The sequence below is a fragment of the Ciconia boyciana genome, chromosome 4 (genome assembly GCF_034638445.1).
Source record: "Ciconia boyciana chromosome 4, ASM3463844v1, whole genome shotgun sequence".
In the NCBI taxonomy this organism is placed as follows: domain Eukaryota; kingdom Metazoa; phylum Chordata; class Aves; order Ciconiiformes; family Ciconiidae; genus Ciconia; species Ciconia boyciana.
In genome coordinates this window covers 85,630,174-85,702,262 of record NC_132937.1, presented here as the reverse complement: position 1 = coordinate 85,702,262, position 72,089 = coordinate 85,630,174, and positions in this window count along the sequence as shown.

Sequence of the window (72,089 nt, the reverse complement as noted above, 5' to 3'; positions counted from 1 at the left end):
TTAATTTGCAGCATTACTCTGATGTACTTATTGTTTAGGAGACTGTGAGGCCCATAAATTTCGACACATATGGCATTATGCTATTCAATCCAATGCACATGAAGTAAAATATAAACCCCAAACACTTAAATCAGTAGGCAAAGAGATTTCCCTAAGACAAAGTGGAATAGCAGCAATTTTTTTAGCAGAGTTTGTTCCAAGTTAGCAGACAAAGCCTGTGTGATTTGATATCTGCAGCACTACTGAAGCTAGTGACAGGAAATGACCAGGTGCTTGACAGTTTCTGTTGGCTGCATCAGAATGTCTTCCTGTAGGATGCAGCTGTTCACCTATTCTTTAGCAAAAGCAGATGGAAAATTCATGTAGCTAATTGGTACTACTGACACAGGAGTCAAAGAAATGTTGTTACTTTTTTTTTTTCCCCTTTGACTTCCTTTTCTTCATGCCGAGTATTAACATTCCAGATGGGGAACATTAAATTATGTAGAATTTCAAACAGAAAATGTCTGAAAGTTGATGAAAAATGTCCATGAAATAAATAAAGGCTGCTGAAGTGAAGACACATGTTATCTATTTCTTCAATTAGCAATAAAATCCTTGTGGTATTCTTAAGGAACTGTGGGAGTTCTGACTGAAACATTCATTATTTTTGAGGATACCAGTGTTGGATAAAGGGAAAATAAAATCCCCAAACTGAGCTGTGGAAAGATGCTGCTTTGTAGATGCAGAGGTGCTGGTAGTGAAGCTTTATATAAATATGCTTAATGAAGTATTTGTAAAATTCTTTCTTGGTAGGACCCTAAGAAATTATTTTAATCTGCTGAGTTGAAAGTAAGACAGATCATTCGATTTCACTTTGAGAGAAAATATGAATTTATAAAAAATTAAACTTCATAAGCTTACTGTGTCTAGGGCTTATTTGTAATGCCTTCCTCAGCTGAAATACGTAGGATCATTCAGAACAGTTCTAGAAATAAAATGATGTGACTTGTCTATCTTTCCATATGATTTAAATACTCAAAAATATTAATATATTTTGTTTTCCCACAATGCGTAGAGTTTTGATTTCCTATATATTCCTACAAACAGAAACAGAAATTTGTGGAAAGCTTAAAGCCCAACAAAGGCTGCTGACAACTGAACAATGAAGATAACAAATTTCAGTGTAAATTCTGCCTTAGCTAAAAATGCTGGAAATATGAGATTTCCTTTCTTTAACAACCGGTTTTAGCATCATCATTTTTCACTCAAAAGCAAAATATTTCAGTGTACTAGTTGAACTGATAAGACTGGGTTTTCTAGGGCCCCTATTGCTCTCTTCCCTGTTTAGTCAAAATAAAGTTGAATGGGATTCAAACAGAAAAAAAATCCTTATTTTTTCTTGTATTTTTCCTTTTACTAAAGCCCAGAGAGAAAAATCACACAGCCTAATTTTTCAACAAAGCACCTGATAAAATTATTAGCTTTACTTACATGCTGTATATTTCTTCTAATTACTTGGAATTGCCATCCAAAACACTGAGGTATCTTAGAAACCACAATTCATTTACAATGAGGGTCTGGATTGTTCCCCTGAGAAACCTGTAACGAAGTGACCTTTCATGTGGATGTGTTTTTTGGTGTTGTTTTTTTTTAATCTCGGTGAAGGGGGATCTTAATCACCTCCCCCTGCCTTTCCCCACCAAATCTGTTGGAGGTCTCTCTACAAGAGAGGAATGTAATAACAAGACAGGACATGGCAATGAATAGGAATGACAGCATTTTTTTCTAGAGTTTTCTTGGACTGTGGCTATTCCTCAAAAAGCATCATACAGCCTAGGCTTATATTACTTTGATATGTTCCTGGGAATAAAGGAGTAATTCCAGAGTTACAAGCTGAGGAATGAGGGAATGGGAGCAATAAATGGCTGGGACTCCTCTAGGCAAACGTACACCTTATTGGGGATCTATACAGATCTTGGAGAGGGGTTTAGTGACCATTTCCTGCAGGTGGGCAAGCCGTGTGGTGTGCAAACCTTGGTGAAGGCAGGCCAGCAGAACCACAGGGGCTATTAGCTGGTGTAAAGTCAGGGTCAACTTCTCTAGCATGTTAGTGCAATAGTGATAATATTGAAAGTAGTAATGGCTTGGCACAGAGCTTTAGTAGAGCTTTATGTTTCATTTCAAAGCTTAATCAAACTTACCTAAATGTCTTTGGATGAGAAACAGGCCTGTAAATTTCTGGAACTGTAACTCCACTAAAGATTTTTATCTTTTGCAATATTTTTCTGTTTGCTTTGGCTGAAATGAGAAAAAAGAGGGCACTTAAAGAAGGGGGAAAAAAAAAAGTAACCAAAGCAGGGAATCCTGCAACAAAACCATACTTTTGTAGAAGCAGAGAGAGTGAACTGAGTTCAGCAAAACCAAGCACACTCCCACCCCCTCACAGTGGATGGACTTCTAATGAAAGACAGGGATATTCAGCCATTAAGCTAGGACTAGTTTTTAACTAAACATACATTCAGCTCCATTAAAAAGTGAAAGTCATCAGGAAAGACAGTCCAAGGATACAAAATACCTGTGCTGGAAGCACAGTAGTAGGTTTGGTAGCCTGTCCAATGTCACAGTAATACTCTGAGGGTGTAACTGAGATCTAATTGACATTTTCACAAACTAGTGACGAGTAGCATTACAAAACATGGAAAAAAGATTCCTTCCTTCCTTCCTTCCTTCCTCAGAAAAATCCCAGGAGGGAGCAACTTGGAAGTGCTATACATCACTGACTGCCACATTGACTGGCATGCTGGAAGGCAATGTATGGCACCAACCAGACATCCTGCACTGGAGTTCTGGGTCGATGTAACTGAATGAAGACTCTGAATATAGGTCACTGTAATCAAATTCCTTTAAGTTATTCATACCTTGCAAATGTGCCAGCAGGAATTTAGAACAGACAGTCTGCCTTGTTCTTCCTACTTAGTTGTATTTTACATTAAACGGTCATTTAATAAAATATCTAATGTCAGTACTGCAGGGACTAGAGTGTTAGTATCACAGATGGATACACTCGCACTCACTATCTGTCCCCACTTTACTTTGACATATTCAATAGCAAGTGGATAAACAACAGGAAAAACTGACAGTAAAGGAGTCCCTCTCTTAACCGTGGCAGGTGACAGGAGAGGAGGGATGGATCTGGGCAGATAGATAGTTTGGGATCTTCTCAGGTAGGGAAGAGAACCAAAATAGTTCTTCCATAAGCAGCAGGAGCTGTGGTGTACCCTGTCCATCGTCTGACACATTTGGGGGCAATGCAATGGCCATGCCTTCTGCAGGACCCTGTCTGGAAGATGTGCTCTCACAATGAGGATTGTATTGAGTGACTCAGCAGACAACAGATCTGGACTGTGGGTCTCAGTGGGGCTTGCAAATGAGACAGAAAGTGCTGTGTGATAGTCAGGGCTTCCCAGTCATTTTGGGAATGACCATAAGCAGAGGTTTAATTCAGTGTAATGCTGAAAAGTTGAGCACTTTTCAGATTTAGGCAACAGCTGAGTGATGTTTCTGAGGACTGCAATTTGTGTTTACGCAGCTAAAGCCTACCTTAGATCCCTAAAGGCTTTTTTGGATCCTGGCTTATGGTCTGTGAGACAGGAAGCATTTCGTACAATAGGGCTTTACATAGCAGAACCCTGATCCGACCAGGATAGTAGGAGGGACTTAGGCAAATGCACAGAATTTCCTCAGTGCCTGCAGCCAACAGCGTCACTTGCAGACTATTTTTTATTTCTTCTTTTTTCAAAGAGGAATAGATCATTTCATGTTGTTATTAGATCTGAAGGAGAAAGAAGACTACAGGGAACATCTAAAAAGTGAAGCTTTGGAATATCACATCCATTTTCAGGGCAGTAATGCCTTAATTGTTGGAGAGCTTCTATGGACTAGTTATAAATGAAGCTCAGTCTGTCATAAAACTTAATATGCTCATGCTCAAAGCAAGTTATGCTCAGACACATCTCTCAGATGATTTTCATCCAGTTTGCTTTTAGTACTAGGGGAAGGTATTACAGAGTGGATTACTGTTGTAATAAGGTTTTCTTACAGGGATTTAGAAATAAATGTGCATTATTAAAATATTTGTTAATGGGTTTCTCACACTAAATGCTGTGTATCTTATTAGTAATTTTATTTTTATGCTACATGCATATTTTGAAAACTTAAAAGGGAGGAAATTAAACATTGAGAACACCCAACTTCAGAGGCCAGTTTAAACTGAAACTGAACTTTCAGAATCAGCTCACTATGCCACTCATTCCTACTGAATAATATGAGATAAGTGTGAAAAATGCATATCTCTCTTCATGTGCATCAGTGATGTTTGGAGGACTCATCTCCATTGACATTGATCACAACTAACAATTTAGAAAGCATGAGCACACTGTGGCAAAGGGGAACTTCCAAATAGTTAAGGGATGAGTAATTTCACCCAATACCTTGCACTGCATATGCACTTCCTGGAATGATTCAGAAGCAACTTCAAGGTTGTTTAAGGAGAATCTTCCAAGGGCATTAGTTTGAAGCAGGTAGGTGAACATGAATTAGTTTCTGTTTCATAGGTCGTCGTAAGATGCAATGCATACACATGGTATTATAGGGAGAAAAACAATTACATAATTGCTGGTACTAATTTCAAAAGCTGTGCAATCAATTGTCCTTTAGCTATGATATTTTTAGCACATTCCCTCACACACTATGGGTAGACATACAAGGACCTCTGTATTTGATGGACTACCTGGGGCTTTTCTTTGAAAAACATTAACATCCCCCATCCCTTAATTAAGGATTTATCATTAGGAAAGATGCTGAAGTTTCCTGCCTTGTAGTTTTCTATATTTAAGAATTCTTCAACATTTATTCTGGAGCTAGGGACAGAAACTGTGTTTGCTAAGATGACCCTTCTTGAACCTTCCTAAACATATGTGCTTCTGAGCAAGTGGGGTTTTATGGATTCTGGAGCAGCCTATAGCAGTAGCATTGTTGAGGTCTCCTGCTGCCTTCCTGTAGTTCAACCTCATTTTTCATCTGTTATAGTGAAGGGCCTCCATTTATTTTAAGGTGATAGAAATTTTTCTTTGGCATGTGACATGCAGGGACAGGTGAAGTAGAGATCTTGTGGATCTATGTGATTTAAAAATCTCTTGCATGCTTGTCTATACTTAATGACCAAAACGGTTCTTTCTAGGTTCTGTGTTTCTATGCAAAACCCATGTGGGCATCTTCTTTGATATGCTAAGATGGGAAATCCTAGCAAGTCCCTTCATGCTCACATAACATGGTCCGGATCCATGTTTGAAATGCTTATTATGCAACCAGCATTCTTCTGGGATAAGACAGAGCAGCCTGAAAGCTTAAATGAAACTAGCACAGACTAGATGCTTTTCTGTATGTCAGCTCTCACTTGCATCTCTTACCTTCAAACCTTCGTCCAGCCTCAGTGTGAACTCCTGAATGGAACATTTCTTCTAAGCTTCTGAAGATGTTCAGGTTTCATGCTCCTCACCCATTCCCATCTTTGGCCTAATTCCTTAAGACCTTACTTGTTTTTCTCATGTCAAACCAGGCCTAACATATCTGGAAAGATGAAATACACAGATATCACACAACATTGCCTGTTTTCTTAAATTTTCAGCCAGGTTTGGGTTGTTTGAGGGTTTTTTTTTCCATTTAGTATTTGAATTTTACAAAGAGGATGACAAGAGAATATACCGAACAACATTAACTAATACTAAGTCCCACGACAATGAATTTCAGCTATATTCAGCTGAACAACCAAACTTGCAAATGCTTGTGCTAATACAAATCTTCAGCAAGAAGTTCACATGTCATATTTTACTCAACTTTTGCAAACTCATCTGCAAAGAGAGAGCCCAAAGCTCATTGGAGATCTGTAGAGCTAAGAGATCCCTTGGACCTGCTTGCCAAGCCACAGCCCCACTTAGAAATTAAACTATTTCAGAGAGAAAATTATATTCCATGTCATTATATAATCTTAAGTTACTAGCACAGAAACTCTGCATCTGGCATTTATGAAAAAAATCCAAACTTACTGTTTCTGCTTTTAGAATTACAACCTATATTTAAAACTAGAAACTGATTTGTCATCAGAAACAATATGCCAATACCTAGTCTGATTTGCTCTTTTAAAATGATTGACAATTTTTCTTAAAAGCCTTTCAAATTGATCATCCTTTTCATTCTGGAAAAGCACAGCTGCTTTCCCACCTTTGAACACACCAGTATTTGACAGTCAGTAGGAATCCACATTTTTGAAGAGGCTTTTACAATCCCTGTCCAAGGCAAAGGTAAATGTTAATTCCTCTGTGGGACTGCTCCTTATCTTAGTTGGTTTTGCACTTTTTTTCTAAAGGTGTCTTGCAGTTGCCTACTGTATGTACCTTTACTTCAAGACCATTAAGACCAACTAAGGAGAGGACATATACCGGCCTGCCCCTGAGAACTGTCAGCATTACTGATGTATTAGCATATGTTGATGACCCAACTGTCTTCCTACTCGTCCATAGCAGGCTGTTGCTTGCCTGGCTACAAACTGGCAACTTCCTTTCTAGTCCAGGTTTCACAAGAAGTAACACTAAAAATCAACCCTGCTGCTTTTAAAGACAACCTCTCTTCTAAATCTTTCATCATGTGCTGCCATTGATGCCAGCAAAGCAAAGCAAAGAATAAGACTCTAAAATAAGTTCAGCTGTTTGCAGGGTCCAGTTATATCTGTAGATCAAAAAATAGGCAGCTTTTTATACCTGAAAGTAATTCTTTCAAAGAGATTAAAATTAGAGTCCATGAACAGGGAGACAGACAGTTGCACCTGGGCATGCAGCTCCTCTTGCGTCTCTGTTTTTCTTGACCCAAAGTAGGCAGATTTTACTTGACAGTGAAACTGAGCCCCAAAAATGCTGTTTATTTGTTTTCAAGCAGAAGAGAAGGCACCTTCATAGAACTGGCACACAGTACAGAGCTGCTGTTTCATTTTGGGGTAATGCATTCCCTATTATACTTATTGTTCTGCATTTATTCTGTTGCCTGGTACTGTAATACACTGCTCTCAGTATGCTAATGGGATTTCATGGGGCTGCCATCACCAGCTTGATTTGTAACAGGAAGCGAGGACAATAAAGGCTTTGAGAAGATTAATGTGAGAAATGCATGCCTCTGTAGAGGGGCATCAATGCAAAATGAAAAACAACACTGTCTTCCGTTGCTTGTTACTGCCATCTCATTTTCACCAGTAAATAACTAGTGCATTTCTCTCCACAATGAACACCAACAAAAGGAAGACAGCTTTTATCAACAATGGGGATACTATAGGAGGGGACAGAGAGGGCAGCATTCCTCTCAGGCATTTAATATAGTCACCTGTCATTCCTCGCCGTGCCCAAGACTACTGTGTTTAAAGAAGCTCCCTCAAATTTTACCTCACTGAGCATCTCCTGACAACCTGCAACTTTCCATCAGAAAATTCACAATGGGTTAACAAAGCCTCTGGCAGTTTAGGAATGGGTTTTGATGGTCTGCTTATGAGCATACTCTAGTGAAGCTATTTTGTCTACTACCATAGCTTAGATGATAAACTGCATTTGGTAGCACAGAGCACACAACTGTGCTGTTGACTTAAAAACAGCCAGCCAGCAGCAAAGTAAGGTGGCCTCAGGAAAATGGCTTCTTAATTTTGACTGGACATACATGATCATTACACACACACTGATCAAAAGTCACTGGCTGTTTTCTGAGTCATGCAGTGTTCTTGCATTAATTTGGAAATTCAAAGAACTAAAAGAAGATAGGTATTTTTATTAATTTCTGTCTTATTTATTTGCATTTCAATTATGTTATTATTTCAGCACAAAAACTACAGCAGGGGATGGAAAAAAAATGGGGAGAATGATTAATATGAGGTTATTTCCCTTGCTGAAGGCCAGATTAATCTTTCAGAAGCCTTTGGCAGGCCACACATCAGGTGCCATTGGAAAACATGAAAACAGAACCAGCTGGTATGGCAGGCATGCAGAGGCAGTGCAGAATGTATATGGCCCACAGGCTGCCAGGAAAAGCTTGCATCAACGTGCAGAAACCAGCATTATCCCAGATCAGTTACTCAACAGTTTAGGTAGCCCTGGAGTCTTTTACTCTACCTTCCCCCTTGGAAAGGCAGGTCCTGCTTGACTAACCTGATCTCCTTCCATGACAAGGTGACCTGCCTAGTAGATGAGGGAAAGGCTGTGGATGTTGTCCACCTAGACTTTAGTAAAGCCTTTGACACTGTTTCCCACAGCATTCTCCTGGAGAAACTGGCTGCTCATGGCTTGGACGGGCATACGCTTTGCTGGGTTAAAAAGTGGCTGGATGGCCGGGCCCAAAGAGTTGTGGTGAATGGAGTTTACTCCAGTTGGTGGCCGGTCACAAGTGGTGTTCCCCAGGGCTCTGTGTTGGGACCAGTCCTGTTTAATATCTTTATCAACGGTCTGGACGAGGGAATCGAGTGCCCCCTCAGTAAGCTTGCAGACAACACCAAGTTGGGTGGTAGTGTTGATCTGCTTGAGGGTAGGAAGGCTCTGCAGAGGGATCTGTACAGGCTGGATCAATGGGCTAAGGCCAACTGTGTGAGATTGAACAAGGCTAGGTGCCAGGTCCTGCACTTGGGTCAGAACAACCCCATGCAATGCTACAGGCTTGGGGAAGAGTGGCTGGAAAGCTGCCTGGCAGAAAAGGACCTGGGGGTGTTGGTTGACAGCCGGCTGAATATGAGCCAGCAGTGTGCCCAGGTGGCCAAGAAAGCCAATGGCATCCTGGCTTGTATCAGAAATAGCGTGGCCAGCAGGACTAGGGAAGTGATCGTGCCCCTGTACTCAGCACTGGTGAGGCTGCAGCTCGAATACTGTGTTCAGTTTTGGGCCCCTCACCACAAGAGAGACATTGAGGTGCTGCAGCGTGTCCAGAGAAGGGCAACGAAGCTGGTGAAGGGTCTGGAGCACAAGTCTGATGAGGGGCCGCTGAGGGAACTGGGGTTGTTTGGCCTGGAGAAAAGGAGGCTGAGGGGAGACCTTATTGCTCTCTACAACTGCCTGAAAGGAGGTTGTAGAGAGGTGGGGGTCGGTCTCTTCTCGCAAGTAACAAGCCATAGGACAAGAGGAAATGGCCTCAAGTTGTGCAAGGGGAGGTTTAGACTGGATATTAGGAAATTTTACTTCACTGAAAGGGTTGTCAAGCATTGGAACAGGCTACCCAGGGAAATGGTTGGGTCGCCATCCCTGGAAGTATTTAAAAGACGTTTGGATGAGGTGCTTAGGGACAAGGTTTAGTGGTGGTCTTGGTAGTGCTAGGTTAACGGTTGGACTTGATGACCTTAAAGGTCTTCTCCGACCTAAATGATTCTATGATTCTATTCTATGATAGCTTTGGGGTGGTGCAACAAATGGCCATGGTGCAAACCAATTGATCCAGACCACAGCCATTCCTGCTTACATCACTCCACAGCTATCCTCATGCTCTGTTATCTCCAGGTGGTGTGCTATTCATTGCTTCCAAATGCATTTTTACGGTGCTATTTCTGTGTTAAGTCTACTTCTATTTAGCTTGGGAATTTCTTAGCTCATGTATCTTCTATGCCATTTATCTAAATCTGTCCACATGCACTGGCTTTGGGAAGCTCAAGGAGCCGTGTGTTAGCAGGAGGCAGCGGTTGTATCTGGTACAGATCCTCCTGGTTTCCGTATGTCCAGCAGTGTCAGAATTTATTGACCCGACACACAGCTCACAAGCTAGCTCAAGTTTGCTAGAAGGAGGGCTTGACTGTGATAAATACAACAGCATTTTTGAACACTGTCTGTCTGTTAATAAATTAGCATGTAAATAAATAAAAAAGTAATGAGGAATTGGGAGAACATTTCTGCCTCCTGTCACAATAAAGCATGCTGGAAGGCTGTTGTGGGTCCATTTGCTATTTCTGGTAACAATGCAGTGTGTTGAGGTGTCACATTTCTCATGCACCCTGGATAAGTATGCATGGTAGCAACACCTGTAATGTACTATAGTAGCTCTGCTATGAAAGTAATAACAAACAAGCTACTTTGTGATATATTTCTTCCCTTAAGTCTGCTAGAGAGGTTCTAAATTGACTTAAGTGTGACTTAGTTAAACTAGATTAAAGTCTACACTCCATTAAAATATAGTCAACTGATGTGCCTTGCAGGAATCTTACTTTATGAAGAGGACTATCTTTAGAGGTGACTTTTTCCAAAAGATTGATTTTGTCTCATTTTTTCCTCATTCCTGCAATCTAGATTCAAATGAATGCATGAGCAAATAATTCAAACCTGTGGCTGTTTTGCTGTTCTCCTCCATAGCTCTGATATCTCTGTAACTTCTCTCCCTTTACTGCATGGGTGTGCAGATGTGCATGACAACTGACTGCCACAGACCTAGGAAACTTTTTTAATTTGATGACAGTGAATAGAGAGGTGACAAAGTTTGCTGACAAAACCAAGTTGCTGAGGGTAGTAATGATGGAGCCACCTGTGCAGAACTGCAGAAGAACTTTATGGGACTTTGTACTTGGGTAAAATGGCAGATGAAATTTGATGAGATACATACAGAGTGATGCACACAGGACCTGGCCTTGGTCTCCCTTTTCCCATGAGTTCATGGGGAAAATATGAAATATATGGTCTGTGAGCTGACTGTAATGAGTCACAAATGAGATCTTGAGTTTATAACAGACAGTTTCATGACAATGTCAGCTCAGTGGTCAAAAAAGCACACTGACTGTTGGGAATTATTAGGAAAGAAGTAGGAAAGAATACAGAGAATAGAATTTTACCACTGTATAAATCTATGGTGGGTCCTATAGTTTTTTGCTCTCAAAAAGGTTGTCATAGATTTAGAAAATGTCCAGAGAAGGACAAGTCAGGACAATCAGAGGAGGTGGATCTTACATACACAATAGGTAATTACATGGTGGAAATTCTTCACCACAGGATGCTGTGAAACCTAACATTTCACACAGGGTCAAAAGAAAATTGAACTAGCTACTGGAAGATGAATACCTGAAGCCTTCTAAAAATGTGAAAAATCACCTCTGACTCAGGAACCCTACAAGCTGCAAATTCTGGGAAGCAAGAGAGACTTTAGGGGAAGTCTATATCCTTGCTTTGCTCTGAAGGCACTTCTCTGGGAAATCACTTTTGACCCTTCTTAGAGAAAATGTATTAGGCTAGAAGTTCTGCCCACTCAGGCAGTTCTTATAACCATATGATGTAAAATGCCCTAATAATCCTCCTACAGCCCCTCCAGAGAGGGATGGCACAAAATTAACAGAAAGGCTCAGGCTCCTACATCTCTGGCTGTGATAAGGTTCTGAAAATGTATAGGAAAGAAAACATGTAAAGACTAGAATTCAAACTGATCATAAACCACTGATAACATCAGAAGTTCTTTGGACAAGAATTTATCTGAGGGACAAAACTTGCTTGAATATTGCAGTTCTAGTGTGGAGTTGTGGATCTTCTGTGGAATCTAAATGTTTATCTTTCTTTGAAAATATTAAGTCATCCCAGAAGATCAAGCTGACAAGGATTTGTCAAATGCTTGCCTTTAAGTGGGGAAAAAAGTACATGATGAAGAAAGAATAAACAAGTTGAAAGAGTGAGTTTTGGATTTTTTTTCACCATGCACATGAACTCAAGTTTGTGTTAATTTTATTGTCTCGTACTTGCACTTGCAGGGAGCTTTGGTTTTCTGCCAGTTTGTTTCCAAGTGTTATTTGACGTATGCCTGGCCAGGAAGTATTAACAAATAGAGCTCCAGTGATTGCGTGTTCCTTTTTTTTAAACCATGTATTCATGGGAAAGTTATTTTTAATCTACTAATAATTATTTATGTAGCTTCTATTTTCCTCTATATATAATATTTTGCTCCAAGACTGCAAAATTTATAATACTGAGGTCCTGAAAATAATAAATAGTTTGCATAAAACTGAGGAGACAATTTAAAGAATTCTGTTAGTGCAGAACACTTTTCTGCTCCCTTCTCTTTTTTTTTTTTAAGAAACAAAGAATATTTCCCTATATGTTCCTATTTTGACATAGACACTTTCTTCAGTGAATATCTGTCCATAAACATCTCAGCATTTTGGAAAGACAATGGTTACAACATCACCAAGACATCAAAGGTTACTTTTGTCCTAGAGTTCCTGGTAGGTTTGAGTATGCATATCAAATGTAAATCTAATATAAACATGTCATATTCTCATCTTAGCTTTTTTTAGTCTTACTTTTAAGAGATCAAACATCTGGAAGCACATCAAACATCTGGAAAAATCAGTGATTCAACCATGGTTCATCCTAATTTGAAGATCCAGTTATTTGTGTCAAGATGAAAGCATGAATTATACCCAGTAAAGGGCTTTGATAGCTAAACTAGAACTCAGGTGGAGCTGTGGCATGAAAATGTAAAACTGAGGTCCATATATACCCTCTTCCAATTGCTGCTTAGCCCTGGGAACATCCTTCTTTGATTTCAGAGTCCTTGGTGTGCCCAGAGCTCTGCTTCAGAGATCCTCATGCAGCTCTCACTGCAACTGAGCTCCTTGTTTCTGCCTAATATGTCACAGGACTCCACCCAGTTGCTATCCTCCAGATATACGTGACTGCTTATTGGCAGGATCAGATTCTCATCCAAATGCTGATGTGATCAATTTGTCTCAGGAGAGAAAGGAGCAGCCACAGCTTGTTAGACAACAAAAGCAGTCAGTCAACTTGTGGGAGGCTTCGGTTCAGTCTTCGTCACAGCCTGAGAAAGCTTGCATGTCTTTTCCCACTCCTGTGTGTCCAAAGCAAGAAGGAAAAATGCTGATAGTCCTCATCGTCCTCCAGTCTTTTGTTCATGAGAGAGGAAGCTGCAACAGCAGAGCTCTGTGCTTGGTGAAAGCACAGGTTCCCTGTCTCTGCACAGCACTACGTTATCTCTTTGATAGCTGAGGCACTCAGCACTGGAACGAAACGGTGGCACTGCAGTGAGAAAGTTTCTATATTATTATAAGGACTAGGAAACAAGAAGTTACAGGGAGGGGCAGAGTTTTTTCATCCCTCTCGCTTTGCTTTGCCTGTCACAAGTAAAACACAAGTATACTTTCACCCACTCACTAAAGCCAGCCTATGAGCTGGAGCATGCAGAGGGGCATGCCTACAGACCTGACTCTGGCATCTGCATTTGGATCGGGTGAAGTTTCAGGCACACTGATTTCCTAATCGCATGCTTAATTTACGAGATGCTCAGATTGTCCTCCCGAGGAGACTCTGTCTCCCTTGGCAGTTAAGTACAGAGCAGAAAGCACCTAATTCAGAACTCTGGATCCCACTCCAGAGCCCTGCATGTTTCATATCATTTACTACATCTAATTGTACGTGGCCTTATTTGGTGATTCATCACTCTACATATTGTGTAAATTTGTGTTTTCTGAAAGCTCTCAAATGAAATGCAGTTGTACAGTGTAAGTACCCTGCTCTGCTATGTGGACAGTGTGTTATCATTGTCGGACACACATCACAAATGCATGAATTATTATTTTTTTATTAAAACTACATGACATAGCAGTTGTAATGAAAATGAACTAAAAATAGAAAGAGACCACTACTAGCCAGCAGTCATCTTGTGCGCCATAATGTAGCAATAGCGTCTCTAATCTACTGAAGGGATCATTTAAACCAAAAGTGTTTGGTTAAACTGCACTTTTAAAGTCTACAGGTTATTCCTATCTATGGAGTTTGCTCTTCTTTCGCTTATGTTAGCAAGAATTGAACTCAATTGACATACATAGATGTAAAACCTGTAGAAGAGGAAATAAAATAAAGTTCATATGTATCTGCACATACCGACAAATATGTTAGATCTAACACATGGTTCAGATACAAGGCTGAGTTACTACTATGGTGTCTACTATGCACCACTGAGTTGTGATAGGTAATTATAAGTATGGTTATTTAAAAGGTCAGGTAAAATGTGTTCTTCCTCATGAAAGCTGAAACTCATTATGCTATTGCATTTTACGTGTGTTTACGGCATGTTTGAGACAGGGTACGAGTTTGTATGTAGTCAGTTTTCTTAATATGAATCATACTTGGTTCAATGTGTTAAGTGAGGGTAACACAGGCCATGGGCCATCTAGGACCTCATTCCCACCGGGTGCTGGGATAGCTTGCGAGGAGGCTGGACTTACTTTGCCTTCTCTTCTTTGCCACTTAGATGGTGCAGGAATGATGTTCAGTATAGCCATCACCTACACTTCTTCTCTACAGCTCTTCTTACAGAGGAAATACTGAGGGCATACTAAAGGCAGGGAGAGGTAACTAGAAGGGATGACTGGAAAGTCATTCTCACTTGCTGAGGATAACTCCATACCCTGAGCAGCTATGACTCTAGACACTGTCCCAGACTACAGGCAAAAGGAAATGCCACGCTACCTCTCTGGTGCTAAGCAGCGATTTAGAGGCTGTATCTAGTTAGTAGACAATCTTTGATACACCTGAAGTAAGCTGGAATTAGAGAAGCCTCAAACTCTGTAGATACGTCATTGTAAACATTAGTTCCTTCTTAATTTCAGAGATATGAGGAGTATCACTGTAAGAGGTAAAGCATAGTAATGTAACACCTTTCCCAATATTTCTCTCTTTAAGTAATAAAGGCCTGAAATGGGACTGCCTGCTCCACACTGGTGTAACAATCAGATGCGGTTTTCTGTTGTAGCTGCTTTAATCCTTGGGAAATGCCCAGCAAATAACTATTTCTGGATGTTGCACCTCTTTCTGGAAAATCTCCACTTTGTTCATTCAATCCATGTGTGCAGCTGCACTATCAGTACAAAGCACTTGTGCATGCACTGCTCCAGGAAGAGTCTCCCACAGTGTGTCCCGACACTGCTGTGCCTTATGTTAGCTGTTTTTTGGGGTGTAATCCACATTCTTCTAGTAGTGCTGGATGTATTGATACAGAAGAATTAGAGGGCATTTTATGATTATGAAATCTAATGACAAAACTAAATCAGCAGTTTGGTGCTTGTGCTTTGAAAAAAATTGGTACTAAAAGGTCAGCAAGTCTTTGGCAGAGGAAGGTCCTTTACAGAGCTAGTTGTGTAGGGCCAGAGTCTACTAATTCTGTTACACTGAGTGGCATTTTACTGTTTGAGATGGTTGTTTAGTTGTTTTTGACTTGTATAATACAAGAGAAGATAAAGTCATATGAGAATTTGTACTTTAACACTATGCTCTCTGTGGTGGGTTGACCTTGGCTGGCTGCCAGGTGCCTACCAAGCTGCTCTATCACACTCCCTCTATCAACAGGACAGGGGGAGAAAATATGACTAAAGTCTCGTGGGTCGAGATAAGGACAGGAAAGTCACTTACCGATTACCGTCACAGGCAAACCAAACTCGACTTGGGGAAATGATTTAATTTATTGCCAATTAATTTTAACAGAATAGGATAGTGAGAAATAAGGACAAAACTAAAAAACCTTCCCCCAGCCCTCCCTTCTTCCCAGGCTTATCTTCACTCCCATGTCTCCTACCTCCTCCCCCCAAGTGGCACAGGGGGGTGGGGAGTGGGGGTTGTGGTCAGTTCCTAACACTTTGTCTCTGCTGCTCCTTCCTCCTCACGCTCTTCCCTGTGGGGTCCCTGCCATGGGATACAGTCCTTCACAATCTGCCCCAGAGTGGGTCCTTCCCACAGGATGCAGTTCTTCAAGAACTTCTCTAGCATGAGTCCTTTCCATGGGGTGCAGTCCTTCAGGAACGGACTGCTCCAGCATGGGTCCCCTGTGGGGTCACAGCTCCTGCCAGCAAACCGGCTCCAGCGTGGGCTCCTCTCCACGGGCTGCAGCTTCCTTCAGGGCCCATCCACCTCCTGAAGCATGGGGTCCTCCACGGGCTGCAGGGGGCAGCCTGCCTCACCGTGGTCTTCACCATGGGCTGCAGGGGAATCTCTGCTCCGGCAGCTGGAGCACCTCCTCCTCCTCCTCCTTCTTCACTGACCTTGGTGTCTGCAGAGCTGTTTCTCTTGCATTTTCTCACTCCTCTCTCCCAGCTGCTGTTGTACAGCTTTTGCTACCCTTTGTTAAATATGTTATCCCAGAGTTGCTACCAACATCGCTGACAGGCTCAGGTTTGGCCAGCAGCGGGTCTGTCTTGGAGCCGGCTGGAGCTGTCTCTGTCTGACATGGGGACAGCTTCTGGTGTCTTCTCACAGAAGCCACCCCTGCAGCCCTCCCGCTACCAAAACCTTGCCATATAAACCCAATAGACTTTAGCATATATATGCACCATGGAGGTTAAAAGGAAATGCAACAGCATAAAGTCATGCGTTACGAATGAACGATGGCCATTTGTCCTATAACAGTGGCTGTCTTTTTGCATTTGACAGTGATGACCCAACCTCTGCAGGAACCACTGCTGCACTGCAGTTCAGACCTCACATTTTCCTCAAAGGTCAAAAATAGTGTGCCCTTGCACATTTGATCAACTTGTTTCGCACAGCAGATGATGTTATGACAGATATTGGCAATACTTCTAAATCATGTAAAAAGAAATGGTCTGTAATCTATTATCCATTCCAGGAGCCATGCTGTCCCTCCACCACAAAGTGTTTCCTCACAGACCTCATTCTGTGCATATTTGCAGCATATAATGCATATTCCATGTTAGGTTTTAGCTCTGTCTATCCAATACATGTGCAAAGATCATGTTTTCTTGCTCCTCTGTAAAACACTGAATACATTATAGATGGGTCCCACGTCTCAAACCAAGCTCCTACAAGATCTCCAGCAAAACTTATTTGCTGACTATCATGTTACTGTCTTACTTTCCACCTTCCTAAAGTCACCTAATTGTCATGAATTACCAAATGAACACGTAATGTAGAAAGCTTAGCAATTCAACGTGACCCTTGGTTCAAATTCCTTCCTGCTCCTCAGTTCCTGAATTTTTAATACACCATTTCTTGCTTGAACAGGAAGGTTTAATCTCTTTCATACAAGACTCGTGACATTTTACAATTTGTGTGTTTCCCTCCCACCCCACACACTTTTCCTGTGTGTAATCTGGGTGAAATATTTTTTTTCCTTGCTGAATGGCACACACTACAGAACTGGAAGGATTTGAAATATGTGTTCTGTGATAATTTTAACAACAGTGAGGGTACTGTATTATTTCAAGCCTGGCTTCTGCACAATATTTGCACTGGTATAATTGCATAGAGTGATGATCTGCTGGCGTATTCTCCTACAGATAATATTATAGTAAGGTATAAAGGTATTTTATGTACCTTTGGCTTACTGCTATTCTCTTACAAGACTAAGTTCCATGGTTTTACATACTTTTATATCAAGATGACTGCATCTGTCCTTGAGGGCAATGTTGCACTTTAATGGTATGGCTAAACACTACAACTGTTGTGTGTAGACAGACCCTCAGGGCTCAGACAGACGCTAGAGTTACTGCAGCTCAACAAGTTACTGCACATCAGCAGAGCCACAGTAACCGATCGTAACCAGTCATATACATGTGCTTAGTCTGTCCCAAATGTGAGGTAAAATATAAGTGCTTAAATCTTTCTTGCTGAGTGTCTCTTTTTTCTTACTTATCTAATACTAAAAGTATCATTAACTTCTGTAGAAGCAAGAAACAAATCAATCTGAACCTATAACATAAAGTAGATCACTTTTTAAAAAGCTGAAGGGGACAGAAGTTCCATGGGACAGAGCTGCTCCATTTAAAAAGAGATACCGGAGGAAAATAACTAGAATGGAAGTTGCCTTTAAAATTAGTTTACTGACCTTTCCCTCCTGACTGTAACAGACTTTAAACTCCGGGTCTGGGATGCACAGCAGCTAGAGTCTGAGGATGCTATGACTCCAACCTATACTTTTGGTGAGAGTGTAGACCTCTCATGTGGTGCCTGTGCTTACATGGAGAGACAAATACTTTTTCCCCAATTTGTTCCCCAACTATGTAAGTCATCAAAGCAATTTTAAAATCAATTGAAACTCTGAAAATGATCCAACACCGTTCCCTCAAGTTTAGTGTGACATGCTGAGACTGCTCACTCTGAGTTAAGACTCTGACAAGCAGCACTTTGCATGCGTTAGGGTTTAAGCAGCATGACGTATAAAGCCATGAAGTAAAGCAGTACAATAGTCCGTCTTACAGATCACAAGTATGCGTACACCATCCATCTCTGATGATAGCTTTGGCTAAACTCCATCTGTGTGCTGGGAGTGACACATCAGACAGACAGGCTGAGTGTAACCTTGTCCACTCTTTGCAGACAGGAGAGGTACTCCACTCACGTGCAACACATTGAGGAAAGGCCTCCATACAGCAATTCGAAGCAGGGAGCAGGAAAAATTAGCAGCAGTTGAAGCACTAATTGTCTTTGAAACTTAGAATGGTCCTAATGGACCAGTGATTTAGATAAATAAACCACTGTGCTGGTAGCAACCTGGCCTTAGGCTGCTTTGAGACCAATTCTGCTGCTGCAGAACCCGAATATCCCTCTAGCTGGCCCAAGCGTTACATTAGCCTTTCTTAAACTGAACCAGGAATGTGCTCAGGAAAAAAGACACTTCCACAAAATTATTGTTTTTACACTGTCTCCCTCTGCTTCACATTCAGTTTGCTGCTTAAAGCCTTCTCAAGCCGTTACTGTCCTGCCCTGTGATAGAGCTTAAAGGAAACAGTGCAGATTATTACTATCACTTGCAGAGAAGCCAAAACTGTGGGCTGCAGGTTTTTCTTTTTTTTTTTTGTGTGTGTCTACTCACCAAGCCTGTTCTACATATTCTAGGAGGATCTTTTAATAAGGTACATTAAGAGCTGCTGACAGTCTCAAACTGATATGGGGTAAACAGTAATGGCACTTCTTCAACATAGCAGGCTCACTGTTACTGTGCATTCTCAGTATACAGTGCAGAAATTTCTAGCCAGACTTTTCAATCAGTTGAGCCTATTTTTAAAACACTTTAATATTTCTTCTGTGTTCTTCTTCATATTTATACATTCAGACATTCTCAGGTACTAAAGCATTATAATACATATTCATATGACAACTCCAAACATTATGATGGCTTGTTTAGAAATTGAAAAATGCAGTTGTGAGACTGAATGATCAGTATTATTCAGAAAATGATTTGAAGATATTATTTGAGGCTGGAACAGCATAGTTGTTATTCTTGCGGAGACATAAGTCTGCTTAATAGCAACATTCAGTACTTCTAATTTTTCTTAAATATCAGGGAACAGTTTCTTGCAATATAAATGAGCTGCGGTAAAGACAGTAGGGTAAATACAGTAGGATGCAAACATGATAGAGATATCTATTGACTATGTGTACAAGTCTGCACAGTTGGAACCAACTATCAAAATCATTTCAAGACTATCAGGCATGTATTCTGCTATGGAGAACAAAGAAAGTGTCACATGAAGTTAGGCCCTTCCACAGACCATGTGAAATATCTTGACAATTAATTTGTGTCAGCATCAGTGTGGAAGCTGAAATGCATTGGTATCAAAAGAGTAGAAGACTCTATAGTTTGCATAAGAATAAAATCTGATCATTCTCATATAAGCCTAAATTACTTCAGGCAGGATTGTCACGGATATGGGAATAGGAATGAATTAATATGCAAAATTACACAGGGGCATGTGGGGATTATTTTACAATAAAAATAATTTCAATCTATTAAAAAATTATAGGCATTAGAAACATTCCAGGCTAATGACGATCATTACTGGGAAAAATGTAGCTGTTGATTTCGAGTGAAATCATTTATGTGTACGATATGTTTACTTAGTCTTAATCAACATCACGGTAATCTAAATCATGATTAAATATTAAGATGAAAGCTTGAGGTCATGGAGGGCTCTGTTATATTCTCCTTCAAGAACTCAAGGGACAAACAGGGCAAATTATGGCAGATAAAGTCGTGCACTGCTTCCCTTCTCCCTTCCCCTTCCCACATGTCAATATTCCCCTTGGGGACTCTTCCCTCAGAAAAACAGCATGGCAGGTGCTCTGCACATTGCTTCTCCGATTGCTGTGATCTCCAAGGCAGCAAGCATCAGGCAGGCCAGGTGGCAGCGCTGAATGGAGCACCCCCCACCCAGCTCAGGTGCCCCTTGCCTCTGGGGGTGCGAGAGAAGGAGGAGCTTGTCTGAGGCTCAGGAGGAGAAGAAACAAATGCTGTTTGCAAAAGGAGAAACCAGAAAGAATTTCCCTGATTTTAAAGACAGGGGAAGCCTTTCTTGCTAGTCGAGTCTTTCACTGATAATAGAAAACACAAGCCTAAGGGTGGTAGGAGGAAGAAAACATCCCCCTATGGAATTACATAGGATAAAAATAAGGGCTTGAATCTGAAACCATGGCTTCTTTTGCCTCTTTTCCTACCTCCCACAGAGAAATGGGTAAAGCGCAATGAGCAGAGTGAGTGTATCAGCTATTGCCACCAGAGAGCTGCCAGATGTCTGCTTTGCAATTGGAAAACAAGGAAAAAAAAAACCCAGCCCAGAGACACGGGGGTGGTGGAATTTGATAGTTAGTATCAGAACCCAAGGAAAATTAGCTAATGTGTGTGTCGGAACAAGAAATCCTCCATTTGTTGCAATTACTCAAAATCTTGGCTTGCCATTGAGAATGCATTTGAAAGCCTGGCGTAATTAAATGGGGAGCAGGAGCCAAAAGGGAAATTGCAAACCCCTGAAAAGGAGAGCTAAGAGACTAAAATCATACCTCATTTACATATTTTGCCATAATTTCAGCAAGTTTAGCCAAATTGTATCAGGCCAAATTGATAGTGATGTTAAGCAGCAGCAACTCTACTAGCTTAAAAAGTTACTCTGGACTTGTGCTGTAAAACTGAGATCAGAATTTGGCCCAGTGTTTGAAGAGTGCTTTGATCATACGTAAGTTTCCTGGTATTACAGAACTGGAATTTGCTGAAGAGCTTGTGACTGAGCCACCTTTCAGACTGCTGTCCCTGCCGGGAGGAGCTCTTTGTTCAGCAAGCATAGCTTGACTTCACCTCTCTCTTCCACCTGCCTGGTGGCCATCATACCAGCCCTAGGAGTAAAGAACGACCTTACTTAAGGTCTGCATTGCGCTGACTTTTAATTTTCTCTCACTGACTCTTAAGCTAGTACAAGCACTTGGAAGGCGGTGCAGTGCATCTGCATCCAATCCTGACACTTTGGCTGGGAGAGAGAAGGAGGAGGCTGGGCTCCCTTGTCTACCAGCCAAGGGCTCCCCAGAGCTGCAGAAGCCTTCATTCCACTCTGAGTTCTGCGTCTACCAAAGAGGGCTCAGCGGAGAGGAAACCCAGAGAAACTGCAGGTTTGGGATGAATCTGACCTCAGTTTCATAGATCTGATGCCAAAGCTAGCCAGAGAGCATTGCTGTACCAGTGCTTAGCCATGAGATGTGGGGATTCCTCTGAAACTCTCACAAACATAAAAAATATGCCTACCAACTCATGCAAGCTAAAAGCCTAGCATTTCACATAGCTGTATTTAAAAGTCACAGTGAAGGACCAAATTGCAGGGTTGCTACAAAGAACAGCATTCTTTATAGTCTTGTGCGGAAAAGGTTAAGAAAAATAATCTTAACCAGGTTCTTTGCAATACAAAAGACTCAGTCTTCACCCACTGATGGTTATAGCAGCTGAGAGTTAAAATTAAAGTTTACTACTGGCATTTTTTCATTGCTGTTTTCAGTGGCAGGATTTGATTTCTTTCTGGCTTAGCAGCCTTTCATATTTGTTTATAGAACTGGAAGGAAAGTCACTTTCTAAATGTTATAAACGGTTAACTCATTGCATAATGTATATTTTCCAGGCCCTCTGCTTCTTGTTGAGTATTGAAGAGATACTACAACTGACAGCTATCTCTTCTTCCAGCAGCAAAATGAGTTAATAAAAGTGAGATAAAAATGGCCTGTTTTGTGAGAAACTTAGAAGGAGAGGGGAAGGGACAGACAAGGGGTCTCACCAAGGACTGAGTATAAGCAGAAAGAATAAGATGCATTTTTATATCACACAATGAAAGCTCTCCAGTCCCACACACTATTTATTGTTTGTGTTACTATTAGTTAAATGGACTGCTAATTTTTCCTTCTTCTGGTCTGTATCCACTGGATTGTTATTTTTTTTCAGCTGCTGCTTCAGAGCATTTAGTGATTAAATCTTCCCTAAGGATTTGTTTTTGCAAAGCCTAACAGTCTATGCAGTCTTTCTTTATAGATTTGGTATAGTTTGGCTGTGGCTGGGCTAATGGGAGGGATGCTTTCTTATTATTATTGTGCACATTAAAGAACATATATATGATCTCCAGGCTGGGCAATTAGTAGGTGAACCATTTTAGTCAAGGTACAACTATTGTAATAAAATCTTTTGAGCCCATGGCCTGACTCTGTAGCATTTAGTCTGCAGTCATGAGACCATCGTCTGTATCAAAAGGAGTTACAATGGCGAAAAGCTGGGAAAAAAAGAGAGGTTGGAATGTGGTCCAGCATGCATCAGAGCCAACACCCATGTGTGGAGAGCCTCCATCCCAACACATGAAAAACATCATCAGGCTTTCACCCTCACAGGCAGCGGAGAAGAAAACCATGCCTGATGTTTGAAGGTCCCAAAATTATCCCTTCATTGCAAGGCACTCCAGCTAATTACAGACAGATCTGAGGAGTAGGCGGGCAAAGGCAAAAATCAGAAATACGGCAAAGCACCATCTGCACTGTCATTCATAAAAGTAATTTATAAATATTCAGAGTACACAACTGCCTGGTATTTACTGTGTACTCAGGGACCCCAAGAGTCCCTCTGCCTCGAGGGACTGCCACAGCTGGGCAGTCAACCTCCTTCCTTAAAGTTTCTCCTTGTGCTCAGTCACAAATGTCAGCGGGTGCTGGTTAAGAGAAGAAGTTCTGGGAAGTAGATCCCTGGACCTTCCTCTCCTGTTAACTCACTCACCTGTGAGAAAGGAAAAGGGTTCCAGTGTCATTCAGATAATTACAAAAAGCTTATCTGTAATTCAGTTATAATACAATATGCAAACATATAAGTAAAATGATACTATTTCATTTTAATGTGTAAAATTTCTCAAGTAATAGCTGGGATGAAACAGAATCAATTGTAGGTTAATAACCTAAATCTGTATTAGCTACAGCATTTTTCATGGTTCCTTTAACTGGTGCTTGTAATACCCAGTGCTGTTCGGGTGACAGGATGTCTGAGTACAGAGCAGAATCCCTGTATAGCTTTCTGTACCATCCCTCTTCCTCAGGACAGTTTGCAGATCTGCTTCTTACTATCAGATTTTCCACAGAAGCAGTAACTGCAGCATGTAAGACCCCTGTTATTCAGATTACATGGAAACAAAAACATGAAAAAGATACACGATGCAGGACCAGATCTTTACATATATAAGTTGTCATAAGTCTTTTGCAGGATCTGTCCCAAACTCTGTGGGATTCACATTAGTTTAGGCAACTCAAGGAAGCTAATCTCCTTGGCTTGGCTTTAAACTAACTGTGGGGTACCTCTTGTCTTTGAGCTTATTGATCCGTTGAGTTTGCTGTGACTCCCATCTAAGCTTTAGGCTTGGGTTTCTTTTCTGTAGAAGTATAGCCGGAGGTTTTGGGGACTGAGACAACATACACTTGGGATAAGCATTTGGATGTTGTAGATTTTAAGTTCCCCTGGAGCCCACAATTAGACCCAGCCTTGCCTTCTCTCATGTGAGAGGCAGACCTTTCCAAGGAATGCTCTGAATTGCTCTCTGGAAGAGCTGTCTCTCTACAGAAAAACCTCAGACTTCTTTGCTGAATGTGTAAAATCAGGTGCTGCTTGGTCATTTCCACCTTCAGCCCTGACAGATTTCAGGCCATGCAGAGTCAGGCATCAAGGACCACTTGACCTGACACCTGGTGAAGGAAAATGACACAAGCAGAAGTGCAAGGAGCAGGGCAGTTCAGATCCCCCACCATGCTCAGCAGACACCCATGCACACCTGCCAAAGGCTTCAGTATGCTCCTGAGAGGAATGTGACTGAACAGGATGGTCAGAAACAGCGGGTGTGTGCGCAGGGTCAGACTAGAAGCTGTTGCATTACTTCAGCCACTAGGGAAAAGAGTACCTGCGTTGGAAGGAGACATCCTTCCATACGAGTATCTTTTAATTGCTGCCCAGCTCTGTGGCCAAAGGCAACCGAACCTGGCTCCAGTGAAACGGGCTACCACAAGGCTGGTGCTGCCCGTGGGCAGACTGTGCAGGTGGTACGGATGCGACACCCCCTGGGAGACAGCTCTGGGGACAGAGACTGCCACACAGAGGAGTGGCAGTGGCCTTGGTGCCTGCGCAACGACTCTTCCCTACCACTGAACATGCTTCCTGCCCCACCAGCCATTCTCCTCCCCTCTCAGGGTGGCATTTAGCAATGGCAGGACAGAGCTGCTGCCACTGGACAGAGCCAAGCAGCAGGCTGCTGAGCCCTCTCTTGAAAAATAGGGCCTGTGGACGAGGCAAGAGGTGGTGATGACTTTTCCAGCTGTCCCCCTCAAGTTCACAGCTCAGGGAAAGGCAAAGTCCATCCGGTCTGGTAGAGGGCTTGTCTCAGTTCCCTCAGAGGAATAAGGGCTCCATCAAATCTGGACAAACTGAGGATCTGTCCAGGGAAGAGATTTTCTTTCCATCTGTGTGCCAGCAAAATTTGGTTAGCTTACACTGCCAAGGAGACTTGATAAACTAACTGTTTTGTGCCTCAGTGGGAGAAACACAGACTGTGGACAAAGTCCCCAGCCATTCCTGGTGGGTTCTGAACCTGTCTGGATGGACAAAGCACCAAAGGTGATGGTGGCAGCTTCTCAAACTTGTAGCTGGAATTGCTTCTGCTCTTTTCCCGTCTGTCTTCACGCCAACAGGCTCAAAGCTAGGGAGTCAGGTAGGGGTTGTTGGAAAGCCATGGTGTCCCAATAGCACAACTTCTCTCTTAATTGTGCCCCAGTGTGTCTTCTGTACCATAGGCTTTGCATCACTGGGGGTTAGTATGAGCTGCTTGGCTGTGGTGGCTGGCATTGTGACATTCCAGTGCCCTTAGGCGTGGTGAAAGAGGCTGGATCATGGCTGGTGGATCAGCAAGTCTGTGCAGAACAATGTCTCCTCAGAGGTGGCACAACTGGAATCACTTTCAAGTGTGATGTGGAACTGTGATCAGAACCATTTGTGGTAATTAAAAATCTCTTGGTATACACTTGTGCAGTGTTTAAGATATGCTGATGGAATCACTATGAGTTTTTACTGAATTAGAGCTGGTCTCATGGGCAGCATGCACTAGTCTGTGGAAAGTCTGGTCTAAACCCAGTTCACTCCAGTGGTTTTGGATAAGGCTAAAAGAAACTTCCAACTTCTGTAGGCAAGAAGTGAAGAACACCATATTGCATTAATTTTCCACAAATTGCTCAATATGGAATTTGTCTACAGTAGGACAAAAGTCCTTCCTTTTGTGGAAAAAGCTACAGGACCACCAATGAACTCTATTTTACCACTCATGAAAACATTTAGCACTGCTGTGCCAGCCATAGTAGTACAGCTGCCCTAGGCAAAAAAGCACATCCATGTTTACAACTGGCCAGCCTTCTCCCACAGGCTTTAACACTGCTCTGGTGATTCTGAGAATCAGCATCGCACTTCTACAGCTCCCATACGAGGAGGACAAGTCATGGCTCAGTTTACATCTGTATGCCGCATCTCTATGGATACCTCCAAAAGCTCCTGGGAGGAATAAAATAAAGATCAAGTATTTCTCATAGAAGAAAGCAACAAAAATGTTTAGTTTGCTATCTAAGAAGAAAAACAAAAAACCCACACATCCTTTGCAACTGTAAGTACACCATAAAGAAATAATACCAAGAGACTGAACAAACTGTAAAGTTGTAGGTAATGGATTAGATTCCCAGTAATTTGCACAGTGTCATGGAAGAAGATGATAGAAGTTTTTACTGCATGAGGTATCTGGACTCATTTGTTAACAACTCAAGTTGTTAACAGTGCCAAGGCGGATCATGCACTGTCACTGTCATGAAAAGGTGCTCATCCAAAGAGCTTCAAAATGAAGCCTTCTGTGGTCTACAGTCCATGGGTGAGGCTGCATGCAGCTGCAGTGGTGTAACTGGGGTACTGAATGGGCACACTGGTCTTCTAATATGGGTAAAATTGTGGAACTGGGATCCAAGCAGACAGGAAAGGTCATGAGAAGAAAAATACAATGAACAGCTGCCTACATGTTTTATTAGCCTGGCTTCCTAAGGAAATAAGACTTGCATAATGGTACTGCTTGCCCATTTGTTTTTCTGTCCTGCCCTCAAATAACTTCTGATTCTCTTGGCTTATTTCAACTAAATTTAACAGAGAGGTATCAGCCTTAGATATATTATGTTCCTCCAGATTTCATGAAAACTGGCAGCTAGACAGGGAAAAGAGAGCTAAATTAATACTCCCAATGAGGGGAGGGTTTCAGCGTGAATTAAACAATTACCTGCTCTGTTTTGCCTGCCAGCTGGCCAGGCAACATGGCCAAACAACTTCAAGCCCATCGGGGAATAATGAATCAGGCTTCCTTTCACTTGGTGTAGAAGAGAAATGGAAAGGAGGTAAGAGGTAGGTGTATGGTGCCTGAAGGGAGGTGTGGAAGAAGCAGGAAATATTAAGGAGGGAATGGGGCAGGGGATACACAGAGGAAAACAAAGGAGTGTGGGCTGAAGGGGCTCTAGGAACAGAGCGGGGGGAAGTGAGGTTATGGAGGTGAGAGAGGGCCATGGTGGAAGGACTGGGAGTTATTGCAGGGCAGGCAAGTACGAACACAGTCTTCCTGAAATCAGGCCTAATTAGTGCTGCCGCTCACAGGATAGGTTGTATATACAAAGCCTGTCATGAATTCGTTACTAGCCAACTTTCAGAAGTGATGAGCACCCTTAGCTTCTGTGAATTTCAGCTGGAGCCTTGGATGCTCAGCATCAATAACTCTCTGGTCTTGTCTATATAACTTTAGTTAAATAAATTTGCAGCAGCTATACCTGACTGCCCTGCAGCATGAGAATTATTAGATCATTACAGTTTCTTATATCCGTCACAGGAAAAGCAGATCTGCAGAGGCTATTAATTTACATACACTAGTAAAAAAAGAAAATGAAAGATACCATATAAACTGTCATTCTGATTATCAGGGGTCCGCAGACTACGTTGTACTGCTAGATACTCAATTCTTATTTCCTTAATTGCTGTGAAATATATATAGAGTTCAGATCAATTAAAAAGAAATGTTTGGGCAAAATCAATAGAGTCAGCCACAGCAAGATTTAGCAGCCACAACTGAGTTGAAAGCATTACAGAATCATAAGAGCTGATTCACACCTAACTCAAGTTTTATGTTGGAGTAACTTCACTGACTGAAGCATAAACTAGAGCAACAGAGAGGTAAATAAGGCCAAGAGAATGAATGAGCCTGGCAAGAGACCTCCAGAAAGGACTTTATCCTCTCTGTTATTGTTAAAATCCATTACCTTGTAGGTAGCTGATCAGGCACCCATACCAAGGTTTCCATACTTAATTATTTTGCAACTTCTTTTGGAGACATGCAATCGTGTAACTAACTCCGCAGTTCTAAAATGAAGATGTGCTGGAAAAAAATCCCTCAGGGCTTGGAGACCCTTGTTACAATTTTGTCATCAAATAAGTTTGGACTTTCCCTGAGCTATTTCTCTCCCCCTCACAGAGTTTGTCTCTCTCTGGTTACAGCTAAATGATTCTCTTGCCAGAGAGGACTTCTCCCAGGGGCTTGGGTTCCTGCTGTTGAAAAAGACTGACTTTCACCAAATGTCACATACATTGCCACATATTTCACAGGTACAATATTTCTGTCTTAGAAGCCTGACACTCAAACCTGCCTTTACCTTACGGGTTGAATGCTAGGCACTATAGTTGGATATATCTTAAGGAACAATATTTCATCATTTTCAGAAAGTCCTGCTAGGGCTACATTTTTCAAAGGGCTCTGAGGGATGAAAAACTGAGTTATGAACAGCTCTCCGTACACTCTTTCTCTAATAATTTTAATTGTCCCTGCAATTAAACACACAGAGGAGCAATTTTTCTGATTTACTCTTGTATTTAAAGTGCAGGTGCAAATTCCTCCCATGGCTGAATTTTGAAAAGGATCTAGGGCTGAAATTAGATCTGCCCATATTGCTTGATATGCTTGTATTGCTCTCACAAGAAAGAAGCCTCTGCCTTCAGAAATTATACTCATTTGACAAGCTGTGGTGCCTGCTTTTTGGTTGAGAGAAAGTGTTTTTGTTTCCAGTAAGTTTCCCAGTGATAGAGCTCGACACATAGGTTAAGCAGCCAGCTAAGCATGGACATGCATGGGAGCTTTTGTCAAACTATTCATCAACACACATCACTATTTCAAAGTTTTTCCTACCAAGACATATATGTTACCAGATACCAAATAGAGAACTATAATTTATGCTGGAGATTATTGTTTTGCAGGTAACATAAGGATGCACTATTTTGTCAAGCAGCTTAATTGAAACGCTCTGTGCCACAATTTTTATCAACATGCTAGTGTGATAACTTTTTACTAGATTCTAACATGCTGAAGCAACAGCAGTGATACTGTATTCTTCTTTGCTGGTTCTTATGGTCTCAGAGAGTTTGAGAAGACTAAGTCACACAGGACTTCTCAAGGGAGATAAATATTAATATATACATTTTACAGATGAATAAGCTCTAAAAGGTGAAGTGGCATCCCCCAGGTGGCAGAGCAGTTGATGCACAAACATGGTAAGAGGACCAGTGACTCAGTCTACACTATGACCTGCAATAGTGTGCTATCTCCATTAAGGGAAAGAAAAACAAACCAAAGTGCAGCTGACTAAAGCTGCATTATCATAATTTTCAAACTGACTAATGCCCTGGCAGAGCACAGGCCAATCTGGATCTCTATTAAGTTTTCAAAGAAGAGATTGTGATCTTTATTTACACCCAGTTTAAACTTCTGAAACTCTGATGTATTCTTAGCAGTTCCTGCCTGAGTGTAAACAAAATCAGAATCAGGTGTGGAGAGTGCAGCTGCACCAAACTCTTGTAGGTAATTAGGAAGTTGATCAAGAGGCAGTGAGATGTATCATGGTGTGGATGCCCCACATAGTATCCTTAAAAAACCAAATCTGTTGCGTCTACCATGAGGCTGTGCTCTTCTCAGGCCTAGAAGATGGCTAGAGCTGGGCTAAGAGCTAGGACTAAAATATCTGTGCGTAACTTTAATTATTAGTTTATTACTTTACTGGGAAGACTGCCACAGACATACACGTGGATCTGCTTGCTGTGCTGCACACTGCCCACTAGCCATGAAAACCTGCAATGCACTCAGAGCATTTTGAGGACGATGGGAATAGAAGCTGATGTGATTTGCATAGCTCTGAAAAGTGGATTTAAATATATGGGCCAGATTCTCAGCTCTCAACAGAGGTACTCTGATTTACACCAGCCAAAGAGCTGATCCTGAAGGCATGTGTGTGTACATACACGGCCTCGTTACTGGAATATACGCACACAGATAACTCGCAGCAAGGTTTTAATTGCATCTGTAATTCCAAATAACTAATTTGAAACTCAGATCGCAATTTGAAAATCTTCCTGTTGCCGCTTTGTTATCCAAGTCACCCATTCAGGCAAAAAGAAACAGTATCATGTAATTTATCTAACTGACACATCTTCATTTCTGAATATTTGCAGTGAACTATTGCTGAATGGGCTCTGGATTAAAAAGCGATTCATGGAACACATCAGCAAATACCTTTGCCTCCTTTGAGAACATAACTCCTTGTAGACAACACCTGAACAGAAAAGAAGCAATATTAGTGAATTAGTTAAAAGTTTTTAATTATTCACCCTTGTCTACCAAATAGATGCTTGTGGAAGATTTAATAAAGTGTACCCACTATGAGTCAAAAGTGCTTTAGAACCACATTTTCAAAATTGTTTTATGCTTCTAAAGATCCTGCAGATAAGGGGCCTGTTTCTGTTTTCAAAAACATCTACATTCCTACTTCCTATAGAAATTGGATGCTTATGTGTGTTTGAAGATGTCTTGTGATTTTTATATGCAGTTTTTATCAGTCAGTGAGTGGATTACTGAGGTGCTTGTGCTATCCTAAATGCTCTCTCGGTCAATATTGAATAATAACACCTTGTGTTGGCTTAGGCTAGAAAGAACTAGCAGTGCACATGCAGACAATTTATTATGCTGGTAAGTCTTGATTTGTTTACTCACAGCAACCTGTTTGTGTATCTGAGCTCATGTTTTCATTTTTGAAACAATGTCTTAGGCACTTCTGAAAACTTTACCTCATGGCCAGGATTTTCAAAATAGCTCAGCATTCACAAATGTTTTTCTCATCACATTAAATACTCAGCTCTTTTGAAAACACAGCCACAGATACCATGCAGGGGCAGTGTTAAGCACTGAATGCTTTCGGAAAATTCAGCTTTCATTTTGATGTCTGGCTTTTTTGACAATGTTGGCCTTACTGTGGAAGCTGAGCTTCTGCAAATGTAATAATGTTAAGATGTGTGTCTTAAAATTAATGGAAGACATCGCAACAATTTTGCTTCTGGTTAACAAAAATGTAATCTTTGTAATGTCATGAGGTCATACTGTTCATGATACAATTAACTGTATGTGTGTGGTTGTGCTAGTCTAAAAGTGATGGATGTTGGTCTTATCACTTTCTTACTGTTGAATTATTTGTTTCAACCAAAGAGCATCTTCTGTTTAATCTGAAGGCCTATTGTTTTTGAGTTACTCATGAATAGTTTTCACATGGATCTCAATAGGATGACTGACATAGTAAGTTACTCCCAGCTGTCGTAGCACAAGATGTTGGAAGAATTGTACCTAGGGGGATTATATGGTTAATTGTGGCCTGTATCAGATATAACACCCACCTTCTGCAAACTACAGATTGTGTGGAATTTACATAGAATTAGACTAATCCCAAGCAAATTGACAATTAATTTCATAGAACTTGCAGATATGACAGCTCCTGTCTAATTAAAGAGTAAGGGCATCTGCGTATGGCACTATACTGCCGTATTGCATTTTCATTGAAGTTCAATGATATGCTGTTGGACTTGTTTTCCACACTACCTTCTTTACCTTTTTGAATCTTTTCAGCAACCTTTTCAGTAAATTTTTACTGTCAGCAGATTTCCAGCATATAAGGAAGGGAAGAAGAAAAGCTCAGGCATGATGACAGAAATTCCCATGCATATACCTAAACACCAATCTGAATTTTCAGCCAGTTTAAAATAAAATAAAAATGTTTTTTTTTTTAATAAATTGATCTCCTAATTTCTGTGGTTACAAAAGGAAAGGAGACAGAGGGAAAAAAGTTGTATCTAACCAGGACTTACATAGCTAATGGCTCTGGGTATATTTTGTGTTGCTCTTTTTACCTCTTTGGACTCTGAAGTGAATGATCCATAGACTTCTGTCTTGAAAAAGACTGGCACAAAATACAGAAAAAAAAAAGACCTTCTCCTTGAGCTGTTTGCTTCTGTTGAATAGAGAGGCATTAATGCTGTTAGACACAACGTACTCACTGTTATGCCCTGACATCCTGATTATGAAAGGTGTGGTTCTGTGCTGCAGCAGAGAAAGCAATAGAAAATGAAATAAGCCTTCTAATTTACTTTGTTAAAGTGGCCAAATGACTTCTAGAGAGTTGCAGAGGAAATAAAAATCTTAGTGATTTTCTTTAATTAGGAAAGTAGAGGGGTCAAGTAAAACACTCCACAGTGGTATTGTCGAACATACATAACAATACGTTGCCCTCCTCACAGCCAGCACTTAACAATAAGCACTGTTGCAAAGATGCAAAACCAGGTTTCTTAATTAATGTCTCAATCTTCACCCTGTTCACTGGGACTCGAATGATGGCTTTGACTCTCCATGCAGCTGTAAGGGTCTCCACAGCTTGTGCCATGTGCTCTGGCTGCAGCGGGGACTTCAGGCTGGACTGCACAGGGTGTGCAGCAAGTAGAGCAGTTTACAATTCATGAGTAGTGGAATATGTCTCGCTTGCCAAGAAAGCTGTCTTTGTCTGAGGCTGCCAAAGGATACTGCTGGCTGAAGAGTCACTCTCCGAGCCAGAGGCAAATATTCACTTGAATAATAAAATAAACAAATTGTTATAAAATGTATTATCTGTTATAGTGCAGTACGTCATAACGTTTCACTATCTAATTTGCTATTGCACGCCAGTAATTTATGGCGTATTACCTCACAGTCATGTCATTTCATGAGGTTCAGTACTACAGTGTTACAGGAGAGAAACTGGGGGAGAAAAAAAGGCATGCCCTAAGCTGATGAGATGCTGAAACGTCTGTGTTGCTTATACTCCAAACAACATCCCCATTTTTCCATGACTTTACATGTCTTGGCACATAATTAATTTGTCTTGAATTATTTTTTTCAAATGGAAATAAGTATCATTAATATTATTATTCCATAAAATAAAATACAGCCTGAATAATACTGAATTACTGAGCTCTAGAACAACTTGGTGACAATCGAGCTAGCCCCAGCATATACAGCAAAATACTCTAGAGTTTGCGAGGTCATGTCTGAAGAAAGCTCCTGAAATCACTAGAAATCTGTCCAGCAAATACTGTGGATTTTGATTCAAGGCAAATTTTACAGCAAAATACAGTTTTGCACTGTGAAATAGATGTCATACTAACACTATCCCCTGAATACTTTCAAAATCCAGTACTACAGTTTTAGGATGAAATATTAAAAGGAAAGAGAAATGCAGAGATACAGACACAGCAAGATGAAAAGATTTTACCATCTAAGTTTTGAACTTAGGCCTCTTTAAAATGCAAGCATGTGAAGGGCAGGTTGTCTCGTGTGCCTGCAGTGAGTTCCAGTGAGAAACACCATGGACCTCAAGCTATGTTAAATTAAACTGCTCCTAAACTCGAGTAAAAGAGGTATTCCTGGTGAGCACTGGCTAAATTGTACAGTGCAGTTCCTCCTAACAAGAACTGCCTTTTTGGCAAGCATTTGTGCAGAGGACAGCACATAATTTATGAGTGGGCCCTCAGGCTCAATAATTTGCAGAGCAACATCAGTAATAGTTAGAAATGCTTTCTAGGCCAAAGGAGTTGCAGAAGTGCAAGGCTCTTTTGCAAGTTGCAGGCTCTTTTGCTGCTGGAAACCGGTGGACACATTATAGGTTAAAAAAGAGGAAAGGTAATAAGTATGTTATGAGAGCTGGAAGTGGGAAGGTTTTAGGAAGGTTTGTTTGTTGAGTTTTTTGGGGCTTTTTTTGTTTTTGTTTTTTGTTTGGGGCTTTTTTTTTTTTTTTTCCTAAATGAGAAAGACCTGTTTTACATGGGGTCTGAAATCAGCAAAGATGCAGCAAAAACTTGGGTAGGATATAGGAATGCTGGTTTACTACTTTGAAAACTCCACTAGCAGAGATTCTGATGTTGGAGCCGGATCAGTGGAAACAACAGAGAAAAGCAAGAGAAAAGATTTTCAGTAACTAATGTTTTATACTAGAGGTGAAATATTAATATCTTAGTTTCTTGCCTCAACTTGTAGTCTGTAAAATAGAGATAATAAGACTTGCTCCCACCTCATAGGCAGTGCTTGTAAGGTGTTTTCAGGGTGAAAAAGTGGTAATATTATATAAGTGATGAGGATTATTATTATTATTGGTTTTATTAGGTATTATTATCTAGCTTAAAAAAAAAATTAAAGGGAGTTTTTCCATGAGCTGTGGCTTTCATAAGCCTGAAATCTCTACATTAATAAAGCAAAGTTAATGGAATCAGCTTGAATGAATAGTAGTTACATATGCAAAATTCTACCACCATAAAAATCCTTTGTTCCAAAATTAAAACTCTTACGCTAAATAAAGCTTCAGATACATGTGTTATGAGGGGGGATGGTTGCAAACTCAAGTGCTCTTGCCTTCATATGTTGAAGTCTGTTTCCCACTCAAGCCATGCTGCAGTTAAACAAAACAAAACATATGTTGGCTTTTACTTGGGTGCAGCTCATTAAAAACCCTTATCCAGCTTTGCAGCCTAGGGTGCTCAGAAGCCTTCACAGTTCTTATGCATACAGGGAAGCCTGGTTTGCTATGTGCTGTCCCAGTGTGCTGACTGGCATAAACATCACCTTTGGCCCAACAAATATCTGGTGCCTTTTTAACACCTGAATGTTTCACAACCCTGAAACAGCTTTGATGCAAAATAACTGGACAAGAGCCACTGGAGCAAGTGGTTTCAACAGTTCAGGTGAGAATATGATTTCCCCTCCCCTTGCTTCATCTCCTTAACTTTCACCACTGGGTCTTTTATTATCCTATGACATCTCACACAGAGATATGAAACTGTGTAAAGGCTCCTATGTTTGTGTCTAAAAACTTAACCAGAAGTAGTAACTAATTACATGAGAAAAAGCTGCAAATTTGTTTGCTTTTCTGAGGTCAGGGTTCATAGTTTTTGTTTTTGTTTTCTATTGTGTTTTTTTTTTTTTCCACACTGAAGGAAAGAAAATCAGGATTGCATTTAATTATCCTGTGACCCCAGGTGGCCTACACTTCTCCATGCCTGTTAGCCACTGAATGCTATCAGAACTGCTTAGCTGAAAGCTGCCTTTTGCATGTTGATGGGCATTGCAAATCCTCCCGCAGAGTTGTCTTTCATGTCAAGACAATATCAAGCACAGCAAAACATTGCCATATGTCCTTCCCTCCACTTCTCCCTGTGCTTTGCAGGTTGTATTCTCTTTCCCTGCCACGCGATCAGTTTGCTGCTGCCTTAGTGACGAGTGTGTGTGTGCGTGCGTATGCCTGCACACGTGTGTTTGTGTGTGTTCACAATGTCATATTGTGATGAGAGCCGGAGGAATCACACTGTCTTCTCTCAAGATCCTCCTTTTCAGCTAAAAAGAATAGCCACATCTGCTGCTTCGTCCACAGAGTGCCTACTCTAATTGCCAATTCCAGCTCTGATTTATTAACATTTAGATCCTTAGATACAGAAATCCTTCTTTCAGAGCAGATGAGTGACTATTTCCCACCTTTTTTCCCTACTGATTAGCAAGTGTCATAGCGTTCTTGTTTCTTGACAGCAAGAATTAATCGTGCTATAGAGCCTGATTCTTTGGGGGGAGGAAGTTCCTAAAAGCACCAAGGAAAAGGTGAAGGGAAACAACCTTTCATTGCTTTAGAATCCTATTCTTATTAACCTGATCTAATTTTGGACATGAAAATTTTCTACAAACTCTAATTTAGTGTTAGTACCAGAATTATAAAGATTAGAAGGAGGAGAAAAGAATTCCCACTTGGGAGCCTTTAAATGCTTCTATTGGAATTGTGCTGAATTTTTAATTTCTGTCCATTTGATTGAAAATTTAAATCATTTTGCATTTCATGATACTGGTCACCTCATAAGATACAGAATTTGACAGTTTATGGCCTCAATTCATGCTGACTTTAAAGGAAAGGTAGTAAAAATAAAATTAAGGAAAACAGATAAATACCAAAATCCTATGATGGTGCATCTTGTAATTATCACATCTGCTGCAAAGCATCTGAAAAATAGCTTTGGAAGCCTGCCATGCTGCAAACAACTCGCACAATGAAGGGGAGCAGGACAGTAAAGGACAATTGATAATGAGATTTTTAAATGGACTTTTAACCTTGTAGCAGGAGTTCTTACCTGTTCTATCTTTTGTTGTGGCTCCTTTTTGATTTTCATCTAAAAAAATATCTTCCCCTTTCATGATGCCCTCTGATGTCATGTTTGGAAATGTGGCATAGTAACAAATTATTCGGTGACAACAAGAATGGAGGAAGGGCGTGAGGACTAATGGGGAAATTAATTCTTGAAGTTCCTGCTTTAGAAAAGCATGAGCTACCACTTGTGGCCTTTGTCTTTTCATTCATCCTTTTCCTAAGGGTTATAAACTCATCTGCAAGGTTTCTTAGCATAAAGCACCGTGCCTCTGGGAGCAACTTTGTTTGCCTTTTGTTACATGACGTTTAGAGTCTGAGTTGCTGCTACTAGTGCTGTTTTGTGACTTAGGAACCTGCAATACAGTGCTGACAAGCATATTGGAATCACTAGTTGAAAAGAGATGGATGTGAACTTGAAGGAAATTCGTGCCCTTCAAGTTCACATCCAGCTCTTGATCCTCAGATTAATTATCTGTGGGGAAGCATGTATATTTGCAAATAATTGCATGTTCAGAGCATCACTGCAAAGCATCTTTATTCACAAATGACTCATCAGTGATTTGGCCTCATGCTTATAAGTCCTTTCACAGGAAAAAATTTGACAAGATAGTAAAAATAATAATTAACAAATAATAATATAATAATTATTTTTAAATTAATAATTAAAAATAATTAGTTGTTTTAAGTAAATTTTTCTACGCAGGACCTTTACTTTGTCTTTCCTACTGCTACCATTTTGGCACCATTAATACATGAGGCAGTACAATACTACTCCTGTTTGAGCAAGACTAGAAAGGTTAAGGCCGTGTGGGTGGCTGAGAAGGAAAAAAGTTACAGAAGGTATCAGAAGAAGGGCTACCAAGGCTTATTAGCAATATTCCCAATGTCTCCCATTATGAAAATTTTGTTTTCTGACCTCCATACTCAGACATGGTGAATTCATTTCCCATGGGCTGGGAAGAGAATGTCCCTCTGCCAACCCAGAGAAAACTTGGAAGTCTTCTGGGACAATAACTTTGTTCTCCTGGGTACAGAAGAAACAGACTATGCATGTTCCCCTTCTACTCCTAATGCTCCCAATAAAAGGTTAGGAGCAGCACGTCCTTCTTCTCTTCTTTTTCTGGCCACACTCTGAAAGAAAGGAGTGAACCCTTGCTCCTTTCCGCAAAGCAATTGGAAGGTATCACAAGGCCTGGAAGATGTGGAGTCTGAGTACAGGGAGGTATGGTCTCCTCATATTGACTAGGGCATTATAAGCCCCACAGAAAAACAGGACTTCCTTTTCTCCCCATTGCTTAAACTTAGGTACCTTTTTGTTCATGAGGCAGATGCTGCGTCTCTCTATATTTGTCCTTGTAGATTGCCTCTTGCAATGCCTACCTCACTCCACATGTTATTCAGGGGACCTAGCCAGCCAGCTCAGCATGTGGCAGGGCAGGCACAAAATCTTTTGAGGCCAAACCACAAAATCCGTTTCTCTTTCGTTCTGGCACTAAATTTTGATGAGCACCTCAGAAAAGCCCATGTAGAGGTAAGCAACCCTAAGAACAGAGCAATGCTTTTGCACTGTGAACACCCAAAAAGGCCTGGGGCCAGGTATGGAGCAAAGAGAGGAGAATATGGAAAAGCCATTCATTAGCTGAGTACTAGTCTATTCATGAATGAGACAGGCACCAAGTGGAAAGCACTGTAAGATTATACAATTAACCAATTTATCATAGTGATCACACAAGTCAGAGACTGACAGCTGGTACTTCTGAACTTTGGATCCTTGACTGTCCAGCACTGAGTTCTCCCTCAATGTAATCTTGGTGTGTTTTTGTACACACAGCAGTTGCATATATGGCCATCCCCCTGCTTTTAGAAATGGAAAGTGAAAAAGTAGTGTTTAGTGAGACCGAGAAAACCAAATCCCAGTGTACCATATGGGCTATAGTTCTGCATGTGCTTCCCTCATGCATCCCAGGACACCATTCAGCCAAGGAATATCACTGCAAGAATGGTTCCTGTGATTCCCTGTCTGGGATGACACCAAATGTAACCGGTTCATGCAGATTCAGGCAGGCACTGACATTTTTCTTCAGAAACCTCTGTAAGGTCCTGTTACATTTTTGACCCAAATATTTTAATATACATTTGTACTGTAGATTTCATCTAAGGCATCTGAAGCTATTACTACTTCATATGCTACTTCAATAATCTGCAGGCAGTCTGCAGCAGATTTCTGGGAAGGAGATTTGGAAAACAACCTACTTTGTGTTGCATTGGTCTCTTTCTATTAATATCTTGCCCTATTTTGGCAGTATTTCTAAATATGAATAAAATATTAATCTGAAGATTAAATACTAAGACCTACTTTGAGCTCAGTTGTGCTACAATAAATCAGGTAGGCTGAAGAACTGCTCTGTATCTATACCATGTCATTTAAATCAGAATCTGTCCAGCTCTGATACTCTTCTGTTGGAACTAAAGCTACTGCATTTTCTATGACAGGATAACAATGATGTTCATGATAAGCTGTCATACACAATTTCAAAGACTTTTTTTAAAGCCTTTGCTCTTCTCACTAATGAAATAAGAATAAAGACCAGACTTCGCTGCTCTTACAATGTAAATATCTGGAGTACATGTTCTTCAGCACATGCAGCAGGATCAGAAACAAAGCAGTATAAGAAGAGTCAGAGACCTTGGGATGCAGGGTTCTTATTCTTTTCTTGCCCACCATATAGAGGTGCTACGGGAGGCTATGAACAGCCTCACTTCTTGCAGGCTCATATATAAGTGTATGACAGGGTACCATGGCTGCAATGGTGTGAGTGCAGAAGAGCCATAACTGTGAATGAACTGGTTTTGTGCAGAGTTAAAGCAGACACAACAAAGCCTCAGTAGTTTCCCCTTATTCAGTTATTAATTACTGTATAACTGTTAGAGCACAGATGTGACAATGTACAGAGCAGATCTCAATACAAGCAGAAAAAGGGTATACGATCAAACTCTGCATCTACTAAGCCCTTGAGGTCAGGGTGTGTCCTTTCACTTCACATGTATGCAATGTTTAGTACAAAACAGCTTCAGTCACTGGCTGGGTCCTCCAGGCAGAACAACAACGTGAGTAATAAATGGTAACAGTCAAGCAGTGTAAGGGTTAATTCCTAGCTCCAACTACTAGGGACAAGGTTGCAAAGTAAAATCAGGAGGTTCCATAGCTGTTGGTGCAGGAGGATTATTTTCTACCGTAATTGTTGTGGTAATCTTTATTTTTCCTTCTCCTTCAGCTTTTTTATAGGAAATCCTAAAAGCTAATTCTTTGAAGCTGGAGACTTGGCAGAAAGACAGCAGAAAATGTTGCCCCATTCCCATCCAAGCGGTTTCTCAGGAAACGGCCATAGGAGTCCTTTGTGCTCAAGAAATGACTGAACTTACTACATTAAATCAGAAAGTAAAAATCCTGGAATGAAATGAAGACAACTCCCTTGTTGCTTGACTGCTGGGAACATCGAGCACCTGTGTGCTAATGATCATGAATTTATACTGCTAGACTAAAGCGAAGAGGTGAAAGCATGGTCAGTTCATCGATGTGATATAAGAGCCATCCTTCCACTTAGGCAGACATCTTTTCTTAATTCTGAGGGTGAAACTGTAGGAGATTTTCCAAAACTACTCTCTCGTCTTCTTTTTCCACAAGAGAGGCTTGCTGTAATCACACAGTGACATATAACTGCTCTGAGGAAAGCTGGCAATGGCACAGCACTGAAAAAGTGCTTGAACTTACTTGCTGATAGGAGTGCTCAGGTTTCCAAATCTCAACTCCTGCTCTAACATTAATTACCACAATGTTTTCTTTAATGGGCCCCAACAAATAATGAGAAACAGATGGGAAGTAAAACTGATGCTGTATTTGGTTTTGGAAAACAATCATCATCATCGTCATCATGAAAAACAGTTGAAACTAGTCAGGTGAACAAAAAATTTGAATAAAGTAAAAAGTCTTCCTAAAACAAAGGAGCATGGATGAAGCTGACAAGTTCCGTGGAGCTAATGTTTTACACTGAAGTTATCTGTTCCATGTAGTTGGTCCCTTTTGCCCATCTAGGATGCAAATCACAGATGCAGGCACCTAAGTATTTTTGAAAATGCGGTAATCTGCCAGAGACATTTCAGTAAAAAACTGCCCCTAGGATTGCATCTGTGACCTGGCTGGGTACTTTGTAATCCCTCCCAACTACCCCCAGAGCAATTCAGTACTGCTGGTCACCATCTTGTCTCTGCCTTTGCCTTGATCTCAAAGAGCAGGAAACAGCACCAGTTCTTCCCACCAAAGCACACCTCCTGCTAAGTACATCCCCACCTTCACCTGTGTTCCCATACCTACTCTTTCTATTGCCTCAATATTCCCAAAGAGCTAGAGACAGCTAACAGGAATATGGATCGTGAGTTAAAACAAGTTATTCTGGGCTTATGTCTCTGAATGTGAACTGGCCTGCTGTGCTTGCCATCCTCTGGAAGAAGGAAGGGCCAGAGGTAACACTCTTTCTCTCTGTGTTGCAGCTCATGATGCGAGCTGTTGCTCAGGGGGTAAGGTAGTCCCCTGTACCTCTGCACACCAGCCGGGGGTGGCACCTCCCACCAGCCTCCTGCCCATCCATGGCAGGTGAGGAGACCTGGCTGGGAAGCGGGGAGCAGATGGTCAGGAGCGTCAGGGCTGCCAGGAGAGCCTGCAGGGTAGCATCAGCACGGATCAGTTAACAGCAACCAAATATTGCCATTTCCTAACCTTTATGAAAATGAAGCCGGTGAGCTGTATGCAATATCCTAAGGGCTAACGGTGGTCTTTGCTCATTGTACCTAAGGGAAGTTCATGGGCACTTCAGGACCCTGATTAGCCTAAGCAAGTTCATGTTGTGTTCCCTAATGTGATGGTCTAAACTTTAGTAACAGGATAAAGACCTGATGAGCTCATCAGGAATTTGAGGGGGTAGGATGTCTTCAGGAACCCAAAGGACAGGTTAAACACTGAAGACTTAAGGAAACTGTAAACCCTTGTCCATTTTTTTCCACCACAAAGCTATTAGAGTTTAATGAAACAAAATTTTTAGAATAGTTGCATTACTTCCTTACCCCAGGGAAGACAAGAAATCTAAACTTTATTGTCCAGCTAACGGACAGAGTTTTTGCTCACATTTTTTCATTAAGTCCAGTAAATGTGCATCTATGTGTGTTTTCTGTGCACCCACACACAATTTCACAATCCTATTTTAAAGGTGTTCTAGATTACTGTCCAAGCTGAAATACCGCAGTATATGAACTTGTGGCCTCTTCCTACGTGGCAAAGCTGGTGCTAAATATCTTCTCTCTGCCCTAAAACAAGGCATAGTCGTGCCAAGTGAGGCAGCTGAGTGACTGATCTCCAGTTTCTGTGACCTACCATCACATCACATCAGTCACATGTATCACATCTACATGTATGTGATTCTGAAATTGTACTCAGTTTCAGAATATTTTAAATGGGATCAGGAGAATGCAGAGGTTTCATTTTAAATAATTTTTTAATAATTATTGCAGCATTTGCCCAACTTTATCAAAAGATTTAATAGGCTGAAAGAAAATAAAGCTGACAGTTATTTACATGATAAAAAAATATTTCCTGTTATGTCATAGCACATTTTCCTCACCTAAGATTATCAAACCATCTTGCCTGTTAGCATCAGTTATGGAAACTCTGATCAACAAGGATATTTAAGTGCCGACTGCTATTGAAATATGGTTGGAAATATGAGCCCAAGTTTATTTTCCTTGCACCTATAAAAAAATACATTTCCTCCAGTGGCATGTCATTGCTTAAGTATTTATTATGAGTCTCTAAATCTTCCTTCTTACAGCTTTTACTAAAACCTTTTGGACACGTGACAGCAGAGCAGAGGAACCACTGACCTACAATGCAAAACTTTTGTACTTTTAGCACCCAGCAGTCTCAACACAGAAGCTAAAATCCAGAGCTGTTTTCTCATTCACAGAGGGTCCGTCCCCCCCCCACCCAGTGCAGACACGAGCCACGTTGGCAGGAGATCATGCGAAGGCTCCCTGTGTGTCTCCTAACTTGATTTGTGTAGATTACTTTCACAGCCTTACACCACAACTGAAGTTACACCACTGGGAGGGGTCATAAAACCTGGGAAACACTGAATGTGGTACCATGAGCGAATACTCTTGTTGGAGAACAGACATACCCCAAAATCTTGGCTGCTCTGAGAGATACTCTTCCTGTGAAAATGAGGCCTCTCTGCAATAGGAGTCTTAAGTTATGCAGCTAGGAGAGAGAGGCACCAAAATCCCTGCTCCCCTTGGACAGCTTAGTCCTTTTCATCCATTTGCATCCCTCTGAACTTCTTCAGCTGCCTCAGTAGCCGAGTCGCGACACCGACATCTCCTTGCAAAGCGGCTGACTTTGAGAGCTAAGCAGCCAGGGCGCTGCGCTCCATGCTGCCTCTCCTGCACCTGCATCAAAAGCCTAATGAGCTGGGTGGCTGGAGGGGACACCCTCATGGCCACCTGTGCAGCTCCGCAAAGATTAATGGAATCAGCCGAGGCAGTGAAAATGTCATGACCAAACCTTATGTTTTCACTACTCAGCGCTATGTCATTTAGCCCCAGAAAAGGTAAATAAAAGAGAGAGACAGAGAGGAAGGAAATAAATCAGCCAGTGAATAATCCATTCTATTTTGAGGACAACAAAGTCTTTCCCCTTCACCTCACTTAATAGGATCGGTTTGGTCCAAGTCTTTTTTAAGAATCAGAATAAATTTTTCATGATCATTTTATTTCATCCCAGCAAAGCAGAAATGTTTCCTGGCTCATTTTTATTTATATAATGTCTTCTCCAAATTTATTTATATCAAGAGATGCACTTCACACTTACACCAGGCACCCAGACATGCATCAAGTTCTCATGGCTTTCAAGGTACATATTTTAATATAAAAATTGATTACATAGCAGGTTAAACCTGTGATGTGAAATTGCTTGAGCCTGCAGATTTTCCAATTTTGAGATCCATTAATTAAAAAAATGACCTTACTTCACACAATACCCTTTTTCCTGAAAATGCTCCCCTAGTATTTTCTCTTAGCGTAGAGTTGATCAACTTGTCTTATTGTTAGATGTTGAATAGTTCTTTATTAAAGCAAATTATTCACTAATATAAGGCAGCAAACAACAGATTAAATGGAAGTGTGAATAATCTAAAGTGGATGTGGGGAAAGGCTTGAAAAATAACCTTATTCCTTATGCCAGCTTGGTCTGTGTGTGGTCTCTCTGCTCTATTTCTTTCCTCCTGTTGGTGAGAGGCTCTGACAACCCTTTTAGTGATAAACATCCGCATAAACCAGTGTGTCATCATCATGCACAGGCTCCAATTCCTTTCCCATATTGCTGTACTGTGCACCCTGTACGGCAATTTCATTTTGTCATTCTGCACTGTACCTGATACATAATCCCTTTCTATGGAAGTTTATCAGCCTTTGCAGGCTGATTCCAGGAGCCTTTTGGCAAGTTTTGGTCCTATGCTAGCTCTGATGATATGGCAACACTGTACAAAGCATTTTTCTAGTATCTTCTGACCAACCATAGCTAATTAGCTACAAGCTGGAAAAGCATTACAGTAATGAAATGGCTAATCAAGATGAAATAAAAAAACCCCAACCAACCCTCTTTCTTATAACATCCATCATTGTCGCATTTCTTCCAACAACTTGTTCAATGCTTCATATTTTTGTATGCATTATTTCTGTTTATTTTACCCTAAACATAGAAACTTTTTGCTTGGATATTTTCACTGGCCATGTGCATTCCCAAGTATGTCTCTATTTATACATAAGAAATGATCAGTAGATGTTCCACTGGCTATACTCTCATTTTCATGTAAATGTAGCTCCCAACTGCCTAAATACATTAATTAAGCTGAGAGCAAACTCAAAAGCCAATAGCTAGTCAATGAACGTCAGCTTCATTCAATACATGGGAATATTGGAAAAGCACTTACAGACATCACAGACTGTCACAACAGTGACAAAATAAACCTTGGAATCTACATACATAATCTTTTTCATTAGCAAGAGACCTATTGTTAATGGATACTATCCCCTCAATTTACACCTTCAGGAAAAGACTCTTTTCAAAGCATTTCCCAGTGTCAAATGAATATTGTTTCCTTCTCATGCTTCACATAATTGTCTTAGGCAGTGTTTTCTGCAGGCTTTCAGCTTGCCACATCTAGCAGCGACAGAAGTTAGAAAGTCTTAACTTTTCTGACTTTGCTCCCATGCCTCACTCTGCAAACCTTTGAATAAAAGAAAACCTGAAAGGTCTCCTTACAGAGAATTGATCGACCACAGCTTTACCAAATGGCAACATGCGGATGGTTCTGGGGAGGACGGGGCTAGCACAATGAAACAGTTACAATAAAAACTGAATAACGAGGAAACCCTTCTGAGCTTCATAGTACCTAGAGCAAAAAAAGGCAAGCAAAAAGCAGACTGCAGTGTACCTGAAGAAAGAATAATCCCATTAGGGTGATCTAATGTGACAATTCAGTGTCTCTCCCCAGCAAAAAATTTTGCTCATTGTGAGAAAATATTAAAAAAGCGGTTGCATTCCCTTGAAAGTTTGCACAGTGGGTAGGTGTTTTGTAACTGTACTCATTAAGAGTTTTCTTTCTCTCACTTTTGTTTAGCTCTGACATACAAAGAGAGCTTCCTGCAAATTAGCAAATGGTGTATTTTGCTAGAATATTTCAGGGATGATAAATTATATATTTAAGAGTTTACAAGAGTCATGTAGCAGGAACCAATCTCTAAGACTAATTTTGGGTTTGTAGGCTCTTGTGCTATAAAAAAAAGTTTGGTCCATGGGCTAGGTGTACAGCTACCTTATGGTCTAGTAAACTAACAAATTTCATGTTAAAACAAGATGGAATTTTAATGAAGGAATTACCTGTGTGTTCGTAACTGTCTATAGCAGCGACTGGATCAGCCATAGGCCTGGAAGCTAGGAATTCCTCTGTTCTAAGCTTGCCACTGATTTCACAGACAAGCCACAAAAGATCATAGTTTTAAAAACAGAGGCTCACTGGTCTGCATATTTTCAAAACCAGCCTGTGCAGCTCTTGATTTGTGGAAACTAGATACATACTGAAGTTGATGATAATTATGGGTTCTCAACAACTTTGATGATTGAGCTATTTGTTTATGTACCATAAATCTGATTACAGAAGTCTAAATATAGGCCTTCAGGTCCAGAAACTCTGGACTTAGTTTTCCTCTAAAGAATAGTTTTGAAAAAGAAAAAAGAAATTAAGAAAAGCAAACACACAAGCTCTAGCAGAAATAAAGAAGAAAGCATTAAAAAGAGAGTTGAACTGGAAAGAAACGTGTTACTAATGCTGCAAAGAACAATAACTTTCCAGCGGAAAGTGGAATAGGAGTGAGAGATCACAGGTAGACACACCCTGTACATGAGATTAATCAGGTAATGATGATACACATAACTGGAAGAATAATCACATCTGTCCGATTCAAAATTCGCCGGCCTGGCGGTTTAGTGTCAGACACATTCCAGACGTCTCTCAGTGCTGATCACAGCTCTGTATGTTTGCATATGTAATTACTGAATTTGTATTTACATATTAGTAAGTACATATGTAATTACATGCAAAACTATGGTTTATACTTGCAAGTATATTTTAAAAGGGCTCTTGATCATGTAATTCTTAGTGTGAAAATATAATAGTGGTAACCATTTAGATTTCAAATATTCAGGGAGTTTTGGCCTTTGCAGTCTCTAAGCAAGATAGCAACATGAGCTGAAGGAGATTGTGAATCCCTGACCAAAGTCCCCACCAAAACAGAGGGTTCATTTTAGGAACTGCGTTCACCTGGTGAGAATAAGTGGTACATGCTCTGCCCTACAGTGTAAATTAATTGTGTGCAAGGTGTTGCAAAGACGTACTGTCCCCATAAGTGCTTTCTGACTGATGATGATGTACCTTCCCATTTCTGTGGTTCAGCGAGACAGTAAATTAGGTGCATACTCTATGATCCTGTCTGCTTAGCTCTTATGGCTCCTCAGGTACCAAAGAACAAGCCTATTGCTCTTTCTAAATGGACCAGTGACAGCACCACAGTCTTGGCCAATGTCCCTTTTCTCAATAAAGGCAATTTCTACTACCTACATCTCTGCATGTGGTAGAGAGGTAATTATAGTGTACACAGCGAGTGCTCAGTTCCCCAGTGCAGTTGCATGGCATGCGTTTGCACACCCAGATCTGACCTTCTGTCCTGTGCCATGCACAGACACAATGCCGTGTGCGTTGGTGGTGTGTCTGGGTGGTGTGTCTGCTCTCTTATGCCAAGAAAAGCAAGAACAGAACCAGGTCTCTGCTGCCTAATGCAACAGTGTGGAAAGCACTGCAGTATATAATATCAAGCCTCTCTTTTTCAGCCCTTCTACTGTACCACTATATGTGCTTAATTTGTTAAATAAGAGCAAACGTTTAGCGGTCAGAACAGTACAGATGGCACTACCTGGGTTGGTACTGATGGATTAATGGTTTTACCTGTCAATATAACAGTCAATGTCAACAACAAATGTCAATTATTTATAACAATATAAATAATTAAATGGAAACTGATACATTTTTACCAGGGAGTTTTTAAAGTTGACTTGTGGAGATTTTCTTGAGTCGGTCCATAATCAGCTCCACTAGATTACTTCTTTTATAAGAGTAATAAACATTTTGATAAGACTGAAACTTGTCCACTTTCCAGTTTTCTCAAGAAACCAGATTCTCCTGGGGAGCATCAAAAGATGATTATCAAACCAGTCTCTGAATAAACTCCATGTAACTTCACATGATGCCTACACAAAATCAGGATGGTAGTCCTTAGCAAACACATATCCCATGACAAACTTGCTTCTCAGGCTAATCAGGTAGAAGGAAGTTTTAAAAGAGGCCATAAAATAATTAACAGTGGTCATCAGGTAACTGTATTACAAAAGTGGTGATAATTAACCGCTCAAATTTTTGCAGCTCTTATGGGAGTTAGTACATGCCATGCATAGTCTGGTCTCCGTGCTGGACAGAGCTCAATACTCTTGCAGTGAGACACAAACTGTGGGTGGTTTGGGCTGTATTAACAGAAAACAAATAATGGGGATAAGTAACAATAAAAGAATGTTTTCAGTTACTAAAACAATTTGCCTAGAGGTGTAGTGGAGTCAAGACCAGATGCCTTAGCTCAAAAAGGAGCTACAGACTTGATGAAAAATGACTGGACGCTGTAGAACAGTTTATGTCACAGAGAGGCTGTGGTGTCAGGAGAAGCCTGACTAGGTAATCATTTTGCTTCATGTCACCTTGAATTTGATTGATCTCTCAATTTCAGTCAAAGTTAGGTAAATTAGAAAGGAATTGGAATCTTTTAGATATCAGAGAAGTGAAGCTAATCCCCTTTCCTGGGCTCTACTTGTAATTCTTAAGGTTTTCTTGTAAGTTGCTTGAGAACTGTCCACATGTATCTCATAAGATCAGTCACGAGATCTATAGTACCCCAAATACATCTAGAACTATGTTCTGCTACAAAATCTTGCCAAACATTCCTCTTCCCTTTGCTCCTGAAAATAACTAAAAAGAGGGTGGAAACAGGTGGAAACAGCTGCAAGAGACAGTCCCCTGAGGTAAAGATGCTGGTAAATACCCACCCTGCCCTTTTCCCTCTTCCTTCTGTGCTGAATTTTGCTCTCTGGGTTCTGAGGTTCAGTGCCAGAGTATACATTAGCAGCATACTTGTCCTTCTATCCTCTTCTCAGATTTATAAGCTGAAGCCACCACAGAGAAAATGCTTGGATGTTGGCATTTTTTGACTAACCCTGGCACATATCCCTCTTAAAAGGTGATTTGTATTTTACTAATTAATTCATCAGTGGTAAATGTGCTTTAATGACAAATTTTTTGGATGAGGTTCAGAATCTCATTAGCCTTAATCATATTAACCTAATACAGTTATTTATATCAGGCAGAACAAAGTGCAACACTTCACCACAGGATGTTCTTCTTTAAAGATAATACCAGTGTGGGAATTAAAGGAACCTGTAATACTTCTTGCTGGTTGAGCAGTATGGAATGATAATCTCAGACTAAGACAAATTCACCATCCCTGTTCCTTAAGGGTTTCCATGAAAAAAATTCAGCATGCTGGTGAAGTGGTTTGTCCTTACAATTTCTTAAAGTCAGAGAACATGGGCTTTACGTACTTACACAAAAATTTGTACAAGTCCTTACACATGGTTGAAGATATCAAGTAGACAGTGCATCTCATAATGTTTAGTTTGTTTGAGTTTGGATCAGATGATCTCCCAGATGTCTAAGTGATATTATGATTTTGGTTTCCCAGATACTGAAAGAAGGCTGGGGTGGGGACAAAAGGAATAAGAGGAAGCTCATTCTAGACAAAAAAGAAGCAAAGCTGACAGGAAACACCCAAGAGCAAACTAAGCTAAGGATTAAGTTTTGTAAAAGACTGTCTCTCATTAGTAATGGATTCACTGCAATTTGCTCACTCAAACATATGACAGGCATAAACATATCATTTGTTCTTCATCTGTAATTTGTTCAGAAGCTGTTTCTCAGTTAAACAAGGCTTACTTAATTGTTAACCCTTAAATGCCAAAGCTCGGTTACAATTAAGCACTTTAGTCAGGACTACTCTTAAGAAGTAAATGGAAGCTTCAGGTAACCAAGTTTGCAGCAGCTCAGTACTGATATACTGTGTAGTCCTGTTTGCCACCAAGCTTCATTTTCAAGCCATTAAATCTATGAAGTCCAAGAGATCTGTAACACAAGCATCTTTTAATTGTCCATCACAGTGGTCTCATTTTGTTGGGTGCTGCCAGTAAGCCAGTAAGCTCCAAGTGATTACTCCACTCCCTGAAATGTTTGCAGCTCCTAGGTTTGGCAAGCTCAAGGAGTGAGAGCTGTCTTTGTGGCCTGCCTTTTATTTAGCAGCTGCCATTACTCCAAAGCTTGTGTGTGCGTGTGTGTATATGTGTATGACTTACGGGTAATAAGAACAAAGCATTCATATTGGGAACCTCAGTTACAGACTCAACTCCATCTTTAACCTTCTAAATAAACACCTTAAGCATGAAAAGAAAAATACAAAACAATCAGCTTAGCACTGCAGTCATCATTATAATGGAATTTAACATACCATGGGTGTCTGGCTTTAAACACTTAGGATAGGTCTTTTAATACCAGCAGGGCTTGAAGTAACCAAAATAAGCATTAGGCATTCACATTCTTCCTGCAGCTTTGAAAATCTCATTGCTAAGTTTGTAAGCCCTACTCTAATACTTGTGAGACATCCAGGTGGTAAAAAATCCATACCAAGTTGGTAAAAAAACAAGCCTCTAAAGCAACCCACTTTCTCCACCAAAATCTATATTGTTGTACCCATTTTTGGAAGAAGGAATAAGAAGGAGGCTGATTTTTCATAAGGAATACTGAGGTTTGTAGTTGTTTGACTCTGTAGTACAGAAAGTGTTTAATATAGGTTTGAATGTGTTGAATGACATTTTATGAAGGTTTTCTCCATTAAATCTTCAGCAATGCCTAATGTTTCACCATTTCATTTTTTTTAATATGTTACTAGTGTTCTGTGTTTCATTTCAGCAGGTCAAGAGACAGAGGGACAAGTGACAAGGTACAACTGACACAAACCGTCAGGCAAGATGATTAAAAAACAGAGCAAAATAATGGGCTGGTAAAACTGCATGCAAGACTAATAAAACAGGACTGTTTTTCAGCCCACCACAATTGTCAGAGGTCTAATTATCATCAGAGTCTTTGCTCTTTAGCTAGATTCTGAAACAGATTTGCAGGGAGAATGTTTCTGAGTCCTGAACAAGAGAATATTTTGAATAAGTTAGTTCATCAGTGACTCCTAAGGTGATTTTCCACTCATCTTGTCCAAGGCTGCACTGATTCTCATGATGAAATGTCATGAGAACAAAGTCACTGTGCCTAATGTGCCCGTCGCTAAACTAAAATGATGAAAGATGAATTAACGAGGTAAGCTGGTGACTGCATTCTCCTGCTGCTTTTGTCTTGACCTCCAGAGTCCCCTCACTCTGAAGGGCACCAGCGCCCTGGTCACACTCTCCACGTTCTCTAATGTTTTTCATGTTTGGAAGGCAATGACCTGTGTGAAACAGGAGTGGATCCCACTGCCATGTATCAGAGTGGAGGGGAAGGAGAAGGGAGCTTCCCACCCCAAGGACACACTCTGTATACAGCCCAGAGCCACAGGCCAGTGTTCTCACTAAAGGACAGGAGAACATGGAAAGAGCAGTTCAGCAACAAGCTTTCAGGAGACCAAGCAGAAGGTGTACACAGAGCCACAGCTTGCTCTCCTCTCTCCAGCTCCTGCAGGGATTCTCAGCACATTTGAGTTACCTGTTTCTCCCTATTCCTCTCCCACAGCCTTTGCTGGGATACGATACCTCCAGCTGGACTGTCCCCAGCGAAGGATGATGGCTAACTGCAGTACCATCTCCAGCAATGTAGTGTATGCTGCAGCTCTCTCCAACATGCACACAATGTGGCCATGCAGGCTTGGGGGGAGCAGCCCTCTGCTTTGCAAAGGGAACTATTCACTGCTTCAGGCAGCGAGCCCCAGAAGAAGTGAGCGGTCTGTTTCTGTAGAAATGGCAATGCACAGGCAAAGCGAACGTGAACATTAATCTGTAGAGCAGCAGCCCTCAGCCTGTGACCTTTTATACCCAGCCCTTCATTCCCTTGAGTGCAAGAACTGGGCTTCTTTTTTGTATTTGTTGTGCAAGAATTTGAAGTGAAACAAATGTACTATTGGCCTGCACTGAGGCTTAGAAAAACAGCAGGAGGCTTAGAAACAATGGCAAGCAGCAGCGAAAGCAGGCTGCCCCTAGAGCCAAGCTCTTCTGCAACAGCATTGAGAGCAATGGCTGTCCAAGTGCTCAAAAAGGATAGTTAGTTAGGAGAAGATAAAGGTATTCCACAGAAATATCTGTTCACAGTGCTAATGCTTATTTCTCACAAGCTTTTCCTCGGCTACTATTGTTATTTGTTTTGGTCACAAAGCGAGGGAAATGCAGTTGCTTCATTTTACATAACAGAGTTTCTTGAAATCCTGGCTTATGCGAGAGCACAGCAATGAAGACACAAGGCAGCTCAGACACAGACTTTCAAGCATGATTTGCTTTCTTTCTATATGAAGCTTTCTGTGACGTGCCATGCCATGCTATGAATGTGGTTTTAATCAGCAGACTGCTAGTAGAGAGAAATGTAAGAAGAATCAGTCCTGGGAGGGCAGCTGTGTTGCTGCCTGCTCGGTGAGCTCGTACCCACCTGGCAAGTTCCAGCATCTCAGAACTAAAAGGCAGACAGCTGTAACAAGCCCAAGCCCCAGATGACCTGAGTCTGTTTCATGATATCCACTTCTCTGAATCCAGGCTTTGGTGGACAGTCATCAACTAGATGATGACAGTGTTTTTAAAAACACATCTGCTTTTTCCCTCTCCTGCTGAGCTGGGTGTGTTGGTGCAAGGGATAGCAGTTGTAACAGCCCCCTGTGCATTGCTCACCAGGTTAAATTGCACAAAGCACTCTGATCCAGCCCTGCACTGCCTGCCCTAGGCAAACCTGGACCATCTCGAATGGGTCAGGCAACAGGGACTTCCTAAGGGCAGCAATGCCAGCTTTCAGCAGTCTGGGAGTCCTCCTGTGCTGCCCCTGCAGGAGTCCTGTTGTCCATCAGGGTAGCTTCCATCTCCCTTTGGTAGTGACAGCTGTGCAATGTGGCATTAGTCAAGCAAAGATTATAGCCATCCTTTGTGCTTTAGATTAAGTTTCTTTTTAATTTTGCAAACATCCCACTCATTTACACTTTATATCGGGACATCATCACACCTTTCCCATCAGTAGCTGGCCAAGGTGGCTCTAAGCAAGGAATCCAGGGACATTTCTCCCCTTTCACCCCTACTCCTTTAGAAGGGAAAACCAAAAACATGCCCTTCCTCACCCAATAAACCCTAACAATGGAAAACCTTTCAAAAACAGAGCAACTTGACAGTTCCCACTATATACAGAAATTGTGGTAGATAATGCTTCACGGCTAAAACACCCAGAAGGATTACAAAGCAAGACCTTTATCATCTCTGGTAGTAAAACCCTAAATTCCCTGCTGGCTCACTAACAGAGTTACTTGGTGCTGGGTGGCACTCTTGTCCAGAGTGTGCCCTACTGCTATCTAATTGCGACTTGTAACCTTTGTGAATCATCGCTGCCAGTCTCAATGAGGCCAGTGGCTTAGTAGGATTCAAAAAGTAACTAAACATTTATGTAGATAATTAGACCATCCACAGCTACATTAGTAAGGTTAAAATTGTAATTAGGCATAACTCTTCATGCTTTAAGGCATGTTAAAGCCGGCCTCTAGCCTCGATCCATCTGATGGTGTGTGTTTATGCAGGCAAACAGGTGGGATGGTTGAGGCCCTAGTTTCAAAACCAGTCCTTAATGACTGTGCTGCTGTGTTTCACTCAGGCACTCTCAGCTCAGTTTTCATGATGCGTTTCACAGCTTCTGGCTCCAAGATTGTTATCAATAGTCCAGATGCTGCCGTGAAGCGGAGAGGGAAAAGTAATGAGTCTTTCAGACAGACTGTCCACAATAGGCCAGGTTCTCATCTCAGGCTCACTGACGCAAATTGAAACAACTCAACAGGCTTTAAAATCCAAAATTATTTGGCTTCAGAGCCAGGTAGCTGAGAGCTGACTCTGGCTAAAAGGATACAGTCCTTGGGAGCACTGAGGATCCAGAGCTCGGGGCTGAGAGGACCCTGCTCCACCATGGGACTGCAGAATCCCTCTCCCACAGCTGCCAGCAAAAAGTTTTCTCTTTAGACCCACAGTCCTTTGCCATCCTAATGGGCACATTCAGGCTGCATGATAAAGAGTTTTTCTTCATGGGAAAACAGCATTCTGTTTGTGAACTTAGAGGGGATTGTTTGCTACATTTACTGTGGAGGTGAACAGTTCACTGGAGCTTTCATGCTCACCCAAATTCACCCACATGGTATTACACGGATTACTAACAGTGATTCTTATTTTTTTAATTGTGTATGCACAACCCAGGCATTAGACGTTCTGCTATAAATCCAAGACTGAGCAGAGAGGCGACATTTTTTAAATTCATGGTGGGAAAGGTCAGAAAAAGTGGAGCATTTTTCACAGAGAGGATTCAGACTGGCTGTAAAACAGAAAAGAAATAAAACTGTTTCCTTTTTTTCCCTCCCTCATCTCTGTGTGCTATAAACCTAAGGAAATGCTGAGTCTTACTCATTTTTTTATGGCTTTACAGTTCAAGAAGTAGGAACCCATTTGACTCTCAAATATGGGGGAAAAAATAATTTCTAAACTTGTCACCATTCTTTCCTGTCTTTTGTGTTTGCAGCTAAGGCACACTGCCAGCTTTGTGCCCATGGTTTTCAGCACTTTATCAAGAAAGATATGCAGATTTGCAGATTTACCACTTCAAAATATGCAGATTTCTATAGAAAGCAAACATGGCTTTTGGTCACACCTGTGTAAATCCAGTAATAACTCCAGAGAGGTAAATAGCACAAGTCCAGCTTTTCACCACTGTAAACGACACCAGAAACCGAGTCGTGCGGACCTACTTGAAAGAGAAGTGATTTATATAGAAGATTGTTTGATGTCACCTTTCTTTTCCTCCCCACAACCTACATGTGTGTCTGTGGATTTATAAAGCCAGACGGAAGGAGCAGAGACTGCATGACAGCTCGCGAGGAGACCCTCTGCAGAGACACGTCCAGCTTGGCCAGTGAAATCTATCTGTGTGGCACCTGTTAGTTACGCACAGCGGGACTGTCCATCATCCCTTGTAGTAGCTCTGCATTTCCATAGCACACTGCGGTGCAGGCAGAGGCAAAATTACTCTCTAACTATGAGACAGTGAATGAGAAATTTCTGTCCCTGTTTACGCTGTCAGACCACCATCCATGATGCTGTACATCAGCTGGAGAGGGGGAAGGGAATGTAGTTCATTTCACAGGCAGCTGCCAAAGCTTACTCCTCAAAACAAGCTCTCAAGCATTTATCTTTGCTTTCTACCTTGTAAGAGCCTGTAAAAATATTGTTCCTGAGTAGACAAATGTTTAAAGAGGAATGTGGAGTACCTTGTGCCATTTAAAAGGGAAAATCACTCCATGGTGTAAAGAGAGATTGTGGTAAAACAAAGAGCATACAGTGTCTATCCATTTTGTGATCTAAAGCCCAGATCACAAATGGATGGACAGCAATTTCCACTGCTGAACTGCAGCAAAACATCCTTGGGAATGCTTGGATTGTCTGCTCTAGCATGAGGAACAGAAGGAAAAAAAGAATATCAAACACATGGAACTATAACAGAAGAAAACACACCCAGGTCCCTGCTGCTTGGAGAAGCTTAGCTTAGTATCAAAATAATAATCATGAGGAAATTTGAAAGTAAGACTGTATATGGTTTTATCAGATTTTTCAGATGGGAGAGGGAGGGCTGAATTCCTCTTGAAGACCTCCACCATGCCTCACCTACATGACCATCCAAACAGCCCCAAAATTTTGCCCATCCCACTGAACCGTTCTCTCTTCCATCTTACACTGATCTTCACTGGTGTCTGTGGCTCAGCCCCTCTGTACCATCTTACACTTCTTCCTGATCACAATGGACTGTGGCGGCATCTCCTGGGACAAGCAGAGACTTATCCTGCTACTGTGTCATCTCCAAAACAGAACACCAGCTACTTTTTCTCTTTGTGACCTGACCAAAGAAGTATGAAGAACAAATGACTTCTTGCTCCGTTTTCTGTGGGAAGTGAGTAATGTTTTCAATGATGTCACTTAGATAGCTCACTGTAACAGAGTGATTGCTGCTTCCAAAAATTAAGCCACCAAGCCAGCACTTGTTACTGCTATGTATATTCTGAGATTCATGTGAGCACTACACTATAAGGCTAGACCCCTATTTAAGACCTTAACCTGAAGAAAGAAATAGAGGTAGAGTAGGGAGTAATGGCATTATTTATTATTATTATGTATGTTGAGGCAATGTTTTGTTATCTTTCATTCACTCTCATGACATCTTCGTTACGTAGCAGTGCATTACTAATATGGGAAAAAAAATAGACGTATCAGGGGAGTACAATATTCCCATTTAGCATTGGGAACTGAAGCCCAGAACAATTTATGAAGCTAGGCAATGTATATGCCCTTCTGCAGTCTTTTCTTTCAACCTGAAATGATGGTCAGAAGGTGGCCTAGAATAAAAATCCTAAAAGCTGTGGAGGACATTACTGAGAAGGAAAACCTAATCTCAAAGCAGCCTTTCTACTTTTGGCTCTTAGCTAACCCATATCTTATGAGCCAATGCAAACCCAGTTTGTTCTCCAGTGAAGGAGACTGCATCTGTGTCACTGAGAATGTCAACTGCAGTGAAATCTCTGATTTTCTAACAGATAATCAAATAAACAAACAAAACGACTAAAAAGAAATGGGTGACAGAAGTGATCTTGCTACTGCTAACTGGTAATTGTTAATTGAGGTGTAGCAATTCTATTAATAGCACACATAAAGGATAGCAAAAAGTAATGAAATACAAAAGCTCTTACGGAAAAAAAGTTAAGATAAGTTAAGATAAAAGTTAAGATATTCTAAGCTATTTATTCTGTGACTGCTAAACAAGATTATGTGACGCTTTCAAGTACGAAAGGAAGTGTACAGCAGGAGCTAAAATGCTATAAATATTCACTCTGCGTGATTCTGATAGGAACTATCAAGTTTTAACCAAAATCTTGAGAAAAGCTACACAAATTTGCAGTTATCCTTACATGTTCAAAGCTACACAAATTTGCAATTATCTTTACATGTTCAAGGCATTGCTGGGAGGTTTCAGCGACATGATACCACAAAGGAAGAAGGCATGTGATATAACTCGCCCAATGTTTTCCAAATGTAAATGTTTGTCTCTGCTGATTTTGTTTTTCTTTTATATCTTCTCTGAGCCGTATAAATAGACTACACCTAGAGTGCATCATTAGAATGTCTGTGTGTCTTTTTTATTTAGCTGTGGATTTTAGTTGAAACTATACCAGCTTTGTTCTTGTGGCTTATATTGTCACCAAAATCCCTTGATCAAAATCCAAGTTCATATTACGCTGTTGGGCATGGTTTGTTTGAGGAAGCCAAGAACTAAATGAGTGACACCCTCATGAAACTCATTTCATGAGTTTCAACCTTAAAAAGCCTGACTTATGCATTAAGGAGGGATGGCTCTTCTCACAGACTTTGTCCAAAGCTTTTACTTTTATGCTATATACAGGCTTGAGGATAGGTTAGAAATCAAGACAATAATTACAGGAAAAATTAGAGGAAAAGATATTTGTAAAATCAAAGTGAAAAAATACTCTGAGAATTTCAAAAGCTTTTAGCTCTGCAAATTTTTCTCAGTGGAGTTTTATTATTATGGTTACTGACTCTTCTCATACATGTACTAGGCACTTTGCAGTACAACAAAGACAGAGTCTTTTTCTCAAGGGACTGCAATCTAAAATCCACAAAGTACCAGTTAATATGATCACTGAGGGCAGCAGGGCAGGTGTCAGGCATTTGGGCTGAAGTTGCAGAATAGGGACCAATCTGAACCTTGCCAGACTCAATGGAGGGTAAAACAAAAGAACAGAAATCCCTTCCTCCTCCCCTGTCTCCTCCATACACATAGCAGGAAGAAGCTAGGAGCAGCAGAGCATGAGTGAAAACAAAAACAAGATTACATGGTCACTAAGGAGAGGCTAGTGTCACAGAACAAAAAACAGTGTTGGTAAAATGGCATCTTTATAAGCGTTACAACAAACAAGCGGCAATTTAGAAGATGTATTTGAATGAGGAAAAAGCAACAGTGGGAGAATATTTAGTCAAATTGATAGGTAACATTTTTTTCACTTGTACTGGACCATTGTTAGGGTGCATAAATGAAGAATCACAATCTATTTACCAGGGATTTTTTAAAAGCAATTACCCTTTAAAAATTGTTAAGATATGTAACAGGATTTTCACACTAGGAAAACATTTGCCTAGTGAAAATTATCTGCCATATTTGTGCTTACTATGTACGTGTTAACCAGGAGCACAAGGGACATCTTTTGCTTTACAGTGTCTTTCCAATAATGAAATTAATGCCTAATTGCATATGATTGATTTTATTGTCCCAAGTTACACAAGGCACTAAGGACAGGCATGGCAGGCTGATCTCTATCAGTCTCCTCTGTGACTCTGGGCACTCCCATAATGATGCATGGATAGCCAGCTGTAGCTCAGTTACAGCTCAATTAGATGTCACCATTAATCTAAACTATGAAAGCAGGTTATCAGCTGTAGCAATTTTTAATGGTGAGATTTAATATAAAATACTTTAATTATATTGTGTTCTGTCATATAAACTAATTAGCAACCACACACAGATATGTAGACACGTAGACAGCATAGGAAACACAAGAGAATTCACAGAATGTCATTCATGCGCAGGAAAATACCAAATTTCTGTCCTTGGTTTAAGTGTATTTCCTTGTTTTCAGTAGAAGTCACCTACTGCCCTTTTTTCTCTAGGTTATCAAACCTACTCTGCAAGATGAGCAGTTCTATACCCCTTTTCCTTTAGCCATGCACATTGCCTCAGATGCTGTTTCTCAGGGCTGAGAGAAGCCAACACATCAGGTCTATGCCTGTATCCAAACTCTTTGCAGCTACCATGATTCCGACCCAGAGAGGAACAAACATTTGACATCTGAGAAGCACTAAATATCACTTATACTTTTGATGACGTGCTGTCTTGAGGATGTGGGGCCTCCTCTCTTCTGCATTGCTCTGTGGGACACTGCCAGATTCTCCAGTTGTACTCACAGATGCATCAGCCACCTAGAGTGTGTTTCCCTGCTGCTGCCAAGGAGAGCAGTCTGGAGAAAACTCTGTGCGCCACTGGGGTTTGAGTGCGTTTAGCCAGAGACACTGGGAAACATTAGGGCTCTGTTAAAAAAAGTGTGGGAGATGTGAATGTCACTCAGCCATACTGGTATACCTCAGCTGAAAATAAGTTGAAAAGTCCCTCTTCTAGGAGCTTGATTAAATAAGCATAACATTAAAGAACTCACCACATGTCTACAGTGAATGTATACACACACAAGCATATGTAGATATATATACACATTTGCTCCATGATGACAGTGTTACAAAATATTTTTGAAACAGTCAAAAAACATATCAAGCCCAACACCCCATTAATGTCACCTCTGACAAATATTTACTATTAAATTCAGTAAAGAGATGAATGAATTAAATTTCCTGTCCTATGTCTTGGTAGGTCAAATTACATGACGTAGAAGTCCCATTTGGTTTTAAAACGTATGACTTGACCTCGATAGGATTAGGGTGACTTACATCACTTGAGAGTCTGGCCCTCTGCCTTTGCTAGAACTAAGTAAATAATCAGAGAGTATCAGAGTAAATGATTTGCTACAAGGTAATTTTTAATTTTAACTCTTTCCTTCCCTTCCCTCATGGTTGTGACAAGTCAGAAGACAGCTTGCTACTTGCTGTGATTTATTCTGTGCTCAGAGATATTAATCCTGTGAGTAACTCCTGGGCTGGCCCCAGTATGCTACATGGTAATGTCACCGAAATTGGGAATCAAACTCCTTAACACCAATGTAGTATTAAGAAGCAGGCATTCTTTATCATGGCGCCGGATGCATGGGGGATCATTCCACCTAGCGTGCATACCACAGGTTACATCAGCCGAAACTTATATTGTCCAATTACACACATATGCATCAAATTTCCCGGAATGATCATGCATATTCATTCTATTTCCCAGAACTAATTATCATATTTGCGTGGTCATTGCGCATGCGTCCTTGAGCTCCGAGGGGCTTCTGTGGGGGTCTCTGGTGGTCCTTGGTGGTCGTACAGGTGTGTCCTTTAGCTGACCCCTTCTTCTGGACAAGCGCAATCCCACCCTGCTTATGTAACTTGCTTCCCTTCTTCATGGTGCGTGGTCCCTAACAATGATTTGGCACCCTTAACAAACCAGTTATTCTAACCTCCCTCGACTCGTTGTCAAGATAGGCTGGGGCTGTACTGGGAACATAGCAGCATGACCATACTACTCCTTGTCCAATTGTCTGTGGGCATAGTAGCATATCTATAGCCATAGGTGTACAAACACAACATTAAAGTATTGTCTAACCTGCTCCTATCTCTATGCTGCTTAGTTACAGAAGAACGAACTAATCATTTTGGTGACATCTGGTTACAGTAAACATTTGCTATTCAGAAGTGGACAGGAGTAGTTGGTCATTTAAATCACATGGTGAGTGTAAGCTACAAGTCCTCAGGAGAAGACAGCTCACGTGTGCTCCACAGAGACTTTTTAGGGCAGGATAGCTATTTCTCAGAGGAGCTCCTGTGTACTGTGCATGCCACAGCCCACAGCTACAGCCTGAAGCAGTTGAATTTTCTGCACCCTTCCTGGGTCTGTCCCTGAGGAGCCAGGGTGGTAGCAGAGGCTGTTTTGGAGGTGGAGGAAAGTGCCTCCTATGCTTTCCCTGCAGATGCCCAGGAGTGCATCATTACATCAAAGAGAAGAAATGCCACACTAGCTGGTGGGTTGCTGGAGCAGCCTGGATCAGGACAGGGGCTTTCTTGTTGTAGAGACTGGAATCAGCTGGAGAGGGGATGGGGAGCCAGAAATTAAGGGGCTGTGAGACAGCAGAGCACTGAAATCAGAGAGTGGTTGATGCTGGACAAGGAATACCAGGCAGACCTGGCAGAAAAAGGGGACTGGCAGGAGGGAGAAAAATGACAGCAGTATGAGGTGACTGAATGGAGGGAGGGACTGGCTGGTTGGGGACTGGGAGCCTGGGAGGAAGTGGCCCGGGGTGGGACATGGTCTTAAATTGATCCCTTCTTAAAGCAACTGAGATGGCATTAATGCAAACTTGTTACCCTATATCAAAGTGAGAATAGAGGGCGTGATACTGAAGCAACCTGGTACACACATCTGGGAAGGCCAATTCTGCATGGTTGTTGCTGCAGAATGAGCAGAAACTAAAGAGAAAGCATTAACATAGGGGCAAAAGGAAGAAAGTTGTTTGCTAGACTTGTACTCTGCACAGGTGTAAATGACCATGTAACAGCTCACAACAGCAAGGAACTGACTCAGAAAGGTCATAGATTAGAAGAACATGCCATTTCCTGTTCAAGTGAATTATGTCAATGTGTTTTTCTTGCTAGTGTCAGTAAAAAAGCGTTTTTTTCTTAATCTACATTCTGGCCACTTTTTTTTCTGCTTTCTTGCCTTGACTTTAGTTCCATGTTTCTATTCTGCTTGCTGTTTCAGCTGGAAGTTTGCAGAAACCTTGATGAAAGAGGTTTGCTCTCTCTGTATGCACCCGTACATGCACCCACAGAGACCGCCACGCACACACGCCCTGGGACACAATAGTTTTACGCACAGGATGCTCTGCCTGAGGAGGGCAGGTCACATAGCCCTGGGCTTGGCAGCGTCAGCTTCAGGGGACATTTTAAGGAATAAGTTAGCTGCTATCAGTCAAAGTCAAGTATCCTGGAAAAGGAAATCATAGTCTCTAGTTTTGCATCAGGAAGGAATCTCCCATCCTGAGGAAGAAAGATTAGCTTAACTGTATGTGCAATTGCTCGGGAACAGCTTCCCAAATTACAATGCATGAAAAGATCCCAATTTAGTACATTATGGGAGTAAGAGGACGGGGCTGCATACAGATTAAACCTCACATTCATTATTGTTATTAAGTAGTCTAATTTTAGAAAAAAACTATTTTACATGAATCAAAAGCACAGCAATGTTAAAATACATTAAGCAGAAATTTGAATAATAAAGGTCATATCTGCGTATGTCTCAGAAATAGTAATATGGTGTAATGACAATATGTGATTAAATATGAAAGTGTTCTGTGTTGACAGAGCTACCGACTGAGTACATTTTCTTAATATCCTCATTGGATAAACATACATACACACACATACATAATGACAAACCATATACACCTGACCCCATCTTACAGGAAAATTTGATGACACTTTCATTCTTGCAATAATGGGTGATCCTGGTAGATAAGAATTGGGTACCCAACCTCTGTGAATGTGAAGAATCTTCATAAGCTGGAAAATCTTGGGAAAACTGACCTAGAAAAATTTTAAAAATAAGAAAACAGAAGCAGTGGATAGTATGGAAGCAAGTTCAATGCATAAGGAAATTCCTGCTCAACAAAAATAGGAAGACTGCACAGTGAAAGAGGACACAATACTTCTTTATATTTTAATCCAGAAATATATTGAGTCTTATCTTCATAAGAACAATGATTAGACTGTGCTCCCCCACTCCCAAATCACTCTATTCAAAGATGCTTATTTATTTAGGTTAACTAGAAATGAACTGGCTGAAGAAAAACTAAAGGCATAAACCGTACCCCATATACAACCTGTGCAGCAGGACTTCCACCTACTCATGCTCCCTTCCCATGCGGTGTAATTCTTCAGAGAAGAGCTGGAAGTGGTCAGGCTAATGTGAATGGGCACACACCATCAGTCAAAGGGTGAGGACATTTCCTCTCTAGCCCTCTTTTTTTCTTCTTCTCCATCAAGCCCTGCTTTCAGCTAAGATCCTGCCTGAGTTAGGAGAGTCCAGAGCGGCCATTGTAGTTCCAGTCCAACCAGACTGGCAAGGTCTGGCATAACCAAGCACAACCATGCACACGTAGGACCGTGACACCTCCTGTACATATGGCCAGGCCTGGGGGTGGGCAAGCTCTTTAGTGAAAACTTTTGGGAAAGGGCTCATTAGCCTGTATTGAAACATTTTACATTGCCATTAGCTCCCAGAAAAGCAAAAAGCAGCATAAACAAAGTATTTACAGCCCTGCCTGCAGTGTGCATTTTCTGAAGCACCAGCATCCTTATTTCAACAGTGAGTTTGCAGGTTCCTGGCGTTATCCTTCAAGGGAATGGGCCCTGGTCACAGAAGCAGGGAACCAGACCACTTGCCTGACAGCTTACTCTATTCCCAGTGTGATTATTACACTGCAAAGGGTCAGTACAGCCCTCCTTGGGTTTTGGTCCCTTGTTTGTAAAACGAGCAATAATCATAACGTGTCCTTCTTCCCACACTTTCTCCCTCTGCCTACTCAGGTAGTAATCTCTGCCAAGCAGTCTCTTACAACTATTTTTAGAAAAACCAGCACAAGGGGTCCCTGACGTTGGCCACAGATGCCTTAACAATAAATAAAAATATTAGATTTGTAAAGATGCTCCCTCAGGTCTATTCAGATAAACAGTATGAAAGCAAGTCCCAAAGGTATTCAAGGTCAGGAATATTCTCTCCTTCTGCTGGATAAATTGCTTTTTTTTCAATATGAGTTTAAAATCTCTCATATAGTCTCCCTTTCATTACAGAAATTGTCTTTTCTTTCTGCCTAATTAGAGAATGTTAAGACAAGCACTTTAAGATGGAAGGTATATACCTAATGCTTGTAACAGAGCCAATGGCTATTAGGTTTGGCTGATTAAAGAAGCCATAGTTCTCGATGATAAATGGCTTCAAGCCTGAGATAAGGCAAAGGCACTTCCAAAGAAATCTTTCATGTCATGAAAGAGGAAGCAAATTTGTGAGTGGACATTAAGGATTGTTATTGGATGCTCTTTATAACCAATGGTACAGGAAATTCATTAGTTGTTTTTCGTCTGTGCTCAGTAAGTTAAATCAGCTGAATCTGATAGGAAATAGATGCATGGGAGTTTGGCTCAAAATACTAAAACAAAACAAAAAAAGGAAGTATTGTTACTACAGACAATGATGTCATAGTATGCTACCTGTGATGACTGTGAAAGCAAAAAGAGAAAAACGAATGCAGTGGCCAAACACTGCACTCGTATTTCATATAAAGTCATTGAAAATGCGCTGTTACATTACCTTTGGAAGTAACATATATTTTACATTAAAAAAAATCAGAAATTTGATTTAAGCTAGCCTGTAATTTCAGATGGAAAGAGGGGACAATCTAATGGTGATGATGACACTGCAAGTTGTAAGAAATTAAAAAAACGGTTCATTTTGTAAAAAGTAAAAATTCTGAGTCTGTGCTGGACTGGATCAGAAATCCTTTAGAAGGATGAATAAGGAGGGCTAGCAAAGGGCTTAGCCCAGAGAGTATTTCTTATGATTTCATGCATCATTCATTTTCTCAAGAGAAACAAGTAGGAAATACAGTCCTTTCTGTGAATAACTACATAGGCAGTTAGCTTCTCCTCTACCTTGCGTAGTCATTTATACCTTGATAAAGTGTGTCCAGGTCTGTGCACAAGACAAAAAAATGCAACATCTCTCCTCATGCTAATGGGAGCATTTTATATGTGCTTTGGAAAGGCCCAAACAAAGTGAGGCAAGGGATAAGCAGATTCTTGCCATGAAAACTTCAAGTAGCAAAAAGTCATGTAAACATATTTAATTTCAACTATGCTGAATAAAAAGTTACAGAAGTACTATTTATCCTACTGGTCCTGGTGTTGTGCCTTCTGCCAACTGCTGTTGGTGTTTGGGAGTGAGAAGGACAGGTATAACTAGTCTGTTTCTCAGAGCTGCTCCTTCCATGAGAGGAAAAAACCCTATTCCACCAAATTCATCACCAACTATAAGCACACCAGGTTATCAGCTTTCCTTCAAACACTCTGAAAGAACAAATTCGAGGTATATCCACTATTTGGGAGAGTTTCTCAGATGATGGATGCATCATTTATTTGAGTTGTTTCAAAGTGGGGTGCCCTCCTCATGCTGCCGGCGGGGCGGCCTCTTGTGGGGCCTGGGGGCTGCCAGGCCTCTTCTTCAGGGGCTGCTGGGGCCCCCTGGTTGAGCAGTCCCTGCCCTGGCCCAGAGTGGAGGGACCTGCTGCCTCCTCCGGCTCCTTGTTGGGACCTGGGGACAGGGATGGCAGGGGAAGCCAGGAGCCCCATTAACTGCCAAGGTGCCTCCAGGGAAGCTCCTCCATGGCCTGGCCTGCAGGACTGCTGCAGGGGCCCCAGGCCAGGAGCAGGAGTCCCTCCCGGGGAGGCAGCAGGACAGGAGTCCTCGATGGGGCAGCAGAAGGTGGAGATGAGGAGGCCCTCCATAGCCACCACCTTCCACTGCTGGGCCCCAGAGCACACCCACACCTCCTGTCACTGCCAGGGCAGTGAGGGCTCAGGGATCTCCGGGTGCTCCCAGAAAAGGGCCACCCAGACCCGCTGTCAGGTCACTCTGGCCATGGCACAAGGTTCTGGCAGTGCTTTCTAAGAGGGCCGTTTGACTTTGAAAGGCCTCACTGACTGGAACTATTTCCAGCCCCACAATAACTCTTTCCAGAAAGTTACATATGCCTCAATATATATATAAGATCACTAGTTTTTTTATCCCTTCCCCCCAGAGAAAACCCACCACATGTCAGCTGTCGTGAAAATGAAAGAACTTAAAGTGTTTTTTTCTGGGTGAAGCTTTCTGTTCGCACTTGGCCAGTTAAATGGAGACTCAGAGGAAGGAAAGCTTTGGCTTGGCCAGTGAAAAGGTGCTAATATCAGCACCTCCCCATTACTCAGTAGAGCGCTGGTAGAGACACTGCCTCCCAATGTGAACGAAAGCATTACTTCTCAGCAGCGCATTTTGCACCCACTCCCTCTTCAGAACTTTTACCTGCTAACACGTGCCTGCCCTAAAGTCAGCTGTCATGCTTTAGGAGTATATGCCTAGTGCCTTCATCCATCATTAGCCCTGTAATGGGACAGAGAAGTTATTTCTATTCCTTTTCTGTTGCTACATATGCACCTGGTTGGTATTTATTAAAAAAAAAACAAAGAGAAAACATACAAACTTAAAAAACTGTATGATAATATAGATCAGAGGGACTTTTGGAGGTCCAGCTGCCCACGGAAATCAGGGCCAGCTTAGATAAGGTTGCTCAGAGCCTTGTCAAGGTGAGTTCTGAATGTCTTCATATGGTGCATTGGGTGAAACATAGAAACGGGGAATTAATATTTGCAGGTTGAAAAGAAAGCAGCAGTAGAAAATAAATATTTTGCTTGATTCGTAGTCAGACAGTGCATCTGTGTTAATATACACTTTGACCAGCTCCATAGATAATTTTTTTTGGCTGTAAATGAAAACATTTAGGTATGCAGTCAGCTACTGGTATGCACTAATTAAACTGGCGTGCTGTTTACCTCAGTATATCCACATCCTCTATAACCAGCTCTCTTTTATCATCTTTCCTGTGTTTGAGGCTGGTGTTTAGCTGGCATTTGCATGAGAGGGGGGAAAAAAAAGCAATGCCCATCTGGAATATCTCCTTCAAGTAGCTCATTGTTACAAGAGACAGTGGGTCACAAGCCCTGGTCAAGACTTTCACTGGTAAAAATGGGATGCATTTTGAAGAATTTCTGTCTTGTTTCCCTGGAAAGCTGCCTAGCGAAATGCAGCTACAATATGTCCCAAACGAATGAAAGCTAAGTAATTTCTTCAAAACTCAACTGATTTATGAATACATCAGTGAATTTTTAATGTTGTTAAAGATTCCAGATAAGAGAAGTCATTCAATAAATCAGAATAACAAAATGTTTCAAATGGGAACATTTTGGCTCAGAAATGGCTTTGCTTTTGATGAGATTAAGAAGCTTAAATTTTTGTCTTTCACTTCAGCTGACACTACATTTTATTCATCAAAACCAAAATACATTCCAATTGGACAATGTCTAAGCAGTAATATTTAAAAACAGCACAACACTTCTTTATCAGAACTCCTATAATAAAATACATTATTGATCTTCAGCATTACATATCTGCTAACATAAAGTAGCTGCAAGAAGTAATTTTCTAGGTTGTTGTCATTTTTGAGCTGATTCTGTCTTTGAGAAAATGATCTCTTTCTCTAGGTAATCATCTAATGACAATTGCTAGGTGGATCTAGCACATGCTGGTAAGGCACATTGCTCTGGCAACCCCGTCCTTTCTGTAACAATTAGAAACAGACCAAAGCAGCAGCAGGCATCCCAACATCATCAAGCTCTATGAAAACTGATTTCTGTATCTGCAATTTGTTCTTACTTCTAGTGACAAGTGAGGGAAGTCCTGTATGTTCAACCTGTTACCAAGTGTTGCTCAACTAGAATAAAATGCTTGCCTGAGCAGAAAGCCTAAACAATAAAAATCCATCCCTCTTGAGTTACACTTACTCCTCAAATAAAGTTATGTGGGATATAGATGGCACATGGGCCTTGTGGCCAGCGATGGACTGTTTTTCTAAAGTAGCTAGAAAGGGCCAGAGTTTTCTGAGGAAAAATCTCCATGACTACTTTTTTTTTAGTTTTTATTTTAATGCTGTTTTGTTCCCTGCTGCTTTCACCAAGGAAACGAGACCTATATAACCACACTGCCTTTTTGCTTGCCTGGCATCCTCTCCCTCCCCACTGGCAGCTCTGAACCCTTTAGCCAATTTCTATCAAACAGTCAGGCATTTCAGAGTTATCACATGTAAATTACCACAAGTTTCCAGAAAGTCAGTGACTGGATTTTCTCAGTTTATGCTGCTTGCTCATTCCTGTCTCTGCCTCTTTCTCATTTTCTTGCACTCTCAATTAGTAAAACAGCCAGTCAACATGCTTTATAGGACAAGTCAGCAAATGCAGATACCTGTAAATTAAGTGTGAGCCTTCCTGTCAATTTGGCAAGCAAACAGGCAGGGGAGTCCTAGCTGGGTGTAATGTGATTTACATCAGGAAAGGACACAGTAAGACCACTCTGCAGTGAAGAGCAGCTCCAGTGGTTCAGAAAGAACAAGCAAAGATTGAATGAGGAAATTTTCACATTAAACTACTGCATCTCCTACAGGAATTGACTGCACTGTAATATGCATTCAGAAAACAGGTTCTTGTTATTGTGTGGGGATTTGGGGGACTTCTACAGGATCTGCTGTAATAACACTAGTGATCTGTGACAGCAGAGTTATGGTATTGGCCTCAGGATGGATCCTACTTTCAGTCCCTCTCTGAGCATGCTGACCCACGGGCTGCTCCCAAATTGCAGCTGGGACAAAGATTTCCAGTGCTGGGCTGCTGCCAGACGCTGTCCCCATACATTTAATAACCATGAGACAATGAGAAGTCAAGAATGAGTCACAGCAGCAGCAGTGTTGCCATCAGTAAACAGTTGAAGGGCATTCTGGTGATGATGTAGTTTTTGCTCTGCATTCTCAACTGTAAAGAACAAGCAATGAATTCACCGTAATGCTTGCTTGTGGGTTTTCACTCCTCATGGTCCTTCATCAGAAGATCCTTCCCTTTTCCCCCCATTTTTTCCATCCTCAATGGAGGGTTTGTTCTGATTTTTAGGGAAGAAGCTAGGTAAACTACAAGCTGATCCTCCTGTTCTTGTTCTGGAGCTGACCATAAAGGTGTCCTCTTCCTGCCTGTGAACTGAACACTGTTGCCTTAATATTCCAAAGCAGAACTAGAGTGAAACTAAGCTAAGCTAAACTCTGATTTCGTCATGAGTCTGGTGAACCACACATGACTTTGCAGAAAAAAATCACATATGTGATCTGCTTGTATTTTTGTGATAAAGGTAACCAATCTTCTTCATATCAGCTGTATGAAAAAAGGCACTGGATCTCACTGTTTCAGCTGAATTTTCAATTGTGCACCAACAAACCCATACTAATGATGAATACTGACTGTATAAACCCTACAAGAATGAATATGCTGCATCATTTTCCTTGTAGCTTGATTAAAACTACTAAAAATATTTCTATACCTCACCTACCCTAAGGCACTTTGCAGAATTACTTCCTTTTTTTCCTTTTAATCTATACATTTTCACTGTGCTTTGCACCTTTGACAACTTGGTTCCCCACAAATCCAAAATGTACCGTTATATAGATCTTTTTCAGCAGGTGATGGTTTTGGTATTTCATTTTACTCATAACTGCACTAAAGGCACAAGCATATAGGGGCTTATAGCCCTCCAAATATCCACCTGGAAGTTGGCAGGTTAGCTACCTACACAAAGAGTTGAGCATTGTTTGTGCCCTATATACCAGTATGCCCTCATGTATTTCTTACATCGCATGAGAACTGTATAAAGAGTAGGATGGACGGGCTATAATGAGACAAGAAAATCTAGCCCACAAGAACAGGAAAGCTCCAACATGTTTCAAAGACAGGTGGAAATTCTGATCCTACAGTATTCAGTAACTCTAAAAATATCCTTCACTCAGTACAACAGCAGAGCTTTCTTTCTCTCAGAATAAAGAAAAAGTTTCAAGTTGCTCAGGTAAAAAGAACTATAGTGATGCCTTCCTAATCAGAGATAAATATCAGCTACTTCTGATCTACTACATTGTCAGCTAAGTAATGACTCATTTTCTGCATTGTTCTCAGTACGAGAAGGACAACAGGAGAGCAAACCTTATCCACAGGCTCCTGTTACACTCGGGCATTTCCTTCAATCAGGGGCAGGCATTATGAAACACAGTTAGTACATTCACAGGTTAAAAGCAGAAACACAGTCAGCAATTACAAAGGCTGTTGATACACCTAACATTGTCCAGTAGCATTTCAAGGCTGCATGGCCTTGATTGGCTGAGACAGGAAAGAGATGTAAAAAGTAGGTCTGCATGTCAGTTTAGTGTCTGGAAACTAGTTCTTCTTTTAAGGTGGCTTCTTTTCCCTTTATTTATACACATAATTTGCAACTTTTCCCAAGACAGGTAGGATAGGTTTTTTCAGCAACCTTTTGTTAACCCGTGCCTCACCTGCTCTTGACTGGACTGTCAGCTATTTCCCACAGCTAGTGCACACATGCATCCCAGCTCATACTCATTCAACTCAGAGAAAGAAACAACTCAGGGTGTCTTCTCTGTCTGGGAACAGGGACAACTGGAGGGCCTGCCACTACTGTTCACTTTAACACTTGGAAAAGTCAAGAAAAGAGATTTACTGGGCAGCTGCTATGAGACAAGTTACTTATGGAGCTGTGCTACCCATAAAATGCCTTTATGCTGCACTTCTGGCACCTGAATAGGAGATTAGATTTAGGGCTGAAATCCAAGGCAAATTTCTCCATTGCATAAGAATGAAGCGGTAGATATTTCTTGTGGGGATTCTTGAAAAGCTGTAATCTTTATCAGGTTCCTACCTTTCCTAGGAGTGCTTCTAAACAATGTGAGCTAAACCTATGAGGACTATCTGGTATTTTCTGGTAAATGCCAAGAATTTAAACAATACTTTGCAATGCTTTAGGTGGTCTGGTTGCACTCCTTCTCACCTAGTTCACTGTCTGGCAAACTGTGTCCTCAACTGATGCTTTTCCTACCTGGGAATAGAACAGCCTGCACAGATCTAACCTGATCCTTTCACCTTTTGATTTTGAAATCAGGACGGATGTCATGCCACCTCCAGAATTACAGTATTTGATTTCAGGTTTCCCACTGTTTTGCTTCATTTAAACTCTCTGCACTGAGAACTAGATGTTACACAGATTTTAGTAATCTGGTATGTGCACTGTCATTCTGCTGTCATACTGCATTATACCCCCTGGTTGTAATGCATACCCTGTATGAGATGAATTTGTGCTGTGGTGTCATCTATTTCAGAGGTTCTCGGAAAACTAAGCATACTGCTGAATCCTGTCCTGCAAAAGTATGGAGGGTTTAAAGCTGTGACTGAAAGCTCTTCCCTGTACTGCTAGAAACTGTTTTATCCTGCAGAATAGACCATTTTAAGATGGCACAGTAATTTCTGAGCCACTGAGTAACTGATGTTTTATATACTACCAATTGGAATATGTATTGCTGGCAAGAAAATGGGTTATGATTATTTATATGCAAACATCCATTTGTTTTCATTTAGAATAGCAAACAATTATTCAGATAACCAATAGTGAGAGCAAGTAAATTTCCACCCCAATAGCTTTTGTTTTTACCTGAGAAGAAACACAAAGCAATTTTGATAATACATGGTGTGTCTACTGAAATAATGTCCGTGTTTCTGGCTTTCAATGAGGATTTGCAATTAAATAACTTCAGAGGAAGGTATTAGAATAAAAAAGTAGCCAACATAGTTGCACATTCATTTACTTTGGGAACGCCCAGAATGGTCACACAGGAAATAATGGCTTTATCCTGAAAGGCTCTGAGTGCTCTTCCTAAGACCTTTGCTACCTCAGGACTGAACACTGAGAAAATACCTGAAGATGACCTTTCCAGACAGAAATAATAGTTGTGCATAGGTCTAGATAATCTGTTATTCCCCCTTCCTCCTGAATGGCCTGGTTTGGCTACTCATGATCTTGGAAGCTGTGCATACAGTTTGGTAGGATGACCAGGTCAGACTGTGAATCGAGGCTGCTAGACATTATTTATAAAGGCAAAATTCTATTTTACCAATTTATGCAATTCGAACATGCCTTTGTTCCATGAGGACAACTCACTTTGCAGAGGGGTAGTACAGGACTTATGCAATACTGAAGGACATAATTTGAGCTTAAACTGTGTTGGGATATGAAATTTCAAGCAATACTGCTGTCTTCCTGTGCAAAGCTGCAGGGTTGATCTCTGCCAGCCTTCTAAGATACCAACTTACATCCAAGAAAAGCTGTGAAAGACTGTATTTAGAAGAAGAAAAGTAAAACTTCACTTGCTTTTAGAAATTTGGTATTTTCTTAGTATCCAATGAAAGAACCCTATCAATATCAATTCAATATCATATCATACTAAATTAAGTACTATATCGTAGCATACCAATGAAAGAACCAGGCAGTCAAATACTTTTTGAAAATACATTTTTTGCAATACTTTTCTCATTAAGGTAACAGTTTCCTTGGGAAAATGCAAATAATAAAAAAAAAGGTGTTCATTAAACATCTGAAAAAAAATGTATCTAAACCTGCCTTCCTTCTAACCCTGTTTGCATACATCATTAAGAACAGCAAAGGCTGGGTATGGACAGGAGACTCATTAGCAATGAAATATGATCAAACCCAAGATTTATTGCAAATGATGCAAAATTTCAGGAAGCCATCTTTAGTATGTGCAAATTAAGGTCTGCTGTTCTGATGAACTGGCAGGACTGTACCATGCAGCAGAAAGGCAGAGGCAGAACTCCAAATAGTACCTACCACTGCTCATTCTTACCCTCATTATAACATGGCCCGAGGCCTGGAGCATGACCTTTTTTTTTTTTTTTCTTCCCAGACCATAAGAAGCTTTGTAGATTTGTACTGTAATGAAAGTGTTTGAAATTGATTTGACTGCTACTGTTATAAAAGTTCCAGATCAAAGAATTCAGCATTCACCCAAAATGGGGTTAAAATGTCTTTTCAAAATGGCTTTGAGTAAGAAATATAACCCCCATCAGGCCCACTGATCCCATCATGTTTATTGTGGCTAACTGTAAATCATTCACAAACTACCAGATGGTGCTGGATGAGTTTGAGAATCATTATTTTGAGGAATATTCTGAGTTCTGATTTAATTTCAATCTCATTCAACAATGTTTTTACATTGCTCTTTCTATCACAGTCATGGGCACCCTCCCATGCTAATTTGTAAAATGAACTTTGCTGAATACCATCTAATCTTATTGCCATAGTTACAACCAAGAAATCAAAGATTGCTACACTGAGCTGAAAATAGCTGACTTGATACAAGGAAGGGGATTAATTCTTATGCAAATCTCAGTACTCAAATACAATCTCTTATTCAAAGAACAATGGGAAGTTTGATCTCTGGAAGCACGGCCTTCTACTGTCTTTTCATTCTAGCAACAATCTGCAAAAAAGGCTGAATGAAATACATAAAAATGATGGGAGAAATGCAGCGCTGGGGCCAAATGTTTGTCATACATGTTATTTGCCAATAGGAAAAAGAAAATGAGTTAAAGTAGCAGAAGTACGTATTTTGTTAAAGCCCACAGTTGTTAACAACTGAACTCCTGCT